General features: G+C 37.3%; 1 protein-coding gene across 1 annotated transcript; it reads left to right on the top strand.

Annotated features, from left to right (window-relative positions):
• The first annotated feature begins 31007 nt into the window (after positions 1–31007).
• Positions 31008–61656, top strand: LOC110685423 (30-kDa cleavage and polyadenylation specificity factor 30-like). Its single transcript, XM_021861955.1, has 7 exons — positions 31008–31533; positions 46647–47024; positions 49054–49216; positions 49311–49421; positions 52166–52234; positions 55762–55848; positions 59972–61656. Exons 1-7 carry the CDS (start codon positions 31160–31162, stop codon positions 60839–60841), a joined length of 2052 nt encoding a protein of 683 aa, XP_021717647.1. The 5' UTR covers positions 31008–31159; the 3' UTR covers positions 60842–61656.
• Positions 61657–72089: the final 10433 nt, after the last annotated feature.

Below are 72089 nucleotides of genomic sequence, written 5' to 3'. Positions count from 1 at the left end.
AATCATGAGACATAAGTTGGATGAACAATTTGGAAGATTTATTGATATGCTTAAGCAACTTCATCTTTCTCTACCATTTACTGAAGTTGTTACCCAAATGCCCAACTATGCAAAATTCCTCAAAGACATGTTGAGTGGTAGGAGGACTTGTGATGTTGTGGAGACGGTCAACTTGACCGAGAATTGTAGTGCAATTATAATGAACAAGATGCCACCCAAGTTGAAAGATCACAGAAACTTCTCTATCCCTTGTGCCATTAACAAGATGCAAATTGATAATGCCTTATGTGACTTAAGAGCTAGTGTTAGCCTAATGCCATATTTGGTTTATCAAAGACTTGAGTTAGGGGAACTTATGCCTTCCAAAATTACCTTGCAATGGTCGATAGGTCAATTAAGAATCCTAAGGGTAAGGTGGAGGGTGTTCCTTTAAGAGTAGGGAAGTTTGTGATTCCGGTAGATTTTATGATTCTTGAAATGCATGAAGATTCTACAATTCCTATTATTCTTGGTAGACCTTTTCTTGCTACCTCGAGCGCCCTGATTGATGTGAAGAGTGCAAAATTTTCACTCAAGGTAGGAGAAGAGTTCATTGAATTTGACTTGAATGAAAGCATGAAGTATCCATGTTCTTCTTTAGAAAATTGCATGTTGATTGATTCTCTTGATCTTGTTGTATCTTCCATGCATGAGCACTTGCTCACTTCTAATGATCCTCTTGAGAATGTCTTGTTGAATAAGGATAAGATAGGTGCTCCTATCAAGGAAATGGCAATGTATGAGGATTTTCTTAATGGAAGCATCGAGGAATTAGACGAGCATATGTGCATGAATATTTCAAACCAAGAGGCTTTGCAAGTTTCCACTTCAAAGGAAGGTAAAGGTGTACCTATGGGTGAGCTCAAACCTCTTCCATCACACCTTAGCATCAAAGGATCAAGATGGAGCGGTCCCAATTTGGCCAAGAGTGTTTTTCCAAATGGTTTTGTAGAAGTCTCAATGAAAGATTATTCTTCTCCGTTCAAGGTCAATTGCCGTTGTCTAAAGAATTATTTCGACGGTGCTTTTGTTGGCTTTGTTCACTCATTTTTTCTCCGACAACCACCTTAATTGGTGGAGGACGTCGAGCTATGACGTTAATCAAGTGCTACCCGGGAGGCAACCCGGTTTTCTAACCTTTTTCTTTTGATTTTACAATTTTTCTATATTTCTTCCTTCGAGAACTTTTCTTATTTCTCTTTATTTGTTTTTGTTCTCTTGATCCTAGGTACCATGAGATTTGATCGTAGAAAATTTCCAAAAAATTTGGTTTTACTTCAAGATTTCATGAGGTTTGGTTAAGCTTAGAGGAAGGAGTTTGTTAGGGTTATATGTTATTGTGTTTGCATTTCCATCGATTTTTATTCATGTTCAAACATATTTTGGATTGTTTCTTATGAAATTTTTGAGTACTTGATCATGACACTCGATAGGGACGGTGAGAATGCAAACACAAAAGCATAATTAATGGTGTTTTCTTCAACCTTTTGCTAATTTTTTGCCGGATTTTAAAACAAATTTGATCACCCTATGGTGCGCACGCATAACTCACCCGCGCGCACGAACCATAGGGGTCGGAGATTATGGCGTAGTTTTTAGCATTTGGTAATGAATTTTAGAGCCCTCCCGAGTTGCATGTGGTATGCACGCACCACAGAGACTACCCGCGGGCGCGGGTGTCTACATCCCAAAACCTTCGAATCCGAGCAGGAACTCTCCGCGGGCTGGCCGCGGGTTGTCTACCTCGGGCGTAAAGAATTCGATAGCGGGCACGGATTTCTGGTGCGTGCACTCCATGGGCATGCGCGTACGCAACAACCGCCAGCCCTTATAACCCCAAAACGCACCCCCTCCCTTATTTCTCTCATCTTTCCCACTCTTATTCACTCCTAAAACCCTATACCCTATCTTGCAAAATCAAACCTATTTCACCTCTTTTGTTATCATTTCAACATTAATTACAATTAACACATCAAGTTTTCAAATTTAAAACCCAAAAATTTCAGATTTTCTAACCCAAATTCAATCAAAAATAGGGGCTTTTTCGAATTTTTGAAGTTTTGTGTTGAAGTTTGGAGCTTGTCTTTCTTAGTTCTATTTGTTCTTAAATCTTCATTTTGGTCATTTACAAGTATTTCAAGCCTTCATTTAGGTATAATTTCTTATTTTTTAGTCATCTTCTTCCTCACTGTTCAAGCTTGAAACCCTTGTTTTGCTTTCATGGTAGAGTTCCATGATTAGTTCTTTTAACTTGAAATTTGTGTTGAATTGAGGCTTCTTCAAGATAAATGTGTATAATTTGATTGAATTCTTGAATAACCATTGTTGGCTATTTTCTCTCTCATGGGTATTCTTTATAATGGTTTTATATCTTTGATAATTCAATGCTTGAGATTATTTTGCTCAATTTGATTCATGATTTTGTCTCTTATGTTCAATTTTTCCTTTAATCGATGCTTACTTGTTTCAAATTCATGATTTTATAATAATAACATTATTCATTTGTAGCCATCTCTTGCTTCTATTGTGAGATAATTTCATTTGTGCTTGATTCTTCAGCAATTACTTATGCTTATTCTTGAAATATAACAAATGTTAAGTCTTTCTCATGAGTTGTTTTCCTTCTTGTAGATGGCCCCACTCCGTCAAAAGAAGCAATCTAGATCAAGTTCAAGAAAGCCTAGGCATGTTGTTCCACCTCCACCCGAGGTTGAAGAAACATATGGCATTGAATTTTCCAAAGAATCACATTGGGATTGTTTCAAGCGTCTATCCAAGAGGAAGCTTAGACCAAGGAGATTCTGCGATAAAGCAACTACCAAGTTTCTAGGGATAGATGAGGATGTTCGCCTACTTGCAGAGGGCCTTGATATTTAAGAGTTTTTGGATTTGAGTTCCCCTACTTATGCTAGGGTGACCTATGAATTTCTTTCTTCTTTTGAAGTTGTCCAAGAACCGGGTGCAAATTCCTCAAGGATTTTGACTTTCCAACTCTTAAACAATGATCACTCATTGACGGATGCTCAACTATGTTCATATATCAATTTTCCTTGGGTCGAGGATGCGGATCATTGTATCTATCCGACACATAGTAAAATGGCAAGTGGTCATGGATATGATGAGCAACGTTGGTGGAGGAGTATCTTGGAGGAAGCAAAGTATGATCCTCAAACTTCCAAGTTCGCTTCCATGATTCATCCAGCTATGCGGTATTTCAACTGTATCCTCACGTACGCTCTTTGCTCCAAGGAATCTTTGGGAGATATCTCCCGAGAAGAGCTTTGTTGGTTGTGGATAGCCAACCAAAACGACTTTGAGATTGAATCGGTGGATTTCACGGAGCATTGATCACTCGATTCTTGGATATCCGTGATGGAGTTTGCCTATCGGGGTACATCCAATTGGGAGGGGTGATTTCTATCCTAGCTCTTTGCATTAATGATGATTACAAGACTTTGTTAGATGAGCTTCCTTTGATTATCGATCCTCGAGAAAAATCTCCCTCTCATTTCCTCAACATCTCCACCCTTGTGAAACAAAAGTTTCTCAATCGAACTAGAAAGGATGATGTTTTCATTTGGAAAGTTTCTCGGTTAAAGGAATGGTTCCTCATCCCATGCAAGTAGGCAACTACCCGACCTAAGGAGAGAGATTCCTTGTCTTTGAGGCCCCCGGTGCAAGATATTAATCCTTCTATTCGACGAAGGACGAATCTTACAAGAGGCCGCTCAACCAATGCCTTCTCATCAAATGCTCATGCTCTTTCCCCGATTGAACCGGGAGGTACACATATTCTTTCCCCCTCTCCCACTCCTTCTACTTTTGATATGTCAACAATTCATGCCAAGCTTGATTCTATTGTTAATGTGTGATACTCCATGCCTTCTATGCATCACCCTTATCTTGATTATGACTATCATATGTATTAATTGTACGATTTGCATGTTCGGAGGGGGGGGATCGAGCCCTATGTGAATTACCCGTATCTCCGGTCTAACAAGGACCTGTCCCTCAATGGGAGCCTTTTAATCCTACTGTAGGTCTATAGGGAATATTTCAAGCACTATCCCTAGCTAGAACCCCATTGTGATCATACACTAAAGTACGGTGGCGTCCAAAAGGAAAGAAGCTAGAGCAAAAAGAGTCGCCAACAAGTTTTATGAACTTGTAAACCGTTCACAGGGTGAAGGTTACACCCCATAATGATCCAGGAGATCGTCAACTCCAATAGGTCTGGAACCATGACTGGTAGTTCGGGGATGAAGGTGTAGGGAATTATAGGTACTACGCAGCGAAAATAAACATGAATCATATTCATGCAGTACCTAATCCTAAGATCTAATGCATAACACATAAAGAACATATAATCGTACCTTTGAAGCGTGATTCCACGTGCGATCGAGCAAGAACAATGGGAGATAAAGAACCTCAAGCGTGATTCCTCTACTTAGTCCACGAGCATGGATTAAACCTCCACTAATGCTAGTTAGTTGTGACTGAACACTTCAATCAACCTTCAACGGAGATTTGAGCCACGAACACACCACAACACCACCCACGCACCACCACATGCGCCACCCAAGGAGGAGGGGTCGTACGGACAAGGAGGAGAGAGAGGGCCGAGTAGAGAGAGAGAGAGTTAGGGTTTGGGGAAACTTGGTTGCTTGTGTGACAATTCACTGTATGTCAATTGTTGTGTCATGCAACCCTAGGCATGGTTTATATTTATAGATCATATCTAGAAATAAAACCATGTCACGTCCAAAACCCATTTGACTCTTCTAATTATCCAAGCCCAAATATCAATGTGGTATGTCATGAACTCATGAGGCCCAATAATGGGCCTCTAACTTGTTTAACCCAATACTCTTATGTGTGACCTTGTAGGATCCATTCTATAAGGCTTTGGGCCATTAAGCTAGCCCAAATATCAATTGTCATATCTAGCACCAAACATTGACGACCCTATAGAATGAACTTATTATCTCCATAATAGTGATCCTTGATATATCTAGTAATTGCACTTATCGAAGACATAACTCCTTCAATCTCCCACTTGTCTGAGACAAGTGCGCAATATTCAAATTCAAATCTTTTCTTGAAATACTGAGTGAGATTCACAGAACAAATGATTACTATGTAATGCATTTGAGCACGGCCATGCATTTTCTGAATTCTCCCTCTTCAAGGGGCCAAGACACATTCCTAATTAAATAGGTAGACTCAATCCAATCTTGTGGCAACCAAAGCTCCCACTCAACTTTTGAAGTAACCGGGAAACATCCTTTATAATCTCCAGTTACGGGCAGACGTTTGAATGTACCACAATCAAATCAGCCATTGAATGGAATCAGTGTTCTACTCATGTCAAAGGAATCCACTAATATATCCGGAAGCTCTATACTTGAACTTCAAAGTAGGTCTATAGTTCGATCATGCATCATTCATGCATATCCATGTGATTGACCGAGCTTCACTACGCTCTTATAGCCCATGAAACAGCGCTATCCAATCAATCTTAACATGCTAGTCCATTAATTGAAATCATTTATGTCCAGTTTAATGATTCCGAACTAGGAACTTAAATAATATATGAATTTAGTTCACCTGTGGGGTTTCATTCACCAGGTCATCAACCTGATGAGCCCATCAATTCATAATTATTTTGGACATTTTATTTAATCTTGAAACCACGATTAAATAAGACTGAAACTTTGTTTCAATTAATAAACATAATTCTGCAAATGAATGTATTATACATGTAACTTGTGTTTTCCCCAAAAACAAATACAACTTCTAATTACATCATTTGCCTCAATCCAATTTCATTAGCATGTTTCTCATGCTTTGGAAATGGAAGGGGTTTAGTAAGTAGAGTTCATGAGACATTCTCATAAACATGAATTTTTCAATTTCTAAATTTTAATAATCATTTTCATCTCCATACACTAATAATTTTCCTTCCTCCTTTCACAAGGAACTTAGAAATTTCTAATTTGTATTCCAACATTACATAGGACTTCGATTGAAATCTATCATCACTTGTTCTTAAAAACATGTGAATCAAATAGACTAGTATAGTCCATGACATGCATGATGCATCCTTTGCATATTGCATGAGGATCTTCACTCTAAACCTTAATTTCATCAACCTTTCTCAAAGTATTGAATCATTAAGCAACGTGTCATGTTACATGGGATTGAAACTCCTTTCAATATAATGTTGAACCTTATAAGAATCTTATCAATATAAGCTTCTTAACCAAACTCAAATATCAATCAAAACCTATCTCTATAGATTTTGAATCCCAAATGTACTCATCATTCTTCTTCAAGATTTTCATACAAAATGCACTACCCACCACTTGACTCTTCAAGAAATGAATAATTTGCTCTTATACTAGACCAATAAGACTTCATAGCTCCCACAAAACATCTTGTACACACAAAAACTTTTCTTCATTTTACGAGAACATCAAACGATTTGATTTACTCACAAAATTAAGAACACTAACTCCATGATGCTATGCATCCCAAGGATTATTGGATCTTCAAACTTTTGATTGTATCATATACAAATCTTCTTTCATGAACAATTTCAAGAAAGTGTTTTGAAATCCATCTACCAAATCTTATAAGGTAGAAATCACTGAAACATCTTTAATATATCTTTGCAACGTGACTAATGTAAAGGTTTCATCGTAATCATAGTCATACTATGAATTAGTTGAATCCTTTAATAAGTCTTTGATTTAGTTAGAAAACATTTTTCTTGCTTGTCTGCTTTGCTTATAATGGGTCTCACCCAATTAGGCAAATTATTCAAGTGTCATACACTTGCTTACAGACTTAGAATCTATTTCAGATTTCCTGGTTTTTTAAACCACTTGGAGTCATAACTTGTCAAATAATCTTTGTTACTTGCATAATCATCATGTTCCAAAACAAATGTTTTAGAACTCTTAATCAATATGAAATCATATTTCTTTGGCTAAGTTTTACATATGCTAGTCATCATTGTGGGTTTTTATGCAACAATTGAAACTCATACAACAACTTTGTTTAGCTTTCAATGAGAAACTACAATTGAGGATGTGCACTTGGAATGTACTACCTTCGACACATGGTTATTATTCACTTAATGAGACCACACGTTGTCATTTGTAACATGAGGTGAATCATGCTCATATTATTGCTTTGATTCGATTGCTTCTCAAATTTCTTCAAGATTTTTCTAAATCACTTTTCTTGAACTCTTTCAAGGCTCTCGAACTTTTCGAGATTCTTATACTCCCACTTGCCTTTTTGAGGAGACACATTTAGCATAGGGTGAACCAACCATGGTTTAAGCCATGTTTGTTTGTTGCTTTTTCTCGAACTCTTTCGAGATTTATACTACTCCCACTTGACCTTTTGGAAAAATTTCCATAAGGGCACCTACTTGAGAAACAAACATTTTGTGCTAAGTATGATTTGTGTAGTAGTACCATGTGCTCTGTATAGGAATTGATCGTGCATTAAACGATTTAATACAACTTTTATTCCTTGCTTTGTAGAAAGACTTAATAAGAACTTTTCTTATCCATATCACATATGAAGCCTTTGCTACGTTTTGATTTGACCTATGTAGGTTTGTTTAGTTTTGTAACTTATCTTAAAAGTATATCCCCTGAATAATGGTTGGAAGATACGTAATTTTATCCATTATCAAAATATATCTCATATAGATTGATAGCTCCCTTCATAAACACTTCACAGGGTTTTCTTTTGGAGTTTGTCGTAAAACGATTTCACAACTCTTGGATGTTCATCAAGGTCTTGGCTTAAATTTTCATTATTACGATCATATCGCAATATTTTGAATGTGTTTCCAAGTAAATGTCTTGATTCAAATTTTCACAATTACAATCATATTGTAATGTAATCATTATCTTGTCAAGTTGATACTGAACTTCATACTGAACATTTTGAACTTTTCAAAATTTTCACTCTTATGCTTCAACTAAGCACATGTGATCATATCACAAATGAAGTTTCATTGTCCATCTCTAGCCTTTGAACCTTTGGTTTTCTTACATCGATATGTATTCGACCTTGAGTTCTCATCATCATTTCTCTAAATGGTGACTTTGTCAATACTTTCAAATTAGAATGATATTTACATATATCTATGGATTCATAATCCAATGATGTTGAAAGTCCATCCCTTTGGATCTTTCGCATGCAATGTTCATTTTCATTCGAATTAATTGACATATTAGAGATAATTTATATATATAGAAATGGTTTATTTATTTCTATCATATAGAACTTTAAACCTGTTTAGCAATTTCAAAACACATTATGACTCAATGAAGCATAGAATAACATTTATTCCACGTTTTTGAATCTTCGATGCTTAGTCACAACTAACATTGAATGGTGTTCTGATAATGGCAAGAATGAATAACATTTATTTAATTCTAGCTAATAATTAGGTAAGGTGAAATATAGGTTCTACTTGTAAAGTTGCAACTTTTGCTTCCAGACTTGTAGATTCTACTTGTGAAGTAGCAACGTTCGCTTCTAAACTTGTAGATTTATTTCTCCTTTAGCCATACTTCTTCATGAGAACTAAACAAGACATCATATGTCCAAGAAGTAGCAATGTGCTAAATCAATTTCTATAATATACTTCTTAAATTGAAACATTTCCATTCTTTTACCTTCCAACTATATGAGGTAGTTTCTAATCAGTTGGAATTGGTCCATTTAATTTGAAACATTTGTTATTCATAACAACTTTTAGCATGTAAGTAGTTCTAGGTTTGAGAAGTAACTTGTTTGCATTTCTTGTCCTATAACTTCTTAATGCAATCCTCATATATTCCTAAACCTTTCCCATTTGAGCCACTTAGAACACTTCTCTTAGGTTCAAAATGATGCTTTGCTTAACTACTTTAAGCTTTTTTCATGATTTTGCTAAGTCTATTCAATCTTTATTTATAATAGAGTTTAATCAACTATTTAACTCTTATATAAAGTGGATGAAGAATAGCGTCATTTGATCAACTTTTGATCATAGAGATTTCCAATCACTTTCTTATATTCAATCATATTGAAGATAAGAGATTTTATTGGACTTTTACGTGTCTTTCAGAGGGTGTGTACCTCCCATCTCATTATATCCCTTGAAACACTTTTCAAAATGAAGATGTGTTGGTAATTTACTCAAACATTTTTTATAAAATCAACTTTAGACATGTGACATGGATTTTTAAAACTTGCCTTTTAGAACCATCTTAGCAAAATTGGAATATAGGTTTATAGATTATCTTTTAACCTTTTGAGAACGTTTCTCAACTTTATTTTCAATCGAGGAGATTATATATAATAATAAAATTAGAACGACATGTTACTTGTAAGTAAACGCAAAATTCAATTATGTTTAATAAAAAATTTAAAGTGCCATAAGCGAATTAAATTGGCAACTTTAAAGCATTTATTCAATTTTAATTTGATCCCTATTGAATAAAATGATTCCAAGATCCTTTATTTGTGCAATAATTGACCGGACTGAGGCCCTACCATCAAGTATTGCATTTTCAAGGTGAGTAAACTCTTTACTGATTACAACTCTTTGTAACTCTTGGTTGAATAATTAACCATCACATGTTTAATTATTACCCTTAGCTTCAAGGTTCTAAACTCTTTAGGTAACCTTGTTGAGTATAACCAATTAAAATTGTAAAACGTGATTTACCCCCCACTCCCCTAAGATATAATATGACACCTAGCTGAGGCATGACCTATCATAAATATCGAAGGTTTCGTCGGGTTTTTAATTGGAAAAGCAACCTCAATATTACTGGGACCTAGATTTATTATGTTGTGATTAAATAGTGAACTCTAGCGCATCATCATAAAACATCAATAAAATATAACATGCATAATAAACTGAATGCATAAACAAGACATAGCATGGCCCCTAATCCTAAGAAACTAATAAAGCAAAAACTCCCACTTGAACCTTCATGGGTCTCATCCACCTTGCTCCTTTGGGCCTTCACTTCATGGGCTTCTTGGATTAACTGCAACCTGTAATTTTACTCTATTCTATCTACTACTTAAATAAAATGAAATAAAATTACAAAAATACTTTATCGGTACGTAGACCGTACTAAGATTACAAAAATACATCACGATGCGCAGATCGTATTTAGTAATCTATTGGGCCATACTAGTCATTATATAGCAATAAATAACATCATATATTATAAAATTGCCACATAATAAATCACTCATTATGATTTCCTAAACTACAACATCGAATGTTCACAATTAAGGAAACATGACACCAAAATATCTCATATTTTAAATTAATGCAATTAGATAATATCATATATTATTCATGACCATCAATAAAATATCATATATTCTAAATTAGTCATGAGATAGAATCAAATCTTATTTTAATCTTAAAAGATAAATCATATTTATCCTCAAAGATTATTCTAACAATGTTAGGAAATTCTATCCTAATTACTAGCCAATCACAAAATTTTAAATCAATTATTACCCAAAAATAATTATGGGATAATCACATTAATTAAATCAATTATTATCCTTTTGGAATATGCTCAAAATATCCTAACAAATCTTATCCAAAATTAACCACTTTAATTATGGATATTTACCAATTTAACAACTTTAAATATGGATAATATCAAATATAACAACTTTTGAGTATTTGATTTTATCCTAAAATAAAAGATTTTATCCAAATAAAATCGATTTTATCTTTCAAAATAAAAGATCATGTTTTCAAAATATTTTATCCCATCCAAAATAAATCATATTTATCTTGAAATACTTTTCAAATATTTTTTTTTTGAAAACCGTGCACCAGCCACCGTGGTGTGGTCGTACACCGTGAGGTGTACGCTGCTCTGCAGCGGTGCACAGCGGCAACAGTAGTGTCGTGAAACTGTTGCACGGTGCTGCTATTGCTGCACCCCTGACCCGACTTGTTACCCTGCCCCGCCCTTCCCTCCGGACCACCTACAGCGGCAGCCGCCGTGGCTGCGCCACCTAGTCGCGGTTGTCGCTGCTAAAAAAGCTTTTTTTTTTATTTTTAATTTAAATAAAACAAAACATATTTTGTTAAATTAAATTAATGTAAATGTGGTCCAATTAATTTCAAAATTAAATCACATTCAATCTTGAAATTAGGGTTCTTCATAAAATTAATCCCAATTTAATTTTAACTTTTAAAATTAAATCGATGATCATACACAAAACATTTTTATGCATAAATCAATCAGATTAAAATTATGAAACATAAAACAAATCGAATTGAATTAAAATCAAGCACAAAAATCACATTTTTGGGCTAGGAATTTTCGAAAAAATAGGGTGGGGTTTCGAAATTTTCAAGTGATTAGGGGCAAAGTTCGGATCTCTTCATGGCTATTTTGAGCATTATTAAATCACATTTAATCAATTCCAAGAGTTAAATCACATTTAATATAACATTTGACCCATAATTAAATTATTCTCCCTCCTAATTGAATTAAAATTGTGGACTATCAAAGAATTATAGTCAATATGCGTAAATGCAATAGGCTAACCGATACCACTGTAGGGAATTATAGGTACTACGCAGCGGAAATAAACATGAATCATATTCATACAGTACCTAATCCCAAGATCTAATGCATAACACATAAATAACATATAATTGTACCTTTGAAGCGTGATTCCACGTGCGATCGAGCAAGAACAATGGGAGATAAAGAACGCCAAGTGTGATTCCTCTACTTAATCCACGAGCATGGATTAAACCTCCACTAATGCTAGTTAGTTGTGACTGAACACTTCAATCAACCTTCAACGGAAATTTGAGCCACGAACACACCACAACACCACCCACGCACCACCACACGCGCCACCCAAGGAGGAGGGGTCGTACGGACAAGGAGGAGAGAGAGGGCCGAGTAGAGAGAGAGAGAGTTAGGGTTTGGGGAAACTTGGTTGCTTGTGTGACAATTCACTGTATGTCAATTGTTGTGTCATGCAACCCTAGGCATGGTTTATATTTATAGATCATATCTAGAAATAAAACCATGTCACGTCCAAAACCCATTTGACTCTTCTAATTATCCAAGCCCAAATATCAATGTGGTATGTCATGAACTCATGAGGCCCAATAATGGGCCTCTAACTTGTTTAACCCAATACTCTTATGTGTGACCTTGTAGGATCCATTCTATAAGGCTTTGGGCCATTAAGCTAGCCCAAATATCAATTGTCATATCTAGCACCAAACATTGACGACCCTATAGAATGAACTTATTATCTCCATAATAGTGATCCTTTATATATCTAGTAATTGCACTTATCGAAGACATAACTCCTTCAGAAGGTACAAATCCAACCTAAAAGAGATTGAACCTGCCCTAATAATAGGCCTCTACTTTATTCTGATCGTATTCATGTGCGCTTTCTGGCTAACATGCAATAAATAGGTTTAACCCTAAACTTGTTTAATCTATGTTGGTTGAATATTAATGCACAAACAAAACTATTATTGGCGATCACTTGAATAATAATCAAATTAACCCTAAACAAGATTATTAATTATCTTATTAAGCGTGATTACAAGTACAAATTCCCTTTAAACATGCATAAAAGGTGTGATCAAGCAATAACAATAAATATCAAGCAATATAATAATAATAATAAGGCAAAATACACTTTAATAATCCCAACTATGGGCGATTTACCTACAATAATCCCAACTATCGATTATTCTACAATAATCCCAACTATTAGGTCAGTTTTCCTCCAGCAGTCCCAAACCGGTCAACGAAAGTCAACAACCTATTATTGAAGGTTGTTTGACACGTGTCTGCGTGTGAGTGGTTCTTAAAAAATTAAATAAAAAAACAAAAAAAAAAACCAAAAAAAAATTCCGGCAGCCACCATTCCAGCCCTTAACCACCACCTCCACCTCCTACCGCAACCCTAAAACACCACCTTCTCCAGCCACCCACACTGGAAACGACTCCAAAGACCAGCCGCACCCCCGAAACCGGCCAAAACACCTAACCTTGCCCGTGAAACAACCAACAACGGCCCCAAATTGCACCAAAATACCCTTGTGCCACCGCAAAACACTGGAGCCAACCCCAGCCCCTCGGAAAATGGCCAGCCGTCTCCCCTAACCCTCGAAAATGGCCGATCGGCCCTTCCCAACCATAAAATCCACCTTCGCCAGCCCATAACCACCCCTATACCACCGAATTCGACCTTTAAAAACTTCCACTCCCAAACCACTAAACCCTCGAAAACAACCTTCCCACCATAAAAAAACGACCCTCCTTCTTTCCCCGACCCTCGAATTCGCCCCCATGGGAAGTTTCAAGGGTGTAGGAAGGGAGGAGGAGTGGTTGATTTTTTTTTTTTTTTTGAATTGATTTTCCGACGAAGGGGTTGTAGGGGAGGAGAGTGGTTTTAGGGGGTTGGGGTTGATCGGGGGTGTGTATTTCGAGGGTAGGGAGGACCGATCGGCCGTTTTCGGGAAGTTAGGGAGGTGGTCGGCCGGTTCCAATTGGCTGTGGGTGGCTGGGAACGGCGGTGGTTTGCTGATTCGATTTTTTTTTCTTTTTTTTTTAATTTTTTTAAATAAGCCAATCATGTGATGACATGTGGCATTTAAAAAAAAAAAGTTTACCCTCACAGCAGGTAACCGGTTTTAGGGACTGCTGGAGGAAAACTAACCTAATAGTTAGGATTATTGTAGAATAATCGATTGTTGGGATTATTGTAGGTAAATCGCCCATAGTTGGGATTAATAAAGTGTATTTTTCCTAATAATAATAATAATAATAATAATAATAATAATAATAATAATAATAATAATAATAATAATAATAATAATAATAATAATAATAATAATAATAATAATAATAATAATAATAATAACAAGAATCATAATCATGTTAAAAATAAAGCATAATATTAGCAAGAACCTAGGAATGATACTAACAAGATTAATAACAAACCCTAGCATGTCACTAAACAATAAAGATCAAAGCTTTTACCCTAATATGATACTAACATGAATATTAGGAAAGACAATAAAAGGCATCATAGAAATCATAATTGATCTAAGGAACTTATTTTTTACCCTAAACATGATACTAGGAAGATCAAAACATCCTAACATGACACTAGGAATCATAATAACAACCTAGACATGATTTCTATATCATAATATCAATAAAATCAATTAAAGCACTTACTTGGATGCCTCGTACCTCTTTCCAATAACAAAATACACGCGTTAGTAACTTCAAGGAAAATAATAATCAAACAATTAAATTAAATAATTGAAAGAGAGATTTGGGACCAAACCCTCAGAAATTAAAATCTTTCACGTCTAGGGCAAAGGCAACTTCGAACTATGCTAGGTATGTCTAGTGCTAATGTTTGAGGAATTGTGTTTGTAAAAAGTTAGGCTAGAAAGAGGGAGAGAATCAAGAAATTCTTGATGAGAGTTGGTGATTGAAAGAGGGTCGAAGAATAAGAAATAAATCCGAATTCTAAGCGAAATAAAACTCGATGGACAGCAGTTTTTGCGGATTTTATTTTTATCATATCTTTTGATCCAAAAGTCCAAATCAGGCATATAATATGTCGTTGGAAAGCTCTTGAAGTATACTTTCTAATCCATTTAGAATCAGATTAAAATACTTTGTATATAAAAAGATATGTACGAAATAGTAGGACGGTGTCAGTTTTGTATAGAGTTTCATATCTCATTTATATCTTTTTCGTTATAGCTCGGATTTAATATTATAATATATCATTAGAAAGATAATTTCAAGATATATCCAACCATATAAAATTTGGATAAAGATTATGAGGAATGAAAATAATATTTGACTATCTTTGAACATCTTTAAATTCGAATAGAATTAGGATTTAAGAAAAAGGAAAGTTTTTATTTAACTCAAATTCTTTAATCTTATCTTTTCAAAAAGGATAATTAAAATCTTTTAAAAGCTTATATAATCTTCTAATTAATCCTAATTATTTTAGGAATAGGATTAACCTTTGGACCCTCCACATGATCATTGGGTTGTAGGTAAGATCCGGTTTGAGCACAGTTTAGTATTTTAGCCATAACTTCCTCATTATTCATCGGAATTGGGCTTATAATATATTGTTGGAAAGGTCTTTTCAAGCCCCATACAAATCACCATTATTGGACCCATATCATGGACCAAACTAAACTAGAATGCACATTTTTCATAAATAAGGTAAGAAAATAAATATTTTCAAAAACAGAAAGAAGAGATATTTTAATAATAACATCCTCATTACTAGACTTTTCACACTTTCGCCTTGTTTGATAACCAAATGACATGAAAGGTATTCATCACTAGGTTTAGTTTTGGGGAGACACATTTGGGTGTCTACAAGGTCCTAGACCTTGTTGCCCTTATTGGGAGGGCCCTCATGTTCACCCTAGTTCTATCATAGGCACTACCCCGGGCACTTACGACTATAGGCGGCTCAATGGTTGTGATTATGCATATCATCCGGCTAATCCTTCGCCTTTTTCGGACCCCGAGACTTTTGGTAGGTGGGGTAGGTCGGGTGAGCCAATCTTAGATGATTGGTCTCATTATTTTGAGGTTGATAGAATTGGGAGGGAAAGTAGTTTAAGAGGTAAGGCTCGCATGGAGGTGAGCGAGATGGCTAGCTCTAGTCATATGATGGAGACCGGAGAGGGGAGTTCTCATTCTACCCCTTACCATAGTGCGAAGTGATACTACCATGCATGGCTACCCCCCTTCTTATGTGCTTTATATGATGTGTCTCTATTGCCTATATTTCTTTAGGTTTAGAGTTAGGGGGGTAGCCCATTTTAAGCTTGGGGGTGTTCTATGTCATTTATTGTTGTGCTTCGCTGTTTCCCCCCTTGCTTTTGTAGTTCATTCCTGGTCTCGTATGCATCTGGTATTGATCTCTGTGTCCTTTGGTTTTATGATGATGATGTTGTGCTTCTGGTACTGATTTCTCTGCCCGACTATTGGTTTTGTTGTTTGTTTCGCGGATCACTATCTGTCGCGTTTCTCTGTATCTATGTTGTGATGATTCCTAATGATGATAATCTGATATCTTGTTTCCTATTACTGTTTGAGTCTGATGATCTGTTGCTATTACTACTTAGCTTGCTTTTTCTTTATTTTCATTATTTAATTTTCTTTATTTTCTTCTTTTATTTTGTTTGGAAGTTACTAACAATTTTCTTTGTATATAGTTCTTTACTTCTCACCTTGCTCTATTGCTTATGCTTTTGATTTCGATGATTCATAAGGTGCTCTTTTGCCTTGTTTTATGTAGCATAGCTTTGGCATCCGGTAGATCTTTCTATTTCTCTTCTCTTTCTTTTCTTGATTGCTTAGATTAGGATTATCACTAGGATGAGTTGAATGGTTCGAGGATGTTTGCCTTGTGACTCCTAGCGTGTTTGGGGTCATTGGCGTTGTTGTCGAATGACCGCTTGTTGACGATTGGGTTTACTTGTGATTGCTTTCATTCTAGTGCTTTTCTCCCTTTATTTTGATTTTTTGTTCTTTTCTTTCTTTTAAATAAAAATAACAAAAAAAACATTTTTGAGGCTATTCTTTTTCTTTTTGCTTGTTTAGCTCTGATCTTTGGACATTCTACAATTCGGAATTTTGCCTTTGAATGTATGCTTTCCTATGTTTTATCAGTGTGCATACTTTGAGAGTATTTGCGGTTGACTCTAGGATAGGGTATGCTAAGGTAGCGGTTTAGACCTTTTGGGGCCTTGAAGCTAGATTCTTTTGGTTTGTCATAAGACGGAGTTACTTCCTTTGGTGGATTTGACACCATTAGTAAGTTTTTGCTACAACCGTGTGAGGAATTCTTTTTCAAGCCTTCATCATATTTTGATTGTGCGGCGTGGATCCTTGACCTTTGCATACCTAATCTTGAATCTTGACTCATAATTCTCAAACACGAGACCGAACCAACTAGGAAGGACAAAGGCAACTTTTCGAGGTGGTAATTTTTCATTTCTAGGATTTTTCCTTCTTTTTAGTTCATTGGGTTTACATTTGCCTTCTTGCTAACCATTTGAGCCTTTTCCCTTCTTTTCTAGCCACATCTTTAGAACTTTGAGCCTTTTGTTTGTTTTTGTTCCATTTTTTGGTTTTGTGAAGCAAATTGTCACGATTTTTGGAGTTTGTGGTCTAAAAGGTTGGATATTGGTTTTATTTGAAAGCAAGCTCGTCTTTTGTATATATTGTAAATAATGGCAAGTGAATAAAGGAAAAGTTGTCCAAAGTAAAAAAGGGGCAAGGACATAATAAATGCAAATTGTAAAAGCCGTCCTAAGTTAAAAAGGCATGAATTGCTTTGAAAGAAATGAAAATAACAATAAAAAAATAGAAATGAAAATGAGAAAGTTCAATAATATTTTGATGTGATTCTTTTCCCTTTTCAAGCATTGAGGACAATGTTTCCTTTTATCTTGGGGGAGAAGCGTTCACGCTTTTTGTATATATGCTTGTGGATATAGCTTTGAATAAGCTTGGGGGTGTTAGTTTGTTTTTGTTTGGTGACTACTTGATTGTGATTCTAAGAAAGGACCCGTTCTTTGCTTCACTTTTAGGGATACCACCAAATTTTAAAATTTTAGCCTACCCCTAACCTTTTGCCCTAACGTTACAACCTTTGGGAAAGTCCTTTCGACTTAGTGGTTGAGTCATATACCGAGGGAGGGCATTATGAGTTAAAGCCTAAGGAAAAGGGATGCAAGGTCAAGATGTCAAGAAACCCTCAAAATTTTACTCTTTTCCGGTTCCTTTGAGGAACCATAGAGACGCTTACTAAGGGAAGATTTGAAGCCATAGGGAGAACGCGGTTAGATTGGTTGGGATGAAAGTGGATTGCGCCTCATTAGTTCTATATGCTTAGCATACCTTATGTTTCAATCAACCGTGAATATCTTGAAGCATGCATACCCATTTCATATAGAAAAGTGTTCATTCATTTGCATTTGACCGTTTGTGAAGGTCCTTATCAAGAGCTATTTGTTTGAATTTTTGTTTTACCTTCTTTTTATTTTAAATGATTTTGCCTCGTTTTATTTCAAAGAGTTGTGGGTTAAGCTCTTAGGAAACCCTTACGAGACCTCACTTGTCCTCATAGGCGACTTTGGGGTTTAAAGGGCTTGTTGTAGCTAAAAACAACCGTGATTCCTACGTTAGTGAGTCTTAGTGTATATTCTTTTTCTCTCATTTTCTTTTCTAAATAAGCCCTCCTTATTCCTTTTAGCTTTTGTTTTGCTCAGGACGAGCAAAAGTCTAGCTTGGGGAAATTTGATGAGTGTCATGTATGGCACTCATAAGGTAGTCTTTTAGGATGTTTTCACCCTATTTTTCATGGTTTCCTTTTATCATTTTAGTCTTTTCTCCTTTAGTTTCGTTATTTCTTCTTTCTTCGTGTTTTACTTTCCTTTATGTGATTTTCTTCATGTTTCCCTTTTATATTGCTCTTTATCTCTTCTATTTTCTCTTTTTGGTTACTTTTGTAGGTGCTTAAGGAGTTGGCTTTGCAAAGGATTCAAGAAGAGAAAAAAGGGCTAAGCAAAGAAGAATCAAGCTCCTTGGAGAGGGCTTGGAGAGGGCACGGACAGGGCGCTCTACATTTGCCAATTGCCGCGGACGCGGATAAGGTGCAGCAAATTAATGATTTTTGGTAGGAACCTAGCCGCGGTCTAGCCGCGGGCGCGGAGATTTTGGAGAGACCGCATCCCCTTGTTTACACTTAGGAATAGGGCATCTGTCGCGCCCTTAGCCGGGGGCGCGGGTGTCTTCGCCGCGGGCGCGGGTCTTGCCCAGATTGCCCGCGGAGTTAGTTATGGGTTTTGTACCCATTTCTCCGCACCCGCGGGGTGCTTTTGGAGATGGCGCAGCCGATCAATTTTTCTTCTTTATCTATAAATACTCTTGTAATTCCTTTTGAAGGCTAACTTTTAGATAATCTTTCATTTGCTTAGTTTTTAGAGAGAGAAACTAGAGAGAAGTTAGAGAGAAAGTAGATATTGGAATTCTTGGATTTGATTTGTATTACAGCATTTCTTCAATCAAGTTTGGATTTCTTCTTCATATCAATGAAAGTTTCTGAGATTTCTTTCTTTGAATTTACTTCTATTGCAATTTTGTTTAATGTTTGAATGTTTGATTTGGATTTTGATTTAGGTTTGAGAATTTGTTGATTGCTTGATTTTCCTTTTGATTTAGCTTGAAATGAATATGTATGTGATTGAATTTGTTTTGTATTTCAGTTTCACCATGATTAGTGAGTAGATTAGTTGTTAGGGAGAAGGGGAAGCATGCTTAGTTGATGATTTTTTCTAGTTAATGATCATTGATTGATTGAATTGTTGCAATTAAATTGGTTGACATAGTTGTGCATGTGATTAATTAGACTAGGAGTGATCAACCTATAAGATTAATCTAGATTGCATTGCAAATTTCAATGACATGAACCCTTGATTTGAGAATTGCTTTAATTAAATTAATTTGATTGTGATTCTCCTTGTTAGCCATTAGTAGTGAACCCTAGCTTGGCTTACAGGAGATAGCCTTTGGATTCCTTTGATTGGAACTATTGTTTGTCCCTTGTAATGTTTGAATCAATTGAGTGATCTATCAATTAGCATAATCGTTGAGCTTGCAAGTGGAACCTATATCCCTAGTGTTTAGCATATTTTTGTTACCAACCACAACCATTGATATTCTTCGATTTAGTTTGATAATGGACTATAGTATAGTTCCTACTCATTCCTTTAGGTTCGACCCTTGACTTACCGCATACTTGTATAAGGTTTGTTAAGTGTTTATAAATTTAATTTGACCAAGGGAGAATTAGATGACGACCTAGTGTTCCTCTAGTCAGTAATTCTTTTGATTAGGTGATATGACTTAAGCCTATCAGCATTCCGATGCAGGGGTATTTGTGACCTTGTTGATTGCTTGATTTTATTGTTTCATTGTTTCATAAATCCTACTCGACTTGGGACACTCGGTGTTTAGGGTAAAAATACCCTAGACACGTGGACCAATGAGAGGAGGCCACATGTCGAGTTCAGGATGGCCCACGTGGCTTAATATCCTCTTGACACGTGGCCCCCTTAGATACATCTCTGAAATGGCGACCTTCAAGGGCCCAAATCCCAAGAAGCGCCGTAAAACGGCGCAGCCCACTGAAATTTAGGTCAAATGACCTAAATAGGGGCACGTTCTCCAATGACCCTATAAATAGGGAAATATTTCCCCATTTTGGGGACACATTCAATCATTTATTACACCTACATTTCTCTCACATCAGAGAAACACCTGAGCTTGGAATCCAAGCAGATCCCCACCTAAATTTCCGTACTTTTTATTCCCTTTCAAGTTATTAACTTGATCGTCGGAGGCGGAGCTCCTACCACCCGGAGTCTCCTTTGTTTTGCAGGTACAAATCAGCCGGATCAGACTTCGTGACGTAACTCTCCTAAGGGACAAAAACACCCAAAACATTTGGCGCCGTCTGTGGGGAGAGTACCTCGAAGATGGTTCAAGAGTCTGTACCACCTCCTAACCGTCTGGGCGATGACTCGGAAGTTTTCACAGACCGGGAGGATGAAAATCCTCAGGTCGAAACCTATACAGCCGATGATGGCTCTCTGATAACCAAGCGCATCCGGCCCAGAGACACTCTGAGCGGGGTGCCTCCCAGGCGGGTACAAATCGACCCCCTGGGCAGCCGAAAGGGAAAACCCATACGGCAACTAGATCAGCACCTGTCACCCGAGACGAACTCATGAGATTCATGACAAGTTTCAAGGGTGAAATTAAAGAACTGATCACTAAGAGCCGGGTTGGCCCAAGTAGGGCTCAGTCGGTTAAGAAGACTCCTCTAGAAAAGGGGAAGTCAGTCAGAGATCGGCAGCCCACTCCTCATCCAAAGGAGAAGGCAGCTGGGACCATTAATTGGTCCAAAATTCTTCTTCCTAAGAGGAATACCAACAATACTCGCTGGACCCAGCAGCCAATGGGAAGTAAAAAATCAACTCTTGATGCTCGGGAGATCATTAACCGGAAGAGAAATCAACACTTGTCTGAGTCGGCTTCTACGTCGAATTTTCCAGACAGCTTCAACAATACTTCTGCAGGGAATGCACTTTCCTTGCATGAGAGTCAGACAGGCGGTAATACCGTCCACTCTGGCCCTCAGATGATTGGGACTGCACCATATGTACCTTCTTAGGTCTACGGTCAGTACCCACCTTACTATATGCAGCCGGCTCTCTTCGGAGGTCAGGCGGCATATCACAATGTCCAGCTACTGGACTGGAAGCTCCGTCTGCTTCGCCTAGGTGAACGACCTTCTGCGTTCACCCGGGAGATAACCGAGGCGGCATAGCCGACCAAGGTTAAGAATGTATTGGTTGGTACCTATGATGGTACCACCAACCCGGAAGATCACCTCATGGCTTACACCAACCTCATGTACTTACAAGGGTTGGATTATGCCACTTGGTGTCGATGCTTCCCGGCTACGTTGAAGGGCATTGCCCAACAATGGTTTGGCAATTTGCCAGCCGGGTCCATTGATAGTTTCAGGAAGCTTGCCTTCCTGTTTGCTTCTAACTTCTCAATGAACATCCCTGCTAAGAAAACAAGCCTGGACTTGAGCACCATTAAGCAGGGGGAGAGAAAAGGGTTGCGCACCTATGTCAGGCGGTTCAATATGATTAGAATTCAAATTCAAGGACTGTCTGATGAGGTAGCTTTCACAGACTTTTTCAAGGGTATGAGAGACGGGTCGACTTTTAAGTTCGACCTAGTCAGAAAAGGGGCTTTCACTTTACAGGCGGCCCTGAGGGAGGCGGAAAGCTATATTCAAGCAACCGACCTCTGCACGCCTGGTAATCAGTCGCACTCCAAGAAGTCTGACAAACAGAAAGACAGCTGGCCTGCCTAGCCGGCCAAAAAGAAAGAAGAGAGCAAGAAAAGAAAAGAAGTTTGGGCGGTTAGTGACTCTGACCAGCCGTCCCAGAAGAAGAAGAAATAATTTAAACTGTACGTCCCTAAGTACGAGTTTAACAAGGACTGCAACTCCATCCTCATGGAAATTAAGGATCGGTTGTCCCTAGAGAAGCCGAATCCAATGAAAAGTTCCATTTAATCAAGGAACAAAAACAAATTCTTCCAATACCATGAGGAAGTTGGCCATGACACCAACGACTGCTTCAGCCTTCAACGGGTGTTGGACCGTCTAGCTGACAAGGGGATGTTGAAGTCCTACATTTCTAAGTCCAAAGGGACTAATAAGAAGAATCTGGGGCAGTCGTCTAAGACCCCCCAGCCTGCTAGTAGTTCGGACACTGACAAGGAGCCGGTCTACACAATAGCAGGCGGGTTCTCATGCGGTGGCCCTACCATCCGGGGCACTAAGAGCCATCTTCAAAAGATGGACAAAGATGATGATGAACAGGCGTCTACAAGCTCCTCCTTCCCAGACGTCCTGATCACTGAGAAGGAAAGGGACAGCGTCCACCGTCCGCATGATGACCCGGTCGTCATTAAATGTAAGGTTGCCAACCAGCTGGTTGGGCGAATCCTTATTGACACCGATAGCTCATCAGACATCATCAGCCTCTGGTGCCTGCAAAAGCTGAAATACAATGACAGCATCATGCATCCGGTTACCCACCCCTTAGTTGGTTTTGGGGGTGGAATGGTTTACCTAGTCGGAAGGGTTGATTTACCAATCCGGCAGGGTGAGAAAGGAAAAGGGCGACACCTGGTCGTCAAGTTCTTGGTCGTTGAGGAGCTGACCGCCTACAACATTATTTTGGGCCGGCCAACCCTCAACGAAGCCAAGGTTGTAATCATCCCTTCCCTCATGCTCATCAAGTATGAGAGGGATGACGGCTCTGTTGGTTCCCTGAATGGGGATCAGAAGACGGCCCGGGAGTGCTATCTCTCAGCCGTCAAAGATATTGTGGCCCCAGATGGTCAGGAACCAATAGACCTTGATAATGTCAAGGATGCCGACCCAGTACCAGCCCCACCAGCAGTCGGGAAGAAAAGAAAGGCACCTCTGCTGGTGGAGGTGAAGAAAGAGAAATAATAGCAATCACTGACCGGTGAACGGTCAGATGAGCTCCGTCCCCAACCGGATGGAGAACATGTTGATGTACCCCTGGACGACAGCCGTCCAAAGCGTACTGTAAAGGTTGGGACGGTTGCTTATGCTAAGTTGGGTGCAGACTTGCACTTTCTGTTGAAAGAATTCATAGACATTTTTGCGTTTGAAGTGGAAGAGATGTCAGGTGTCAGCCCGGATCTTGCTGTCCACAAACTCGCCGTGGACCCTAAAAAGAAGCCCATCCGGCAAAAGAAAAGAAATCACGACGAGGAAAGAAGTCAAGCGGCAGCTGCCGAAGTTAAAAAGCTGTTGAACACTGAGTTCATTCGGCCATGTAATTACCCCGACTGGATGGCGAATGTTGTGCTTGTAAAGAAGTCGAATGGTACCTGACGTATGTGTGTTGATTACACAGACCTCATTAAGGCATGTCCCAAAGACAGTTATCCGCTTCCTAAGATCGACAGTCTGGTCGACTCGACAGCCGGGCATGCCTTGATGAGTTTTATGGATGCCTACTTCGGCTTCCATCAGATACCCCTATGGAAGAAAGATCAAGAAAAGACGGCCTTCGTCACTGATCAGGGGTTATTCTTTTACACTGTGATGCCGTTTGGGTTGAAAAATGCGTCGGCTAAGTTCCAACGGATGATTAATACGGTCTTTATTAATCAAATTGGGAGGAATGTAGAAGCGTACATTGATGACATGATAGTCAAATCCAAGCAGCAGACGGATCACCTTACTGATCTCCGAGAAACCTTCACCACACTCAGGCGGCATAAGGTTATGTTAAATCCTAAGAAATGCGTCTTTGGTGTTGAGTCTGGGAAGTTTCTCGGATTCCTGATTGATCAAAGGGGGATAGAGGCTAACCCCGAGAAGATACAGGCGGTAATTGACATGAAGTCACCCCGCACTATCAAGGAATAGCACAGAGACTAACCGGTTGCCTGGCGGCCTTGGGGAGATTCCTCAGCCGGTCAGGAGACAAATGCCTTTACTTCTTCCTAGCAATCAGGAAGAAGACCAGATTTAAATGGGGGGATGATGTTGAGGCGGCCTTTCAACGGCTGAAAGAACACTTGCACTCTTTGCCAAGGCTTGTTAGTCCACTGCCTAAAGAGGTGTTATACATGTACCTAGCCGTTTCAGATCATGCCCTCAGTGCTGTTCTCCTTGCTGAGAGAGACGGCATTCAGCTCCCGGTCTATTTCATTAGCCATGTTCAAAAAAATGCTGAGCTCCGGTACCCCATGGTATAAAAATTTGGCCTTGCCCTGTATATGGCTTTCAAGAAATTGAAACCGTATTTTCTGGCTCATCCGGTGGTAATTTACACCGACCAGCCCCTTAAACGTCCAATGTCTACTTTGGAGTCATCGACAGAATGTTGAATGGGATATTGAAATGCAAAGTCTTGAAATCACTTTTGAACCTAGAAAGGTAGTGAAAGGTCAGGCGTTTGCCGACTTCATTATTGAAATGACACGACCGGTGTAACCGGATAACATTGACCAGGTTTGGAAAGTGTATGTAGTCGGAAGCTCAACGAAGAACGGCTGCGGTGCAGGAATTATATATGAATCCCCTGAGGGGGACAGATTTGAATATGCACTCGGTTTAAGTTTCAGGCCTCAAATAATGAGGCGGAGTCTGAAGCCTTGCTAGCCGGAATCCGCATGTGTAAGGCAGCAGGGGCAACTAAAATTGACGCCTATTCTGATTCACAGTTGGTCATTAGCCAGTATGAGGGAAAATATGAGGCAACTCATCCGGCTATGATCAAATACCTTCAGGTAGTCAAAGAAGAGGCTGAGGCACTTGAGGAATTCCGTTTGAATCAAGTGCCTAAATTGGACAACAATCAGGCGGATGCGTTGTCCAAATTAGCTTCATCCGCCTGCTGTGATACGCCTCGGTCGGTCTTTTGGGAAGTTCTTTAAAATAGAAGCATACATGAAGAGCCCATTGGAATCTTAGACCGAAGCTCTACCTGGATGGATGGCATCCGGGCATACTTAACAGACGGCAGACTTCCTAATTCACCACAGGAGGCAGCCGTCATGAAAAAACGATCGTGGAGGGGGGTCCTTCTTGGCGGCCTTCGTAGCCAGAGCTTTCTCCAGATCGTCTCATTGCCTTTTGAGAAGCTTGGAGAAGGATCGTGGAATTTTCTTTGCGGAGTCCTAAGAAACGAACAAGGGTAAGTATACCCAACCGGCAAATTGTAAAAAAAAAATGTAAACGCATAAAAAGTCAGGCGGTCTTACCCCGCCTTTCTTAGAGTCCTTGGCTTCGACGGCTGCCTTCTTGGCGAGTGCAGCCTCTTTGCGCAGCAGCGCCGCTGACTTAGCCGGTGTCTTCGCCGGGTTGACCATTTTCAAGGCGTCGGCTGCATGAACAAAATTCATGGTTAGAAGAAATTATGGCAAGTTTGCAATAAAAATAAAAATAACAAGCATTCCGGATGTAAAGTATTCTACCCTTGGGAAACATGGTACTCAGCCCGTAGGCGGACAAGAAGCACTCGTCCTTGAAGAAGTCCGGATGGGGGATCCAGTTCTTGGGAGCTATAATGTGAAACCTATCCCCCATGGGTTCAGTTGTTGTTTTGAAAAATCCCAGCTCTATTATTTGCTCCCGGGCCTTAGTAGATAGCACCAGGAGAGGGCACTTCCTGCCTAGAAGAGTCGGCTCAATGTTGTACCGGCGCAGTGTCCGATTATGTCTCAAAGTTAGGGAAGAAATCAAGTAAAACTTGTCCTTCCACCCGGACCATTTGGACACTTTGTCCAAAGTCATCAAATATTGGGGCAAGGTAGTTAGAGTATACCATGCCCCATGGCTGCCTGGGGCCTTGCTCAAATAGTGCATGTGAGCGAAGGCGGAAAAGCTTGGGTTTATATTTTGGAACTCGCAGGCGGCGATTTAGCTTAGAATGTTCACCCACGAATTGGGGGTGAGCTGCCAAACTCCTACATCGTACCCCTTTAGGATTTTCCTTATCCCGGGGTGGAGGGGGAACCGGAGGCCGGCTTTGATGACCACCTCGTAGCACACGAAGTAATGGTCTGCATTATCAATATCATCGTTCCAGGCCATTACAGCGTCAGCCGGAGGAACGATGATGTCCCAGCCCCTTCCAAAGGGGTGCTTTTTTTTGAAGGCCCTAAACCGCTCTTGAGAAGGGCAATGTTACCCAGTAGCATCCGGGTCCGTTTGGGGTTGGGGTTGTCAGCGACCTTAGGCGGCTGTTGATAGTCAGCCGAAAAATTATCTTGGTCAGAGCCGGAAGATTTGACCCTTGACCCTTGGCCGGCCTCAGCATCGCCGGCTTCATTAGAGGAGGCGGCTCCCTCGCCGTTTACCCCTCGTACCCCCGAGCTCCCGGAAGTAGAGAGAGCCTCTTCATCGGAACCACTCTCCTCCAAATCCCTCTGTTCCCCGTCGGGAACAACCTCATCGGCTGGCACTTCCATAGTGCGTCGGCTCCTAGACCGTTTGGCCGTCTGTTTCATTCTGGTTATTGTGTCCTGCACAGACACAGAGAGGGAGGAATTCGGAGATGAGTATATCGGTTCCGACAGTCCAGAAAAGGCACCCTCTGTTCTAGACTCAGCCGTTCCGAGGGACCGGCTGAGTGTCCTAGGCAGTGCCGAGTAAGTGGATTGATAACTCATTTATATTTTCTAAAAACTAGGTATACAGGCGGAGAAAAAATTGTTTACAAGTTGAAAAGGAGAAAAGCTAAAATGGTACAGGCGGTTACCTTCCTTTTACTCTGAAAAATCTGAAAAACCGCTATAACCGGTAAGCCTGGTGTTCAACTTCTAGCACACGGAAACTTGAAACTGTTTTGATGCAAACGGAGGCAGAGAATTTCTCTCTTTAAGCTCTCACTTTCTCTCTCTAAAAAGTCAAAATGAGCGTAAGGTGAGAGAAAGGGGGGTAAACTTCTATTTATAGAATGTGAAAGCGGGGGAAACTTTGATTTGAAATTTAAAGTTTACTACCCGTTACTGTTCACCTTTGAAAGGTGGACACGTGTCACAGGCCCCACGTGATATGCACGTGCGCCCTGTGAGGGGCAAATGTTTAGGGTAAAAATACCCTAGACACGTGGACCAATGAGAGGAGGCCACATGTCGAGTTCAGGATGGCCCACGTGGCTTAATATCCTCTTGACACGTGGCCCCCTTAGATACATCTCTGAAATGGCGACCTTCAAGGGCCCAAATCCCAAGAAGCGCCGTAAAACGGCGCAGCCCACTGAAATTTAGGTCAAATGACCTAAATAGGGGCACGTTCTCCAATGACCCTATAAATAGGGAAATATTTCCCCATTTTGGGGACACATTCAATCATTTATTACACCTACATTTCTCTCACATCAGAGAAACACCTGAGCTTGGAATCCAAGCAGATCCCCACCTAAATTTTCGTACTCTTTATTCCCTTTCAAGTTACTAACTTGATCGTCGGAGGCGGAGCTCCTACCACCCGGAGTCTCCGTTGTTTTGCAGGTACAACTCACCCACATCAGAATTCGTGACGTAACTCTCCCGAGGGACAAAAACACCCAAAACACTCGGTATCGATGCTCTTAGCTCGATATTCGACGTCTATGATCATAATACTCTAATGACTCATTAATTCCTTTCGAATTAATTTGTCATCATGGATCGGTTACTTGATTGGGTGTGACCCGTAGGGTTCAGTCAAGAGTAAGATGTAATATTAATATATATTAATATTACTGATCAAAAGTGGCCTCTAGCTAGGCATTCCGATCATTTGACCTCACTGAATAATTAGCTTTCTAATAATTCCGAACCGTCTATCGGAATAATACACTTGTTTGAAGGACACCATTCTATTTAGAATCATCATAATTAGATCCAACATCATCCACATCAATCGTCATTGTATATTTGTATACCAAACATAAGTGGACTAATTGAGTGAATGCATGAACAATGAATAAAGCGCAACAATATATAATGAGCCTTGTTTAAAGGGATTCCCGTTATGCAAGAATAATTGCATAACGAGGGGTAAGAGTGTAATCGCACGTAATATATATATATATATATATATATATAATAATAATAATAATAATAATAATAATGATAATAATAATGATAATAATAATAATAATAATAATAATAATAATAATAATTTCGGGTGGATAACGGATCGGGTGACGGATGACGCGGAGTTAAACTCGAATCCGACCCGATTTGTCACCCACATACGTCACTTACTCTTCATCCATTTAATAGGGATATTCGTCCATTAAATTAAATCGGGTGGATCGGGTTGGCGGATATGCGTTTACATTTGCCATCCCTAGCAGGACAAGTCTAGCAGCAATATTAAGGTTTTTAGACCTCCAAATCTTAATCCTTGCACAAATTTTGTCTATCATGTTCTCACATTCGACTATAGAAAATCTTTTTTAGTTGGTTGACACCCCTAAGTATCTAAAAGATAGATGACCTCATGGAGAAACTCCAATGGTTATAGGGACTTGCTTGCAATTTTAAATATTCCCTAGCTACTAGCTTGACCATTGGAGTAAAAATACGTAATTAGCTTAGTCAAGCAAATTAGCTTTGCCAAGCTAAATTTGCTTGATAAAAACTTGTCAAAAAGAAAATGTTAAAAGTCAATTAGTAATTAAGATAAAAATAATAAATTGATAATTTAAATAGTAAGCTAATAGCTAGCCATTGGGGATCAAACTAGCTACAAACATAATTAGCTTGAAAGCTTATGTGGCATGACAAGTTAATTTGATAATTAGCTTGCCGTTGGAGTTACTCTTACAAACTCAGTAATACCCAACACCTCATTAACCAGGCTTTTATTCATCCCAATGTAGTATACTGAGTTTTTTTTTTTAAGATTAGCCTTCAGAACAGTTGCCTTAGAAAAGACTTCAAACCCTTTCATCATCAGCTTAATAGACTCCACATCCCCTTTACATCAAATAATTAGGTTATCAACAAAATACAAATGAGTCAAACCCAAGCCTTACACCTTTGATGAAAATTGAACTTCTCCATGCAACTCACAAGTCATAATCTCCAATATTCTGAAAGGTATTCAATACAAAGAACAAAAAATAGGAGGAGAGAGGGGATCACCCTGTCTCAAACCTCTTTTTGGCTTAAATAATCCATGCAGACCCCTAATATCATTAAAAGAGTTCTTACACATATTATGATCATTTCAATGAAACTTTGAGGAAATTTCAGAGCTTCCACACATCTCTTTTATGAAATTCCATTCACCTGTATCATATGCCTTCTTCAAATCCAGCTTAATTTAACACCCATCATTTGCATTTGTTCTGCCATATTGCCTAACCAAGTCTTGACAGACCGTGATGCTATGCACTATGTATCTGCTGTGCACAAAGACACTTTGATCCTCAGCAATTATATAAGGGAGAACCTGTCTCAATCTATCACATATAACTTTAGAGATGCCAAGTCAAGTCAAAATCAAGTCGGGTTAAAATTGGGTTGGGTTAATAGCAGTTTGGATAAAAAACAATTTGGATTGAATCGGGTATTTGTTGAATCAATTTCGGTTCAGAGTTCAGGTCGGTTCAAATTGGTTCAGTTTGAGTTCAATTCGGGTCAAATCATTTCGTGTTGAGTTCATGTCGGGTCAAATCGGTGCCGAATTAAGTTCAAATCGGATCCAATTCAGATTCGGATTGAGTTTAGCTCGATTACAGATCGGGTTTGGGTGTAAAGTCTCTCAAAACAAATCAGATCACTTATAGTTCAAAATGGATAATTTTCCGTGGTTTGGTTCAGTTTTGACACCTCTACTTTGAATTCTCGATTCGCTCCCTTGGTAGTATGCTGTCCAATCCCCAAAAATCAATGCTCCCTCCGTGTTTTTTTAAGTGTTACAGTTTGACCGGCACATAGTTTTAGACAATCTAATTGAGTTAAATAAAATAAGAGGTAAGTGGGGTAGTTGGAGTATTAAAAAATTGTAAAAGAAAAATAGTGGAATTAATAGTTTATTGAAAAGTAATGAATGTGAGAGGAAGGATATAATAAAAAAGTAGTAGTGGGTTTGGATGGGACCATGAGTGGAAAAAGATATAATATCATAATGTAGCTTTGTGCCAAAAATAGAAGTGCAACACTTATTAAAATACGACCGGATTTGATAGGTGTAACTAAGGGTGAAAGTAATTTGGATTAAAACCGAACCGAACTGAAAACCAAACCGAATTAGTAATTCGATTTGGATTTTTTTTTAATTTGAATTGGATCCAATTGGAAAAATTAAAGAATATGGATTACGGATTGGATTCGGTTTGGGGTTTTAAAAACTGAAAACCGAATTACAAACCGAATTTCAACCCAATACTTGTAGCCCATTTTCTTTTTCAAATTATCCAACCACTTTCCCTTTTCATATACTACGTATAAACTTTAAAATTAAACCTAATTCTCAATTCTCCTTTTCTCAATATTTTACTCTCTCACAAAGAATGTAGTTAACAAGAAATGATTGTAGGAATTTTTTGGGTGAAGTTTGAGTTTCGGGTTTGAATGTTGCAAAAGAAGGGAACAAATTTCGGTTTGGATTGAATTCTAATTTGAAAAACCGAATTAATTCGGTTCGGATTGGATTGGATCGAATCTGAATTCGATTTGGATTCGGATTGAGATTTCCGAAACCGAATTAATTCGGATTGAATTCGGTTTTGGCTATAATCCAAACCGTAAACCGAACTTTCACCCCTAGGTGTAACATTTAAAAAAACACGGAGGGAGTAACACTCTTTCTCAAAAAAAACCATTTTCCAATTCCATTCCAATGCTTCTAAAACCCTAACCAATCTACCATAACACCATCAATGGAAGACACTGATGGAAGTTTGAGCTTCGATTTTGAAGGCAACCTCGACACTATCCCTAACATCCCCACTGCTTCTAATCCCGTCATCCAACCTGATCCAAATGCCGCCCCTTTCGCCGGAGCCGCCGTCGCAACTGGCGGTTCTGCCCCTTCTGACCAGACTTCAGGGCAAGGCAATCGCCGCAGCTTCCGGCAAACCGTTTGCCGCCATTGGCTTCGCAGCCTGTGTATGAAGGGGGATTCTTGCGGCTTCCTTCACCAATACGACAAGTCTCGGATGCCCGTCTGCCGGTTCTTCAGATTGTATGGCGAGTGTCGTGAGCAGGATTGTGTTTACAAGCACACCAATGAAGATATTAAAGAGTGCAACATGTATGTCTCTAATTTTTTTTAATCAATTTGTTTGTTTGTGATTTTACTTGTTTTTAAGGTGAGTAGTTATGAATTGTATTGCTTTCCCGTAGATTGATAGCCGAGCTTGTCGGACCGTTATTAGTGTTGAATTGTATTGCTTTCCCGTGGATTGACAGCTGATCTTGTCGGACCGCTGTTAGTGTTGAATTGTATTGCTTTCCCGTAGATTGATAGTTGAGCTTGTCGGACCGCTGTTAGTGCTGAATTGTATTGCTTTCTAGTAGATTGATAGCGGAGCTTGTTGGACCGCTGTTAGTGCTGAATTGTATTGCTTTCTAGTAGATTGATAGCGGAGCTTGTCGGACTGTTGTTAGTGTTGAATTTTATTGCTTTCCCGATTGACTGATAGCCGAGCTTGTCGGACCGTTGTTAGTGTTGAATTGGTTGGCCTGCAATTGTAGTAGGAGAATGGAAGTATTCTTTAACAATGCCATGTTTAACATGATTAAAAGTGATATCAAGGCCTGTAGTTATTGGTATATGCGTTTGTGCTGTACTTCTAGGGGGTGTTTGTTTGTAGGGATTGTAGGTGGGATAGGGATTAATAATCCCTTGTATCCTATAATCCCTTGTTTGTTTAATGGGAATTGTTCTATCCCATATGAAAGGGATAGGGATAAAAAATAGTTAGATTTTTGTAACAAGAGGAGGGGGGGGGGCATGTACAAGGTGTAGGGATTAATTTTGAAATGTAAAAACAATTTTACCCTTAATGAAAGGGAAGGAAGAGGGGAGAGGAGAAATGTTAGCAAGGATAGTTATTTAATTTTACTATTTATTCCAATTTAATTCCCAAATCTTACCAAATAATGGATAACATAATTTTTATCCTTATCCCACCTATTAATTCCCTATCCTTATCCTACCTTCTTATCCTCATTATCCCTATCCCTATTGCCAAACGCCCCGCTAATAGAAATAAGGTGAGCGGGTAGGTGTTGCCAAATACTATTTAGTGAATTATTGATTCTTTAGCAGAATTTGCTCTGTGAAGGCTCGATTAATTAGATTTATTTGGGTTAAGTAACGGCTGGGATAGGAGATGTGGTGAGAAAACACCTTACGTATTCTTATATTTGATGTCTTCTTTATTTTAGTAGACTAGAGTGTACCTGTCCATACGGGATTATATGGAAGTGCATTGGCGAGGCTATTGCCTATTGGTGTAGGTACTGGGTAGTTATTGAGATTTTTTTTTTCAAAAGATAAAGTGTTAGAATTAATGGATTAGGCTTTTGAAGCTTTCATCTTAAAACTGACTTCTAAATAAATATATACCAGTAGATTACTAAACCACTCCCATTAGATTTATGATGATTGTGCCGGTTATAGTGTAGCCGGTTTTCCATTTTCACATCAGAAATAGATTGAAGAAGAATTTTTTGAGAGTGACCAAGGTGTTGCAGCTGTCCGGATCAGAATTTCTAGGGATGCCTTGCCCATGTTACTCGTAGACTCAAAATTTGTGGACAGAGGAACTATAAGATTTTATCTAAATTTATTTTTATTAAGAGAATTCTTAATTAATAAAATTCTTGTTTTTTGGGGGGCTAATTTTAAACATCCGTAGTATACATCCTCCTTAGCTCAGATAGTTGTTAATTATTTTCCTTAGTATTGATTGTGTGAAGGAAAGGAGAGTAGGGGTTTTATTGAACATTATATTTTATGATATAAACCTGGCAGCACCGTAGCGGTTACTTAGTCTGACTAAACTTTGTTTAATATATAATTGTATTCTCTAGCCAATAACAGCCTTTGTTTAGAATGATAGTCGGTAAGTTAATATTTAGAAGAGGAAGTTCAATGAGCAATAAAAGAAGTGTATACCAATGGTACATAGTGAGTGGCTAGTATGTAAAGAGCTAAAGATGGTTCAACAAATTTAAAAGGTATTTATAAGATCAAACACATAAGGGAAAACCCGTTGCCATGCTCTTTTTCTTATAAAGAAAATTACGTATACTTTTATTGAAGAATGTTAAGCACAAGGACTAAGATATAGGGAGCTCATTTTTGTTGTTACCACAACCTTAAGGGGCCAAATAACTTTAAGTTATGAGGTATGGGGTTAATATCTGATCTCTAATTTTGATACATGAAACCTATACCTAATTAAGTGTTTGCTTGCTACATAATAACAGAATACCTTTCTCCCTTGTACTTATTTTCTATCCTCTATCATCACCATTTTTTTTATGATCCATCTCTTCTTCTCCAACAAACTCATCTTTGCCATGCTTCTTTTTTTTTTTTTAATTTTTTTTTTAATTTTTTTATGATCCATCTCTTCTTCTCCGACAAACTCATCTTTGCCATTCTTTTTTCTTTCTTTTATTTTTATTTTTATTTTTTATGATCCATCTCTTCTTCTCCGACAAACTCATCTTTGCCATGCTTCTTTGTGTCGACTTTGCCTTTGCTAAGAACACCTTGGCATCCTACTTCAACAAAAATTCAATGGGTTAAGAGGTTGCTTTTACTATCGTTTTTTCATTTTTTTTTTATTTTAAAAATTTTTAATGCAACAAATACTTTGTTTTAGAACTAAAAATAATTTGGTTTCTAGAATTAAAATTCACATCCTCAATTTAAGCATGTATATTTATCTCACAAATCTCACCACATGAAAATTCTACACTACACATAAAAAGCCATGGAACATAAGAGTAAAAGACTGCCTTTAGTTTCAATCTACAATTTTTAACTTTTGTAGCACAAAGGCCCTACCAAGTAGCATATTTGGTGTCTATATTTTCCTTCACTTCCTACCTTTGAGAAAAGGGGGAGTTTTCATTGGTGATCTTGTGTCATTGTATATTTTGTTTGATTGCCAAAAGAAATTGCAATTTTCATGAATAACCCAATATTTCTGATTTATATTCAAGGGTGGCATTAATGAGTGTATTTGGTTATTTTATCACTCGAGTGGATAATATTTGTTGATATTTATTGCTTCAAAAAAATGAAAAAGAAAAAGAAAAAGAAAAAGAAAAAGAAAAAAAAACTATCACCAACTAACCAGCTATGCAATCAACTCACCAAGGGAGCCACCATCACCACCATCAGCAGGGCATTGATTTTACCACCAAGCCACAACTCAATAACTGCCACCATCCACCGCATGAGTCAATCTCATCTAGTTGCCTCCAGATGTGTGTGAGAGAGGGGGTATATATACCTATCGTGCTCATCAGATGTTTGTGAGAGGGGGGATATATACCTATTTTGCTGAATAGCGAAGAATGCAGATGTGTGTGAGAGAGGGGGATTTATAAACCTATCTTGCTTAACAATGAAGAATGAAGATGTGTGTGAGAGAGGGTGGATTTATATATCTTTCTTCCTTTCAAGGTTGAATTAGATAATAGAAGATCCTCATCTAGAGTTTTACTTGTAACATGGAGTTTGATAGTTTGGGCTGTTTTATGGGTAGGTTAATTGATTCATATCATAGTCATTTCTTTATTCATTTCCTTTTCCTTTAAATTTAACCTAAACACTTTTTTGTTAAGCATGATAATGTATTTTTTTTAAACCAAAAACCATTATTAATGATTGTTTATACAAAAATGCCAAAGCATAAGGCCATTTATTAGATTTGCAAACTTTTTTAGCTACCAAATGTAGAGTGCAATTTCATAGGGCCATTAATGAGAGTTCCCCTCATAAATATTGGACATTTCAAGCTGTAATAGAATCCCTTCAAGACTTCAGTTTGTAAAGCAAACTCTAAGGCATCACATGGTAGCCTTTGAGCCTATCATGAATGTCTTCAGAAGAGGATACTTCTATATGTTTGGTTTCAAAATCTTTCTAAGACGGCGGTTGGGGTGATGGAGAGGGGCATGGTTTGGTAAAGAAGAATAAGAAAAGGTTTTATGGTTGAAAAATTGTATCTTGTTGGATAGTAAACTCCACTTCAAAATCCTTTGGCTTATAAAATGCTTCCCGAAATCATTTTTAAAAAAATGGCAGCACTTTTAGTGTTGTACTATTCATATATACCAACTTTGACAAGTATCTTAACTAATTATTTGTAAGTTAAAGTACGCCCTTCGTTCCTAAATAATTGACACACATGTCACTACATTAGTTTGGATATATAGCAATATATATGATTAAATATTAGTAAAATAAATATTAAAAAGTTAGATCATTAATACCTATATAACTATATATTTCATGATAAAATTGCTTTTTATACGTTATGTATGGACTGACTTAGGTTGCCGGAAATTATGACGAATTAAAGCAACAAAGTTGAATGCTTGATTAATAATAGAAGGAGGATTACAAGTTAATAGCTTGAAGATTGCTCTGACCAAGTAGCTTGAGGCTATTACTCTCACCAAGTAGCATGAGGCTATTACTCTCACCTACTCTACTTATACTTAAGATGGTCAAGGATTTCGTTGAAGCTTAACATGTGATACTTAGCTAAATTAGAAAAATACAGTTAAACAAAAAAAAAAAAATATATTGCTTTGATGCTTTCTTTCCTTCTCTTCTTCTTAATTAATTTTGTCCTCTTCTCAATTAGAGCTTCCATAATTCATAAGAGTGTTTGCTGCTGTTGCTTTTTCACCTCCTTGGTTGACTTGCCTTCTTCTTGCATGGACCCGTATGGGTGGTTGACTTGCTTGGACACCTTGACTACTTGGGTCCGTGACAATACCCTGCCCAAAAGACTCATCTTATCCTCAAGGAAGTCAGGGAAGCGCTAACAGGGACTCGCCATCTTCCCAGGTGGCTTGGCTTTGAACTCCGCAACCCTTTCCACTTGACAGGACTTCCCTCCCCTTCCCATTGACGGCGTCCGCTTGTCGGACATCCATAATTGCATTAGGTTCAATTACCAACTCGCACTCATCGTTAATCTACTATGGGAGGTTCACCAAGGCGTCCCCCACCGCGCGTTTCAATTAGGAGATGTGAAACACGGGTTGAAGCTTGCTGGTTGGTAGCAAGTCTAATTTGTAAGCAACTTTCCCGACCCTTTGCACCACTGTATAAGGCCTGTAATACCTTGCTGCTAACTTCATAAAAGGCCGCTTCGCTAAGGACTTCTTAAGGTATGGCTGAAGCTTCTAGTAAACTGCTTCCCTAACCATGAACTTGTCATCTTTTTTCTTTTTATCTGCGAATCCCTTCATCAATTGTTGCGCTTGTGCCAAATTAAGACGTAATTCCTCAGGCACAAAATCTCGCTCCCTTAACCCCTCCACTAAGCTGCTGGCCGGTGTTTGCCCTAAACTCAGCCGCCACTACTTGGGTGGATCTCGACCATATACCACCTTGAAAGGGGTCATCTTGGGCGACGAATGTGGCGACTTATTATATGAGTACTCTGCCCATGCCAACCACTTAGCCCAGTGTTTCGGTTGCCCCGCCATAAAGCACCGTAGGTACACTTCAAGCCCCTTGTTTACTATCTCGGTTTGTCCGCCGAGTTGCGGATGATAAGCGGTACTCCGTTTCAGATGTGTGCCTGGAGTCGAAATAGCTCCTTTCAGAATATGCTCATGAATACTCTGTCACGATGAGAGACGATGGAAGAGGGGAACCCATGGTAGCGCACCACCTCCACATGAAACAATCGGCCACCCGCAGCGCATTATAAGAGTGCTTTAACCCGATAAAATGGCTATACTTGAACCACCGGTTCAACACCACCAACACCGAATCTATTCCCTTGGACGAGGGCAAGCCTTCCACAAAGTCCATTGATAGATCTTCCCAAATCGTCCCCGGAATCGAAAGCGGCTGTAGGAGCCCAAGCGGATGTTAGCAACCTTGTTCCGTTAGCATACCTCACACTTGCGCCCAAATTCCCCTACATCTTTCCTCATCCCTTGCCAATACTAATAAGCGGTGACCTGTAACCCATTATGGCCACGAGTAGGGGTGGCGTGATATTCGTTTAATAACTCAGGCTGGGTATCACGATTCTCCCTTTGTAGAGGAGCCTACTTCCCTCTTGTTTAAACCCACTTGGACCGTTTCCCTTGCTTAGGGCCTTTTTGATTTGGGCTAAGCAAACATCAGCCTCTAATTCCTTCTCCAATTCTAACGAAGTTGAAGTAACCATTGTAATGTTGGGCCTTGGAAACAACTTGGCCTATTTCTCCTCCTATGCGGATAGTGCATTCGCAACCCGATTAGAGGCCCCGGGTTTGTATTGCACCTCAAATTCAAACCTGACTGCTTCCTTAACCACTTTTGATAATCTCCCCGACTTTCCTTTGTTATGTGATGTAACGAAGACTTTGTTAGTCGGTTCTCACCACAAAGTGTCAGCCCATTAGATTATGCTTCCATCGAACTATGGCTAGGCAAATGGCCATAAGTTCCTTCTCGTAAATGGACTTGGCTTGGGCCTGAATTCCCAACATCTTGCTATAATAAGCGATGAGCCGACAAACTTACATGAGGATCGCCCCTAGCCCATATCCTGAAGCATCGTTTCTACTACGAACGTCTTAGCAAAATTTGGCATAGTCAATACGGGGGCGGTGACCATGGCCTCCTTAAGCCGTTGGAAGGCTTGAGTCGCTTCCTCGGTCCACCCATAACAGTCCTTTAAGTGGACCGGCGATCGAGGCATATCGGGCTACAAATTTTCGATAATTGCCCGTTAGCCCAAGGAAGCCTCTAAGCCCCCTCAAGTTCTTACGGCAGGCCCAATTCATGATTGCTTGCACCTTTTCTTGGTCCATGGACACCCCATGACAAGATATAACATGGCCTAAGTATGCTACTTGTTCTTGACGAAACTCACATTTCTTAAAGTTGGCATAGAGCATGTTTGTTGTCAATCTTTCAAATTCTTCTTCTAAGTGTTTGGCATGTTCACACTCATCTTTGCTATACACCAAAATATCGTTTAAAATACTAAGACGAATTTCCATAAGAAAGGACGGAAAATATCATTCATCAAGGATTGGAATGGAATGTGACCGGTGCATTAGTAAGGCCAAAGGGCAATACGAGAAACTCGTAATGACCATCGTGAGTACGAAAAGTGATTTTAGGCACATCCTCGGGTTTCACCCGAATTTGACGGTAACCCGATTTTAAATTGAGTTTTGAGAAAATTCTAGCCCCATGGAGCTCATCAAGGAGTTCGTCGATAACCGAAATGGGATATTTATTCAGTACCATTTCCTTGTTTAAAGCCCGATAATCCACACAAAATCACCAAGACCCGTCTTTCTTTTGATAAGCAAGACCGGGCTAGAAAAAAGACTTGTGGATAGCCTTATTATTCCGGCCTCGATTATTTCTCGAATAAGCTTCTCGATCTCATCTTTTTGGATTTGAGGGTAGCGTTAAGGTTTGGGGTTGCTCCCCTCCTTGAGTGTGATTGCATGTTCATGCTCACGTTGAGGAGGAAGTCCCATTGGTATATTGAACACCTTCTAATATTTTTCAAGAAGGCCTTTCATGTTTTCTGGTATGGGCCTAGTGGCTTAGGCCTGTACCTCCTCAATTTTGTTGATCTCCACTAAGAGCCTAACCTTTTCTTTACCCATGCTTCTCACCACAGCCTTCAACGAGACGTGATTTCTCAAGTGCGGGGTCGCCTCCCAAGGTCATCGGAACTATGGCGATGGCGAATTTCATGACATGAGTTTTCCAATTTGTGATCATGGATCCCAATTTCTCCGATCATTGAACCCCCGAGTATCACCTCGGCATTTCCCAAAGACAAGGGTAAGAACTCCTCGGTGATGGTAACTCCTCCATCTAGCTTGACCTTGTGTATAAAAAAGTGAAGGCGCACTAAGGCGATAGGGGTTCCAGAGCCTAGGCGATAGGCACAAGCGCAAGGCGCGCGCCTTATCTAAGTAAGGCGCACTTTTCTACATTTAGAGGTCCCTTCACTTATGCATATATATATGTGATTGAAATATAATATTAAAACACATAAATATATAAGAAAAACATTGATTTCTCATTGCACATAGTTTTCCAAAAACATCGCATACAAAATAGTGTATATTATGCACTAGGCCACTAGCAATTAGGAAACAAATATAGTAGTTTTAAAAGGATATGTAAATCTGTCCTCCTTTGCTCCTACTATCCTATTTAATCATCAAAGCATCAAACATCTCCCATATCATCTCCATTAAGTGACAAGTAGCCTTCATCATCATCTTCATCTTCTTCTTCATTTGCTTGTCCTAATGGCTGCCTTTGTATGGTTCCTTTGCTTGAACTACCAATATTTTCTCCAAGTCTACCTCCTCTTGATCTCAAGTTGAATCTTTCTTCAAAAATTCCGGCCGCACTAGCAACTTGGCCTCATGTAAGATCATCATCATCATCAAACACATGATCATTTTCAGCATCTTCTTCTATCCTTCCGGTTAACCACTCATTGCTATCATCAATATCTTTCAAAGCTATGGGATCAATCTTATCACGAAACTTGTATTTTTGAACCAATGCCCGATTATACTTAACACACACCAAGTCATTTAAACGAGATTGTGTGAGTCGATTCCTCTTTTTTGAATGAATCTGTCAAAACAGAATATATTTAGCTATAACCTCCGAGAAATTGACAAATCAATTTTAATAAATAATTAGAAGGAAACACCACTTACATGTTCAAAGGTACTTTAATTTCTTTCACAACCTGATGCACTACATGTAAGACTTAAAATCTTTATGGAAAATTGCTGTAAAGTAGGTGTAGAAGAACCATAACAAGACCACCACCTACAAAATTAAAATTTACATTATAGAGATTAGTATGTAATTAGGTGAATAGTTACAATTAATTGAATTGATATAAGTTGTTTACATGGAGCTTTAGTTTTCCTATGCTTTATAGCCATTTGATTTCCAAAGAGACCATTTGCTTGCTTGTAAGAAGTGAGCTCGGTCATAATCTTGTCTTGCTTGTCAAGTTGAGGGACCAACCATTGGATGCACTCATATAATCCATTTACTACCTCTTCACATTGCTCAGTTTCGGGATTATCATAAAAAATTCAGGGTTCAGCAAGTGTCCAACAGCGTTTAAAGGACGGTGTAGTTGACATTCCCATCCTTATCAATCATCTCAAAGACTTCTTTGTATTTGGACTCATTTTGATTGAATGATGTTGAAATTGCTTCTTTGGCACGATCCATTGCCTTATATATGTAGCCCATAGGAGGTTTATTTTCACCATCCACCAACCTTAGTGCACGAACTAATGGACCTGTTAGCTTCAATGCATACACTGTACCATTCCAAAAGGAAGGCATCATAACCGTTTCAGCTGCTTCTTTTTTGTCTCCTGGTTCCTTAGCCCATTTGCTACTTCTCCATTGTTGAGAAGTAAACATTTTTCTTAGATTGTGTTGCTGCTTGTGTATTGATGATAATGTAATAAATGCAGTAGCAAACCTTGCCTTTGCTGGCCTTAACAAGTTCTTTTGGTTAGTGAATTGTCTCATCAAATAGAAGACCAGGGCGTTGATAAATGAAGCTATTCATTTGAATTGCCCTCTTTAGGACTCTTTCAATGATAGGAAGTCGTCCAATATCTTCAAGGATAAGATCAATACAGTGAGCTACACACGGAGTCCAATACAAGTGTGGATAATTTGCCATTAAGAGGGTACCTAATCAAAACAAAGTTATATAAGAAACTAGTGAAATAATAAAATTAATTTGAAACAATTTTTTTTTTTGTAAATTTCTTACCAGCAGCAACATAATTGCTTCCATTGTCTGTGATAACTTGCACAACATTGTTTTCTCCAATCTTGTCAACAATAGCACTTAGCAGGTTATATAGTTTGTTCCCCGTCTTTATATAGCTTGAGGCATCAACAGATTCAAGGAACATACTTCCTTTCGTACAATTGACTAGAAAGTTGATGATTGTCCTACCACATTTATCAGTCCACCCATCCGAATTTGGCCCATTCTTCTTTGTGACTTTTCATGATCTCATCGACATTCTAAACTTCCTTTTTAGAAAAGGAACCCTGACATCATATGCACTTGGAGGCTTCATTCCAATTCCGACTCTAGTGATAGAACAATAGCAATTTTGAAGCTAGGATAATTAAGAGCATTGAATACAATTCCAACATCAAACATCCATTTTGAAAAATCTGCACATGCCTTCTCCCTTTGTTCTTTCTTGTAAGATTCATTAAGGGTTTTTTGTGTACCCGGTGTTTGTGTACGAGATCTAAAAAAAGCATCCATTGGACCAACTTGTTTTGCTCTTTTATCATTGCTTGATGCTTTGACATTCATTGGCCTTTTTCCTTTTGAGTTAGATCCCAACATTTGCAATTCATTATCTTCATCATCAAGGTCTTATCTTCATCATCAAGGTCAGCCACTTGATCAAACTCATGCATCAAATTAACTTGCTCTCTATTACTCTTTCTCTTTAACATGTATTCTATTATTTCTTCTCTCACATGATCAGGACACTTTGGACAAGATTTTATGTTTCTGTAACCACTAGCCAAATGTTGTTTAAGTCTGAATATTCCTCCTTTGGCCACTTTCATACAATACTTGCAAGTGACATTGTTCTTATTATTTGGATTAGCTAAATATCCATGTGTCCGCCTATATCAGTTCGTGTGGTGCCATCCTCCTCCATATCTGTCATTAGAAAAGAACAAGACTTAAATACAAATTATATTTGTAATAAATTATAGGAAAATTTGTCAAAAATAAGCCAACCTTTAAGCGGTTAGCTCAAAATAAGTCAACCTTTTAATTAACTAAGAATAAGTCAACCTTTTGGAGGTATTTTCTTTGATTGAGTATTAACCTGTTTAAAACTGGTAAAACAAGTTAAAATGACATGTGTTTTGATTTTATTGGTTTGGATTTTAAGATTTTAATTTTGATTTTTTACTTACTTTCAATTCAATTTTAGTTTAATTTTTTAATTTTTTTACCCCAATCTCTGCCTCTTTCCTCCTCCCACCTTCCACCGTCCCCTTCTCTCTCCTCTCCCAACACCACTCTATTCTCTCTCCTTAACGCCAATATTGACCATAATCCATGGTATGTAAAAATGTTAGCCTTTAGTTTTTATTTTTTATTTAATTTTAATTTTTTTATTACCCAATTCGTGCCCCACCTTCCCTCTTCAACAAACCCAAATAAAAAAGTTGGAAGTGTGGAGTGGAAAGACAGGTAGGTCCATGACAAAGTTGTAGTGAGGGAGGCGGAGGCGGCGGCGGCAGCGGCAGCGGAAGCGTATGAGGTTTTAGAATAGTCCAATGATGAAGATGATGTCCAGGAGAAGTATTGTATTGATTATCTCGGAGTTTGAGGGTGACGTGTGCGATGAACAGTTGGAAGAGTTGTTCTTTGGAGGGAAAGTAGTTGTTTTGGAAGGGTCAATCATTACCACTACCCGTCGCTCTTTTACTTCACCACCAAGCTTCATGTTCTTTGAGTTTGAAAGTCCCACCACCGAACACGACACTTCAATGGTGGGTTCATTAGTTTCCCTTGTTTCTTCTCCTTCATCCCCTTATCCTCCATCGTTTTCCTCTTCATCGGCGACCATGAGGGTGAGCTCCTTCTGTTTATAACGGTGGTGCACCCCTCATCTTTTGTCACACCTAAAGCACAACCCTTTTGCCCTTCGATCTTGTAACTCTGATTTCGTCAATCATCGAGTGGACCCTACCGCCTTATGGCCAAAGCTATATTGGGTTGCACCACGCTCACTGAGGCTTGAGACGGGGCTTGATTAATCAAAGAAGGAGGATTACAAGTTATTAGCTTGAGGCTATTACCAATGTATAAAAAAGCTCAAGGTGCACTAAGGCGAGAGGGGTTCCGCTGCTCCTAAGGCGTGCCTCAGTGTGCCTCTTTGAAGTGACGCGCAATATATGGGCTGTTAAATTTTTTTGGCTGAAGTTTGCCTCATGTGCGCCTCGTGCGCCTTACCCGAAACGCCTTGCCAAACCTAATTAAGCGCTCACCCCCTGCGCCTCAGCGCCTTTTTCGCTATTACTCTCTCTAAGTAGCTTGAGGCTACTAATCTCACAATGTGTTTACACTCAATTTCTGGATATCTTCTCTGCTACCGAGATTACTCTACTTATACTACGATGGTCATGGATGACCATGAAGCATAACATGTGATACTTAGCTGAATTAGAAAAACATAATTAAACAACAAAGAAACTAAGTTGCTTTCATCCTTCTCTTCTTCTTAATTAATGTTGTCCTCTTCTCAATTGGAGCTTCTATAATTCATAAGACTGTTTGCTGCTGCCTTTTCTCCTAGGTGGTTGTATTGCTTGGACACCTTGACTACTTGGGTTAGTGACACGTTACTACAAAACAATGTTCGAATTTAGTATATAATAGTAAATAAAAGTCAAACGAGTAAATTATTTAGGAATAGAGGGAGTATTCATGTACACTTTTAATTGAATTAGTCTAATTGTTTATTTTCTTCATGTGAACTTTCTTTTATACTACTCCATCTATCCTTGATTTCTTGCATAACTTTCCTTGTTAGGCCATCTTAGATTACTTGTAACCTACAACTTAGATTTGTTTAGGAGTGTTGTGATATGGGCATGGGTATAGGTACAATTATGACATGATATGACAATTTATGTAAATCGGGTTTAAATTTGGACAACATGACATTTACATAATACAATATATTTTATAAATAAAAAGAGGGTGTTAGAAAAGCAAAAGAATAACAAAAAAGTTCTAGAGCAAACCTTAAGACTTCATTTGCTTTGATGTAAAATGTTTTCATAGAAAATGATTTTTCCATTTATCCTTATTTTCCTTTGTTTGTTTTTTGAACGGGTGGAAAACATTTTTCCCAATGGTAGAAAATTACACCTTATTGGTGGAAAATATTTTCCTTTACTAGAAAAGGGAAGCCACTTATTCCTTCCTCTTCCTCATCCCTTTTTTACTTTCCTCTCATTAATTGTCACATTTCCACTTCTATTTTTTTTTTCTCTATAATTTTTCTTTTATGGCAAATGAGGTTTTTCCTTGAAAATGTGTTTTTCTATGAAAACTAAATTTTCATCGAAAATGTTTACTTCAAACCAAACAGCGCCTAAATGTAGAAGAGTGTCAAAAAGAAAAAGAAGGTGACAACTTCACGTTTTAGATGGTGCTATTTAATTTTAATTTGATGTGTCGCGCTTCGAGTAAGGCTTTGATTGATTGTCGGGTTAGGTAACTCACAAAGTAGTACCATGTAATTTTTTACAAATGGGTAAATTCTCTCTCTCTCTCTCTCTAATGCTTACCACTAGACCTTTACCACTAGACCATGTAGGCGATCGAAGGTGATGGACTTGCATCTCCCTTGCGACAAAAACCCCTATATATGTGGGCTTTGTATATGTTCGGAGATTCCCCAAGTGTATAACTTGTGGTATCCTTTTTTTTTTTTTTTTTTTTTTTTTTTTTTTTTTTTCCTTCTTTTGACAGGAACTTGTGGTATCTTATCGTAGGTGACGTATTCAAGTGCACAATGTCAGGTTTGAGATGGATTTGTACTAGTATTTGGTGTCATGTTGTATCAACACGTGTTTATCCCTGCAGTATTCTCTTACTTCACTTTGGCTCCACTACCTACTAAATATAATAAAATACCACATCTTGCTGAATATTTATTTCATTTCATTGTAGTTGTGTTTTTTTATTTAGCATACCGGTTTGCCAATGCACTACTTTGACTTTGAACATCTTTAATTATATTTGTAAAAAAATCGTTAAAGACATTTTAATAATATATTACAGTAGTGTAGAAGGTATTTCTCACTAATTTTATTGAATGGTGCTTTTGGACAAATATTCCTTATTGCTCTTCTTTTTATTATTGAGGTAAGTGACAAAATTAAATCTGTGGATATCACGGTCTATCATATCCTTATCTCTAACTTGTCATTTTGGGACATGTTTATTTTCAACAGAATTAGAGGAGTTCTAAGCTGCCTTTTTGCGTTGATTGTGATTTGGTAGTTTATATAAAATGGGCTCAACAAAACATCATCTGTGGTAGCTAGGATAAGGCTATGCTGCACACATTTAAACTGTTCTTTATCCTTCTCACTTTTGGAGTCTCGTCTGAGGCGTTAGGCTAATAATTGTAATGCTTCTAAAAAGCGTCCTTTTTGTTTTGAAACCTCTTAGCGATTAGATTATAGATGGATTATGCTTCAGAAAATCAGAGGTAAATGGTGGTGCAGAGCAGTGAGAGAGAAAAAAAGAAAAGAAAATAAAAGCTTCTCACCCACCACTCTCTCCTATTATAACTATACCCCTCCATATTTTCTCAATCCTACCATTTAATGTTAATCTATTTATTTAAGGTGTAAATATTATTTAAGATATTTAAACATTACAATCAAAAGTTTATTGTGTTTACTTGCGTTATATTATTTGGTTATTAAGATTAGTTTACTTGATAAACTCTCGATTATTTTTTTAATCAGTTTTTTTTTTTTTTTCTGTCTCATTGGCTATTTTTTTTCCATTAATCAACTTATAGTTAAAGTGCTTATAATATTAATAATAACTGTAAGTTAATTATTAATAATAATGACAATAATAGTAAGTGGAATTGGAAAAAAAGTACTTACGTCGAAAATAGAGATTTTTTAAAGGATGTCAAAATATGGTAAAATGGGTGTCTATTTATAATTAAAAATAAAATTTATGATCGATGGTTTTTTTTTTTAAGTTATAAAAATTAATAAAATGTAACATGCGTTTTTTTTTTTGGTGGGGGGGGGGGGGGGCGGGGCAGAGCTGCCACATTTCAGCAGCCCGCCATTAACGAATTACTGTAGCATTTGGAATTTCCTTATGGCGTTAGGAAATTTCTCATGGGCATTTCTTGTTTCATCCATGAGTGTTGCTGCTTTTTTTCTTCCCCCCACCATTATATCTCCTCATGGGCACTTTTTTGGCCATCACTGAGAGTGCTCTTATAGGCATTTACTGGATGTTAAATTATTGCATTGCAAGAGTATTTTAGTAAATGATAGTCTGCATTTGTGGTTCTAATTTTAAGTTGGATCACTGACTGTAGGTACAAATTGGGTTTCTGTCCAAATGGGCCAGACTGTCGTTACCGACATGCAAAGCAGCCTGGACCTCCGCCTGCTGTTGACGAAGTACTTCAGAAGATCCAGCAACTCACCTCATACAGTTATGGTGTCTCAAATAGATTTTCTCAACAACGGAATACAAATTATTCTCAGCAAGCAGACAGGTCGCAGTTTCCACAAGGTGCTAACACTGCAAATCAAGGTTCAGTCCCAAAATCTACAGCAACAGAGTCTTCCAACATACAGCAACAATTACAGCAGCCTCATCTGGCTGGTCAGGACAACATACAAAATCTTCACAGTAATTCATCTAGTCAAACAGGCAGGACAGCTACTCCACTTCCTAAGGGGATAACTAGGTGTGTCCAGAGTGCTTAAGTTTTCTATAAGGTTTATGATTCAAATTATTGTATATGATGTTTTATTTCAGGGCTAATATTCTTGTACAAGCTGTATCTTTGCCTTTGCACATATAAAAAGTATATCTGGAACCTAGACATATACATATACATATACATACATACATACATACATACATATATATATATATATATATATATATATATATATATATATATATATATATATATATATATATATATATATAATATTTCTACAGTGGCTATACAGAAATGGTGAAATATGTTTCATTTTTTTTATTGTTGATACCTACTTTATCCTTTTTATAGAGATCTTGGCTTTCTGCATTTTTGTTTGGTCAAGGGGTGTTGGTACAATGACCATAATTTCTTATTGTGATATATAAAAAATCCCTAGTTTCCTTTAAGTGTGATACCTTCTGCGGACCAACATACTTATATTGCTGTATGAGTAACTGATTGGTGTTAGATAAGGGGTACACTTTCCTCTTTGTTATTGCATTGGACCACTAATTTTTTTAGGTTTTTTAGATGAAAGTGAAACTAATTGGTATATTACTGTTCTCATAATTGTATATTTCTCTATAAACTTCAATAAATGATAAGAGTTATTTTAATGGGCTTGGAAGGGGCAAATCTCATGTGTAAATATGGAGAACCAGTAATTTGAAGATCCTTAAAAGAAATTAAGAGAGAGTAATTTGTACTAGAATTTTCTCCTTTTTTTTCCTTCTCTTATTTACCTTACCACCGGATCATTAAGGCCCCCCCCCCCCCCCTCGGGGGGGGGGGGGGTTTGGAGGAGTATGTGTATTGAGAACTTTGAAATTTACTGTTGGCAGGCTCCTAGAAAGCTACACTTACCTTGTTTCATTTAATATTTGGTCCAAAGAGAATAAGGTTTAGCTCACAAACTTATATTAATTTTAATTAGTTTTGTTTTGCAAACACTTATTCTTTTTAAACAAACTTCTACCTTGGCATCAATGCAGTAAATTAACCGTTGAATACCATGAATTACTTGGGGAATAGTGTTTCTGTCTGAATTCATTGTGCTTTTCTTTGTAAATACATCATGGACCAGTTCTTTTGAATTTATGAGGGCACTTAGGGTATAGTGTTCCTTGTCTATTCATCTTTTACCTCTATTGTTATTGAAGATTCAGTGTTATTTTAACAATATGTACTTGCTGGACCGTTCTATATTCTATATAGGATCTGAGAAGGTGAAGGTCCTGTTGGTTTTTTTTTTTTTTTTTTTCTTGTTAAAATTGTTAAAGCGGAAGTTGTTGACAGAAAGTGTTATATTGAACTTATGCACCCACACTGTTTGGAGATTAGAAGTTCTATTCAGATGAAGTTTGCATACAGCTGCATTATATGGAGGTTCAGGACAAGGAGGGTAGAGGATATGGAACTGGTAGCAACTTGTTCTATTTTCTAGTGTTGTTCAGTGTTTCATGGGATGGTTAAGGAAATTTGTTTTTTGCTGTAATCCTTAATTCATGTGCTGTATTGATGTTCTCTTGCTCTATCAACAGGAACGTTGTAGTTGTAGAGTATTGTTGTTTAGTTTACTCACTTGCTACATTTCTATGTGAGTTGATTTTGTTGTCAAATAATTACTCTTTGAAAGAACTTGATGATATTCAGGCACACTAAAGCTGCTATAATTATTTCATTTAGATCATTCAATATAATGCTCTGATATACCTGCACCAATGCAAACCATCTAGCTTCACATGTCTTCCAAAAACCGTATCTTGCAGCACAGATTAGCATATTTAATGTGGGTAAAGAGGAAAATGGGAAAAATGGGGAGCGAAGGGAAGGGTATATAAAAATTACCAGATCATGTATGTAATGATGCCATGCTTATCATATCAGTTTCATCCCTTTGAAACCAAGTTGACTCTTTGCAAACAATTTCATACATTTTTCTGGTTGGGGATTTTTATAAAAAACTTTCTTGGATATTCTTCCTTCATTTCAATTTGTTGAAATACAGGTATTTTATTGTGAAGAGCTGCAATCGTGAAAACTTGGAGTTATCTGTTCAACAAGGTGTATGGGCTACCCAAAGAAGCAACGAAGCCAAACTGAATGAAGCTTTTGATACTGTTGAGCATGTAATCTTAGTTTTTTCTGTTAACCGTACTCGACATTTTCAGGTGGGGTTTCGTAATTCTTTCTGGCAATTTAGATGATGATGGGTTTGCCAAGTTTATAGACACCACTGATAGAGTGCTTATTTTCTACTGCTAGGGCTGTGCAAAGATGACATCGAAAATTGGTGAGACTGCTAGTGGTGGTAACTGGAAGCATGCACATGGGACAGCGCATTATGGGAGAAATTTCTCAGTCAAATGGTTAAAGGTATGTTCATTATGAAATAAGTTGTAATTGCAATTTACAATTATTTTAATTTTATCTTTTTTTGTGAAGAGCCAAATGTGGAATAATTTAATATATACTTCTTCCGTTGGTTTAAGGTTGGAACATATTAAATTTCGCACATGTTAATACATGACTTCAACCATTAATTTATGTAATTATCAGTATGACAGTAAAAAATGTGGAAAGTTGATATTTGACAGTTATACATTGAGACATATCCCACTTGATTATGATTTGCCTTGTGTAAAATTTACCAATAATAGTCAAAGAAGAGTATGTGAACAGTGCTAAAGTCAACACTTTTTTTTTTTTTTTTTTTTTTTTTTTTTTTTGGTTTTTGTTTTTGTTTTTTAAGGTTTTTAGTTAATGGACATTGTAATTTGTTGCATATAATAACTGACTTCTATAAGAATAACTAGATGAAGCCCGTGCGATACACGGTTTGTCAGTATTTTTTTTTACAAAAATATTTTTCATATTTATGTGATTAAAATTGTTATTATATTAGTTTTAGAATATTAGATAAAATTCCTAATATCAAAAGATAATATTTTGTATTTAATTAATTTAAACTTTAAAATTTCATTTGCTAATTTTGCTTACGTGGCATTTGAATTATTTAATTGTAAAAGAAATTAATAATCTCTTACTTAATTGGCTACTACTTAAATTCATAATCCTACGTGGCGCGCTAAGAAAATTAAATCCTACGTGGCTCTCTAAAAACTCGGGGAAAAACTCCCCTTTATATATATATATTAGATTTATGAGAACATATAAAACCAATGTACTCCATAGACTTGGTATGCTCACTTCCTTTTTCATTTTTCTCAAATTTGATTGCCCATGTCTAAAAATGGCAAGGGCCCATGGTTTTGGCTTTAGATGATCAAGCAACATATTTCTTAAAATTATGTGCCATGTTAAGTGAGCACATTGATTAGGATGCGGGAGTAGAATGAAAGAAAAGGCTATTTTTTTTTTTTAAAAAAAACCTATCACACTACGTAGATGTTAGAAAGAAGAAGAAGAATGGAAAATTTAGGGTGAACAGGTAGAATAACTACCAAATTACATACTCAATCTATAAATACATAGTCGAAATAGGGCTTAATTGTCCGAGCTCTTTTATAGAGTGCTCTCACTAGGATTTAGTCTAGCCGGAGGTCCCGAACTGGTTCGAAAAAATAGTTGGATCGAATTAGTCTCGTATTGTAGACTCAAACCTCCACGCTCTTTATCACGAGATTCTGAGCTAATCTGACCCCGCGTTACCCAACTCCAAGGGAAAATAAGAGGGATAAATTGGGAGAGTTTAAACAAATGCTTAGTACAATATCTAGAAGTACTGCGCTCGTAAGCGGAATCAAAGAAAAAATGTGATGTTTTTTTCCATAAGACTGCTTTAATCTGTCAATGGGCTCTCATGTAGTTTATGTTTAGCAGTTAACCATAAACTTTGCGTTTAAATCCCCCAAGAACGGAGTTTGGGTTCTGTCTTACATCTAACCTAGGCAAGTTTCTTGGTGTCCAAAGGCCACCCCTTGCCCGCCCGTCACCAATTGGCACACTAGCCTAGAGCAATGGGCTGAGAAGAGGTGTAGCCAGTATTTTCTTGATGGTATGAGTAAGCGATAGGGTTTGGTGAATCAGCTTGACGACTCAGACTCACCCACTTCAAAGGTGGAACGTCCGTGTGATGAGTGTTATTGGACCTAGCAGTAAAATTACAGGTCCTTTTGAATTGGGTTTCCACTTAATCACCCACTTCAAAGGTGGAACGTCCGTGTGATGAGTGTTTTTGGACCTAGCAGTAAAATTACAGGTCCTTTTGAATTGGGTTTCCACTTAACACCATCCTTTATTTCTCACATATTGTTGTTTAGTTTCTTTAACTTTTTTATTTTTCTTGTTTCATTTCTCATGGACAGTTCCCTATGTTGATTCATTTTACCTGACTTCAAATCATTATGGGAAATGGCAATGTTGTTGTTGTTGTTGTTGCAATCTCTGTTACATGGACTCCGCAAAAATCATCACGTACCCGTGTCGACATGACACGACACGGACACGGACACGGACACGGTTGTGAAATTCGGGTACGACACGGCAGTTTCAGTTGACATCTAGAGCTTCATGTTCTTTAAGCTTCAAAAATGGCAGCAAGCTTGAGCAAGAAGACCGTTCAAATTTACTCCATTTAAGAGAAGATAAGAGAGGAGAGAGGAGAGAGAAATCAGAAATTCATGGTTGAAATTAAATGTTTGACTGACACTAGACCCCAAATAACTTTCTTTTTTTTCTTTACCGTGTGGACCCACACTCCACTATCTCAATTCAATTTTTTATTTTTAATGTACTCCCTCATTCACTCATTGTAATACTTGTATTCCTTGTGTCCAATTATACTACGAATTATTTTTATTTTTTGTTCACTAATGATAAAAACATATAAAATTATAAAACTATAATTTTTTTGCAAAAAATGAAAGTGTCGTGTCCCCGCACTGGTGTCCAAATATAGGACAGAGTCCCCGTGTCCTAAAATTTTGGAAATTGACGAATTGGACACTCGGACACGTGTCCGTGTCCGACACGTACCCGAGTCCATGTAACATAGGTTGTAACTCTTTATGTGATGTTGTCTTACTTTCCCAAATGAATTATACTGTTTTAAAGGTCCATATACTCATTTAATAACACTATTTGCTTCATTGTGGCAGTTGTGTGAGCTGTCTTTCAACAAAACACGGCATTTGAGGAATCCTTACAATGAGAATTTGCCAGTGAAGGTATTTTATGGCTTTGTTTAGACAACAACAGTGCTGTATTTTGACTAGCAAATTCAAATGCTCTATAAAATGTTTTTTCAGATTATGCACCACATATTCTTTTGTCTTTTAACTAGCATTTTCTTTTTATCTTATGTAAAGACAGTTGGTTTTTTAAAGTTAATGATGTGGTTCAACCTAGGTTAGAATAGTGTTTAAATCTATAGTTTTATAAATTAGTATATTTAATTCATATGTTCAATGCCTTCTTTAGCTGATTTAACTTAATGAGGGGTCGTTTGGTTCGCACGGGGTAATCGGAATGGAATGAACAAAAGGAAAGACAAGGAATTGAATGAAAATGCCTAAAATTTGGGGTGTTGTTTGTTTTAAAAACAAAGGGAATGAGACCCACCTCTCCCACCACCACACCACCACCACACAACCACCCAACGTTCCACCACTAAAACACCACCGAACCACTCGCTGCACCTCCCTCACCCTTTGCCACCCTTCTCCGACCATCCCCGCCCCTCGCAAAACCTTCCTCAGCCTTGAAAAAACCCTAGATCGAAATTGAAATTAATCGCTTAATCGAAACAAGGGTGGTGATGAAGGTTTTCGAGGGATGGGGGAAGTACGACAACCTCCGACGAGGGTTGAGGGAGGTGCGAACATGGGCAGCGAATCCCGACAAGGGGTTTAGGAAGTTTTTCAAGGTCGGCGAGTGGCGGAGGAGGGACACGACGGCCAGAGGAATGCTTTTGCAGGGACGTAGAAGGGGCGGTGAGGGTCGGGGAAGGGGCGACGAGGGTCAAGGAAGGGGCGGCGAGGGTCGGGGGAGGGGCTCCGGTGGTGTGAGTAGGTAGGAAGGTGGTGATGTTGGGGTGGTAGGGAATGGGAATGGAAATACTTAGGGGGTGGGTAATGGTCTTAGAAGGATTTGGGGGAATGGATGGGGTAAAGGGAATGGGAAAAAATGATTAACAAACACCAACAAAGGGAATCAGGGTGGTTGATTCCCTTTCCCTTTGATGATTACCCCCAACCAAACGACCCCTGAGAATGTTAGTCTGATCTTAAAAAATGTGTTGCAAAATGGTATAATCCAATAGTGTTTTAGCCTCCACGTTTAGCAATCTAATAATCTATGTAATGCTTTAACATTCTTTATGATTTGAGATGTAGGAAGAGAATGGAATTTTATTTAAAAGCTTGAGTTTTAACACAATATTTTATTGAAAGTTGTCCCTTACTTCTTCCATTTCTGTAGGCACATTTTCTCTTGCAAATATTGAACTATGATTATCTTTAATGATCTTTAAGGAAAAAAATTATTAGTTTATATTTTGAATATATATGTGAAGACAATTTTAACAAAACACAACATGTCTATATTTTTTGTTACATTTAAATTATAAAAGACAATAAAAGGGGACTGTGTGAATAGTGCTAAAATCTAAACATATCAACTAAAGAGATGGAGTAAGTAAAGGGTTGAACCAACAAATATTTCTAATATCTACAATTAAAGGTTGGTCCACTTTTTTTCTTTCAGATAAAAGTATTCCACTATCTCATATCTCCTCCACCTTTCTCATGGAAAAATCGGTTTATTTAATCTCAACTTTTGGTTTATTCACTTTTATTGGTTCCAACCGATTATAATAGAGACATGTGTCACCACCTCCGGAACCCCAACCCCCTGAAACGGCCACCTCTCCCCACCTCGACCCCCCGAAACCGCCGCCCCTCAGCCTACCACTACAAAACTGTCTCCCTCTCGAAGAAATTTTGAGGCTTAATCTCCACTCAGGTTGCATTTCCGGTATTTTATTGCCACTCCCTCCTTTTCCTAGCCACAAAACCCCTTCCCTTCCACTTCCCCTTCCCCATTGTCGCCTCCTCCCTTGTCGTTTCCCTGCGCTACCCGCTGCAGCCAACATTTACCCAATTATAACTCTCTCTCTCTCACTCACTCTCTCCCTCTTTTACCACTTAAATAAACTGTTTCTCTATATTCTAGGGTTATCCACATGAACCATCAAACAAAATTCGGCCAGAAATACCGTTACATCTCGTCGAAGTTTGTATCCACGGCGATTATCCATAAAAGAAACAACAAACAGGAGAGAGAGTCGGAAAGAAAGAGAGAAAGGGGGAGGGGTAGTTTTTTTTTTTTTTTTTTTTTTTTTTTTTTTATTTTTGGGACTGGGGTGGGAATTTGGGTGGTCTTGTTGGTTGGAAAGGGGGACGGTTTTGGGTGGTGTGGGTGGTTTCGGTGGTGGGAAATGGGGCGGTTTTAGTGGGGGTGGGGACTGCTGGAGATGTGGTTGGGGGAAGTGGCGTGGCTGGGGTGTTTTTGTTTAATTTTTTTTTTCTTTTAAATTTCATTTCATTTTTGACCAATTACGTGGTGGGATGTGTCGATAAAAAAAAAAACCCTATTTAACAGGTTATTAGTCACTCGAGACCAATAAAAGCGAATACGCCCCAAAATTCGGATTATTTTAAAATAATCTTGGCATTATTTAAAGCGCATATGAGAAAGTTAAGATTTCCAAAAATATTTTTAGTAGCCCACTCCAAAAATTCCTACAACTATGTGCCCAACAAAGTGCTTAAAGCTGTATGGGATGGAGGGAGCAATGATCTGTTACATTGTCACTAATCTAACGTATTAAATTTTGTTTTATTCAGATTGTTTCAAGTAATAACTCAACAGTTTTTATAATCTCTCAACAAACTAATTTACTCCTTTGGAATCACAAAATATAACATTATGGGGAATTAACCAAATTCTGAAAGCAAACAAAAATTAGAAGTTACAAGAAGGCAAATGCAATCTTATTGATTTAATTAAGGTATAATTGGTATAAACCACCTTTTTTGTCCAACTTTTTTTAAAAAACCACCTTTTTATTTTTTTTTATTTTTTATTTACTAAACCACCTTTTGAGTACCTAAATTTTTTATCGCACCACCCCTATTTCAAATCTAACAAATTGCATCTCAACCATCCACTTCCAAATCATCAACCATAGCAAAACCTTCCCTTCTATCTTAACCATCACTTCTATTACCTCAATTTATGGTTGAGAATAAACAAATACTACAATTTAATTTTTGTAGCAAAATTAGGTTTGGTTTTTTAGATCTTTACTCAATTTAGTCATGCATTTATATAGAGGGAAGGTTTAAATGTTTTTGGGGGTGAAAAAATACATGATTTAGGAGCGAAAGGCACAAGTTATGGGCCCCTTTGACGTCTCAGTTAAATTTTTTGTCAAAATTTGAAATAAGGGTTGTGCTATCAAGAATTTAGGTACTTAAAAGGTGGTTTAGTAAATAAAAAAAACATAAAAGGTGGTTTTTTAAAAAAAGTGGGACAAAAAAGATGGTTTTTACCAATTTTGCCTTTAATTAATAACTAAACTTTGAACAAAAGGGTCAAACTTTAGTCTTTTCTTTGAAATCTTTGTATATATGGTTTTGGATTGTGGAAATTTCTAAAATTCTTTATTTTCGGTTTTAAATTGTTGTTTCAGATTAGTAGAGATTGCCAGGAGCTTGAGCCTTCTGTTGGGGAGCAGCTGGCTTCCTTGCTTTATCTTGAACCTGACGGTGAACTTATGGTATGTTTGTTTATATGGTTTTACCATGAAATTGTTATTTTAATTTTTTAAAATTTCAACGTAGAATTACTTAAGCACCTGAAAATATTGCATCTCTTCTCTATTGTGAATCTCATGTCATATGATCTGTGGATCCTGTAATCTCAGCTGGGAAGACCATATTAGATGTACAGAAAACTGAAAATAGAAGCCTAGATGGACACATGAACCCAATTAATACAACGTTATAGTCTGGAATGAATTAATGTGAGCTGATGGAGTTTCTGATATTGTCTTATTTGAGACCTTAATTTTCCATATCATCTGTGGGTTGACTCGGAACCTTCCATACTGTATATTTCTTTTCTGATGCTAGAAGCAGAATTTTCTCAATTTATTTCTTATTTTCATATGGGTATTATTAAATGCTGAAATGGCTGTGGGAGAACATTAATGATATATAGAGAATTAATTTATAGGAGATATATGGACACGGGAACCCAGTTTTGTCAGTGGGTTTAGTCAGGATTCAGTGTTTTCAGACCCAGGTTTCTGATCCAGAATGATATACATGATACTAATCAAAGATCTTTTTCAGCGAATTATCTAAGACAGAGCATTATATTATTGCCCTGTTGATTAGGTAAAAGTTTGGAGAAAATGTGACATGCTGTTATTGAAAATAGAGTGACAAATACTAATAATTCCTGCTGCTGTAACACTTTTTGTATCCATTGAAAGAGAACCAAAGGTTTTCTATCTTGTACTTCGGCTCCTATGATGAAGCAGAAACTGCAGAACATAAAATTTATCATTGGTACTATCTATGGTGTTCCAATCCCTCTTTTTCAGACCATTTCTATCCCTAGTTGTGCCTTGTGTGTTATATTTAAATTTTGCTGAAAAGATAAAAATAATTCAGCTTTCAACCTGTCACTTATGGTCAGTTCAAACTAAGGAAAAGATAAATCCTATATTCCTATGATAAAGAGCCTTTTCAAGGTCTCCCTTAATCATGCAACTACCATCACAACAAGTAACTCTTGGATAAATCCTATAATTAACTTGAGTGTTTAATGTGCCACATTTTAAGTGATTTAGCTGATTAATCTTTTGTGCATGATGCTAAATTTTGCTAATTAATCTTTTGTGCATGATGCTAAATTTAAATTAAAATTTAGAAACAAGGAGAAATTTAGCTAGTAGTAGTACTAGGGAATGGAAGTGGGAATGAGTTTTGGCAACCTAGAGGGTGGTCAGAACAACTTCAGGAGTTCCCCTAATGCAATAATAACTGTCACTCTTATCAGAGTGGGCACATGTTGACGTAGGGTATTATAGATGGTATCATACGTGTTAAAACAGGTGCATATGATGAGCTCTGGTAATATGATGCAGCTACAGTGCCTTAGGGCCTGTTCCGATTGGCTGAGCTGAACTAAACTGAACTGAGCTTATTAATTAGTGATTTTTAACTACGAATTAGTGATCTTTGATTATTTATTGATTATTTATTACTATACATATGTGTATATACAAATGTACATATTATTATTATTATTATTATTATTATTATTATTATTATTATTGATGATTATTGTTACTATTATTTATTGATTATTATTATTATTGTTATTATTATTATTATTATTTATTGATGATTATTATTATTATTTATTGATTATTATTATTAGTATTATTATTTCAATTATTATTGTTATTATTATTATTATTTATTGATTATTATTATTATTATTATTATTATTATTATTATTTATTACTTATTTATTATTATTGTTGTTGTTGTTGTTGTTGTTACTATTATTTATTGATTATTATTATTATTATTATTATTATTATTGTTATTATTATTATTATTATTTATTGATGATTATTATTATTATTATTTATTGATGATTATTATTATTATTTATTGATTATTATTATTAGTATTATTATTTCAATTATTATTGTTATTATTATTATTATTTATTGATTATTATTATTATTATTATTTATTACTTATATATTATTATTATTATTATTATTATTATTATTGTTGTTGTTGTTGTTGTTGTATTATTGTTGTTGTTGTTGTTGTTGTTGTTGTTGTTGTTGTTGTTGGCAATATCATTAGACGTAAATTAAGAGCCGAACTAAACTGAGCTAAGAGCTCAGCTGAGCTAAGCTAAGAGCTCAGCTAAGCTAAGCTAAGAACTCAACTGAACTGAACTGAACTGAATTTCAACGGATTAGAACAGGCCCTTAGTGCGTCCCATTGAACATGCTTTACCTAGACCTTTTTAATCTTAAAGACAACTGTGCCTCAACTGCACTTTTTCAAGCAGTACATCTGTTTTATCCCACTCCTGTATTCTTCCTTATTCCATCCCTTCTTGCCAAATTACTGCAGTATCATTTTCATTGATGAAGATATTGTTTGCAATCAAAAATTACTCCGAAATAACGGTTTTGCAACTCTATATGGTTTAAAATTCTCTTTGGGCACATTAGAAGTGCATTGAATATTAATGGAACTCTTTGGCTTTTTTTATTTTTTTATTAATGGTAGTTCATTTATTGAAATGTATAAGGAAGACAGTTCAAATATCTAATTAGCGAATATCTTTTTTTACAGTATTAAATCTTCTACTAGAAAAATAATGTCCATTGTAGATTAATTTTGGCAAATTTTCCTACCCTCTTTCGTATTGTGTAATTTTCCTTGAGGGAGTTCATCAACTTTTAGTTTTGATCTTGGTCTTGATTAGATTCACTTAATTGTAGACAAAGGAATAAAATATGCTGCAAGACTGCATTAGTTTGTAGTAGAATATGGAATAACTACACTCTAAACTCACAAGAACAATGAAATCTGATATCTGATTTGGATATTGATATTACATTTTTCAAGTTTAAAAATCAAATTGTTATTAAAAAAATTAAAAAAAAAGGAAAAAATTAGAAAATAACACCACAAAATTGTCATAATTGATCATAACACCACAAATTTTAAAACTTTTATTATAACACCACCAAAAACCCCAAAATTTTGATTTCGCCACCACTTAACTTTTCCATCCAAAAACCGTTAGTGGTTCCCACATTGTACACGTGTCAATTATTTATTGGATTTTTAAAAAAAAAATTTAAAATAATTTTTTAAAAAGGAAAAACCTCTAAAATTACCCAGCCACCATTGATGGTGCCGGTTTCCACCGTCGCTACCCCAACCCAGCCCCCACCGCCATCATCCAATCCCAACTGACCACCCTCGACCCCCAAAACCAGCTAGCCAACCAACCACCATGTCGATTCGAAACCATACCCACGAAACCAGCTCCGATTTGGTTTCAGGTGAGGGTGAGAGGAGTAGGGCGGTTTGTGGGTTTGGGTACGGATGTGCTGGTGTGGCCTGGTTCGGCGACGACTTTGGTTAGGGAGGAGCTCGGCGAAGTTGGGTAGGGTAGAGGAGTTTGGCGACGACGACTGGCTGGTTTGGGTGGCTCGGCGATGAATCCAGGTAGGGAGACAATAATAGGGGCTGGGTTGGGGCCCGGGTGATTCGGCGACGGTTTCAGGTCGGGGAGATGGCGATGGGGGCTGGGTTGGGTTGACGGCCGTGGTAGGGTAGGGTTGACGACAGTGGTGGAGGTGGTGGTTGGGTTAGGGTTATAGGGTTTTTTTTATTTAATTTTTTTTTAAAGGCAATAGTTGATTGACACGTGTGCTGTGTGGGGCCCACTTAACGGTTTTCTTGGATGGAAAAGTTAAGCGGTGGTAAAACCAATTTTTTTTATTATTTTTATTTTTATTTTTATTTTTTTATTTATTTATTTTTATGTGATGTTATAAACAAAGTTTATTTTTATGTGGTGTTATAATCAAAATTGTGATAATTTTGGGGTGTTATTTTCTAATTTTTCCAAAAAAATATCATGTGTAATACAGAGGAGAGTCTTCGGAGACATAATAAAATTGGAACGGTCCTTTACTTATTTTAATCTGTATTTACTTGCAGTTTGTTTCAGTACCATGTTTGCTTCGGCTTATCTAATTATTTAATAAGGTTTTTTAAAATTGTTTATTTGTTTTCTCTTTGCATAAACTCACAGTTTTCTCATATTCTTGTAAAATTTGTTAGGTGACTCTAGTTGCAGCTGAATCCAAACGCGAAGAAGAGAAAGCAAAAGGAGTTGACATAGAAAATGGAGCTGAGAATCCAGACATAGTTCCATTTGAGGACAATGAAGAGGAGGAAGAGGAGGAAGAAAGTGAAGAAGAAGACGAGAGTTTTGGTCTGGCACCTGGGAGTCTTGCTATTCAAGGCAGAGGAAGGGGAAGAGGGATGATGTGGCCACCAAATTTTCCTATGGGTCGAGGAGGAATGCGTCCTATGCCTGGGATGCGGGGCTTTCCTCCTGGCATGATGGGGGTGGATGGTTTCAATTATGGACCTGGACCTGACAACTTTCCAATGCCTGATCCTTTTGGCATGGGTCCTCGTCCTTTCGTGCCCTACAGCCCAAGGTTCTCCGGTGAATTTACAAATCCTTCACCTGGTATGATGTTTCCTGGTCGGCCTTCACAACCTGGAGGGGTCCATCCTGGTGGTGGGTTTGGGATGATGATGGGCCCTGGGCGTGCTCCATTCATGCCTGGAGGAATGGGTATTGGTGGGAGAGGTGGTCGACCAATGGGTATGCCTCCTATCTTTCCTTCCCAGCCTGGACCACCTCAAGGTGGCAATCGGGGTCCTAAGAGGGATATTAGAGGATCAGGTAGTGATTGGGGTGAGACATTTGGATCAGTTCCAGATCAAGGGAAGTTGCAGGATATGAGTGGACGTGGTGATGACTCATCAAATCAAGGTGCTGAAAAATTTGTCTCTCGAAACAGTCTAACAAATGATGACAGTGAAAGTGAGGATGAGGCTCCTAGGAGGTCAAGACATGGTGAGGGAAAGAAAAAACGTCGAAGCCTGGATGGTGATGTGCCTGCTTTAGACCCATGAAGATGTCATTACATGTTGATGATGATGCACAGTCAACAATAATGGATCAATTCTATTGTCGTCGATATAGAACCTCGTGAAACACCTTCAGCTTATCACGACCTCACTGTAGTTATTTCAGTTCTACTTAAATCGCCCCGAAGTGATGGGGGTAGGGGGTAAAAGATCAGCATAATTTCTTACAGTACAAAATATTAACTTTTTGTCTCATAGTTTTTGAAGGCCAGAGAATCTCAGGAATTTATGTTTTCAAGCAGAACTTCAGGCTTGCTTATGGGCATTTAGGGCAGCCAGACGAAAGGGGTTGGTTCGATTACAGGTTTATACGGATTGTGCTCGGGTTGTTTCTCTTCTTACAGGGATGTCTGAGGATGATATTTCGTGTGTTTGGTTACTTGAAGCTATCAGGGTTGAAATTAATTCTCTTACAGCCTGTAAGATTCAGAAGGTTCCTCGCTGTTGGGTTTTACCTGCTCATTGGCTTGCTGCTCAAGCTCGTCGTCGACTTTCCATTTCTCGGTCTTTTTGATTCTTTTTTTGTGTTGTTAGTTTCTAGTTCCCTTTGTCAAAAAAAAAAAAAAAAATGTACACGAAGATGTGCAATGGAGGGTGATAGATCGATAGATAGAACGTTAGCTTGATGGTCTAGTGTTACTGGTGTTGACCGACCTAATTCATTGTCTTGGTCGTAAATGTCACTGTACCTTTTAATTTTACATGCTGTATCATTTTTATTAATGGTCTTTCAATGTATTTTGATCTATTAATTTTTTGCCTACTTTATGTCGATTGAAAATACCTAAAATGTCTTTACATTTTACGCTTGTTAACATTTATTGAGCTGAACTGAACTGATTGGAGTTGAATTGAACGGAACTGATTGGAGCTGAATTAAACTGAATTGATTGGAGCTGAAATAAATATTTTATGAGAGAAGAAAATTAGGAGCTGAACTAAACTAAACTGATTGGAGCTGAATTGAACTAAACTGAAATTAAGCTAAAGCGAACAAGTTCTTTAAGTACTACTTTATAATTAGTCATGCATTGTGAATGCATTAATATATATATTTATATATATAAATAAATGTTTTAAGGTTTTACACTTACGTGTATAAATATACTAATTTTTCATATGTACGGAGTAGTTACAAAAAAGTTAGTCTTGAGAATATAAATATATCCTTATTTTTCTATAACAGTTAAACTGAAAGAAGTTACTCATAATTGGTTCTAATATAGCATATATGATCCTCCGCTGTGTCTGTGCTCCCCCAGTGGGTTGGGGGTCGCGTCCTTCGAAAATCCGAATTCGGCCCCAAAAGACACGATAGAAGAAAGGGGAACGTACCCTCTCGAGGCTGGAGTACTTCCTGGTACCTCCGAACACTTACGTTTCGAAGGGACCCCCCAGACCCCACTCAAGCGCCAAATTTAGCGCGCCCCCTTTCAATAAGTTTCTCGCCCCCCCTTTAGAGCGTAGGTAAGTGGTAAGCGTAGGAGGCATCCCCGAAGGACAGCGGCAGCAGTGTGGTTCCAGGAGCTTCCGTTAGATAGTTTTGAATGCAAACTTTACTATGTCAAAATTACAATTTTATGTGGATGCGTAGAAGTTATAAATTACCGGCAAATACAAGTTCATGCCCCAAATTTGCAAAAAATTGTTAACCTGATGGCATGAATTGTAAATAACATGCAAATGCGTGCCCCTTAGTTCAAGCCTGCTGATAGCTCACGAAAACTTCGTTAGATTGGATTTTGGACGCCAACTTTACGGCAAGTACAATAGCCGTTTGTTGCATGTTAACGCTTGTTAACTATGGTTAGTTACTGTACACTACACTGTAGCAAATTTGAAACGAACATGCATTATTGCCCTGAAGTGCCCAACAATAAGAGAATGGAAATGTATTCCCCTTTGTAGCGGTTATCAAGCTCTAAGTGAGTTTCTTCCTTGATTTTATTATATTTTCATGTATTGTGAGTTGATTTATGTTGTAAGTTGATTATTAGTTACTCAATTTTGATTGTAGGCTGAAATGGTAAAGCGGCGGTAGTGATTAACAAGCTTCAAGTAAGTTTAACTTCCTATCTCCTTCATTGATTATAATATGGTTTGATGTATAATAAGTTGATTTATGCTGTAAGTTTATTAAAACAAAATTACTCAATTCAAATTGTAGGTAGATATGTGTTGAACTATATACTACCTCCGTTACAGGTTATGTGCAACGATTTGACATAAAGCAGAGAGGGAAAATGTCTGATCGTTGCACATAACCTACAACGGAGGTAGTATATGGATATGATTATGGATGAAGCGATAATAGAGGAAGATGTTGTTACTTTTGTTGGTGGAATTAGTTTGGGTGATGATAATAACCCCAAATTAATATGTTTCGAATCGATGACTTGTGTTCCTGTCAGTACTGAGCCTGACAATAATACGGTTGATTCTTAGTCGTTGTTGCAAACCCCTGATCCTGTTGTGAGTGAAATTCCAAGTAGTATCCCTGTTGTATACTCATCTCTGATCCAAACAATTGAGACTATTGTCTCTAACAACCGGGTTAATCACTAGTAGAAAAACAGTAAAAGGCACCGTTTCAAACCCGGCTTAAGGCACCGGTTTGAACCGGTTACAATGTGGGGGGTGCCAATTACACCCCACTTTGCCACCGGTTCAAAACTGGTGCCATAAACCGATTTTGGCACCGGTTAACTTGTGCCTTTATTTATTTTGGCCACCGGTTAACCAGTGCCATAAATAGTCCCGCGCAAATTTTTTTTTGGTGGCAGCAGTTTTTGGCATCGGTTAACCAGTGCCATTTCAGTAATATTTATATTTTTTTATTTATATTTCTTCCTTTTTTCTTGCAATAATATTAAAAAAAAACCCTGTTATTCTAGCAATAATAACCTGTAATTCCAGCAATAATATTAAATAAAATAATTAATAATAATATTATTATAATTACTAATAATAATAATATTATTAAATATTATAATAAGATACAAATAATATTAAAAACAAGAATTAATATATGTATAGATATTAATATTCCCAAATGCAATACAATAAAAAAAAAGTATTATATATATATATATATATATACACACACACACACAAAGGATAGTAAGTAATTAATGAATAATAATATATAGTTAAAAAGTTAATATAAATTTACAATTAAAAAGACATTTACATGTTGAAGGTGATAAAAGACGCTAACATGTCACGAACTTCATTAAGTTTCTTGATTGTCAACGGATCATCCTTTTGTACCTTGCAAAACTTGAAATTCAAAACAAATTATGTTAGAATTAATTAATTAGGCTAAACAACATGTATTTTATCAAATATGGCCTATTTGACTTCTATGTAGCCCATATCCTACATTTCTTCTCAAATGAACTATTTATTTCTCATAAAATGTCAATGTTACCTAGTTTTATGTGTCTAGGCCTTAAAATTGAATCAAAATATTACCTCCGGTCCAATTTACTCGCAACAAAGGAATATTTTATGTCTCACAAATAATACCCCTTTGTTGCGAGTAAATTGGACCGGAGGTAGTAGCATTTTATTAAGGATTAAGACGCTTTTTACTCAAAATGTCCCAAATATGGCCTATATGACTTTACTTTGCCCATTTCCTACATTTCTTATCAAATGAACTTTATTTATTTCATAACATGTCAATATTATATAGTTGTAGGTGTATAAGGAAAGAAATCACATCAAAAGAGCATATTAACACAAAATGGCCCAAATATGGCTTATATGACTTCTATTCAGCCCATTTTCTACCTTTCTTATCAAATGAGCTATTTCTTTCTCATAACATGTCAATGTTGGGTAATATTAGGTGTCTAAGGCTAGAAATCACATCAAAATAGCATTTCATTAAGTTTTACTCAAAATGGCCCAAATATGGCCTATATGACTTCTATTTAGCCCATTTCCTACATTTCTTATCAAATGAACTATTTCTTTCTCATAACATGTCAAAATTACCTAGTTTTATGTGTCTAAGCCCTAAAATTGAATCAAAAGAGCATTTTATTAAGGATTAAGACGCTTTTTACTCAAAATGTCCCAAATATGGCCTATATGACTTTACTTTGCCCATTTCCTACATTTCTTATCAAATGAACTTTATTTATTTCATAATATGTCAATATTATCTAGTTATAGGTGTAAAAGGAAAGAAATCACATCAAAAGTGCATATTAACAAAAAATGGCCCAAGTATGGCATATATGACTTCTATTTAGCCCATTTTCTACCTTTTTTATCAAATGAACTATTTATTTCTCATAACATGTCAATGCTGGGTAATATTAGGTGTCTAAGGCTAGAAATCACATCAAAGTAGCATTTCTTTAAGTTTTAGGACTTACCTCATCAAGCTGTTGACTGTTCGTACAATGAGTCACTATGTCAAGCATGAATCTCATCACATACAAAGCACAATCAAGTCCATTTTCTTGTTGTGCGCACTAGCATATGACGAACAAATCACATCAGTGAAACATGCAAAAGAAATAAGCAAATACTTACTAACATAGATTTTGAAGATAATCACAATAACATGTAAATTACCAACGGTGACTTTCATGTTGGATCCTAAGGAGCACGACAATGTAGCTTCTTCATAACACTGTAGTAAATAAAGTACATTCAAATTTTATTAGTCGTCTGACTACTAAATTAGTTATTATTAGCAATAATCATCACTAGGTAGCTATATATATTTACTTTTGCAATATAGACTTAACGAGCCAATTCTCCGATGATCGAGCTAAATCAAGGTGATAAATTGTGTTATTGGAATTACAAATAACCACGAGGCTCCAATGCTCCCTACATAAGTTCACAATAGACAAGCAAATTAATATTTAGGAGTCACATATAATGAGGCCAAATCGATTGAATTTGACATGGTTAGACTTACTCTCTATAACATGGGGCGAATATGAACATGTCTCCCGCACGCACTGATTCCCTGATACTCTGTTCAACATAGTACAACACGTCACGAGGGTTGCCTATGATTCTAGTAGTGGATAAATGCTTGGGGCATAACCACCCAACTTTACAAGGAGAATCAGTTTCAGTTAAGTGCTCCTATAGTGCTCTGCGTGCATGATCATTGAATAATTAATCAAATGAAGGATAATCACCACAAATTTAAATAACTTTAAAAAAGTGTAGATTATGTGGGCATTGAAGTACCTCATGAATGTTTGAATGAGGGAAATGTTAATCTTTGCACAACGTAGAAATTCCTTCACATCTTCTTTGCCGATCCATGAAACTGCATCCTCATCATAGTGGAACATTGCCTTAGGAAGTGCAACTTCCATGGGATCGACCAAATGACAAGCATGGTTGTGAAGAAAGGTCAAATCAGCAGAGAGCAATTGAAGAACAATGTCTTCAACAAGTGGAGTAGGTTGCATGGGTGAACTTCTTGAAGAGTGCAACTTTGACGCTTGTTCACTCTTGGACCGTTGTTTACTCAGCTTCTTATTAGGTTGATCAATGCTTTTAGGCTTCTCCACCCTCTTTCTCTTTGAAGTTTTGCTTCCATGCGAAATCTGAAATTCAACGACTGAGTGAGTTAATAAAAAAAAATGGCTCAAAATATTCCCCCAAAAAAAAGCACATTCCGCCGAGGCCGGAACAGCCGAGGGAGCCGCCGCCGAGGCCGAGGCCGCCCTGGCAGCCCCTGGCGAGGCCACGACAGCCTAGGCAGCCGCCAGCTGTGGCTGCAGCAGCCCCGGCAGCCGGCTGCCTTGGCTGCAGCAGCCTTGGCAGCGGTCGCCTGGGGTGCAACGGGTTTTTTTTTTTTTTTTTAAATATATCACCGGTTCAGTGGCACCGGTTCAAATCGGTGGACTTTACATTTTTGCCACCGGTTTGCACTGAACCGGTGCCATTGTGCCTGGTCTAAAAATCCCCCCAATTTTTAGCCGGTTTTTGCCACCGATTTGGACTGAACCGGTGGCTTTTGGGGGTTGCCTTTATGTTTTTTTCTACTAGTAAATGTTGTTACCGTTGTAGAACCACCGAGGATTGGTCTGGTTTTTAGAATCTGGCAGGATATTGTGATATATTATAAACAGTACGCTGATCAAAAAGGGTTTGGGGTTACTCGTATTCAAGGAAATTTTTCAAAGAAAACTAAGCGTAGGGGGTCAAGATGGCAATGTGAATGCTGGGGTGCTCCTAATATGAGGGCGCTAAGGGAGGCTAAGAAGAGGGATAAGGCGATGGAAGTGTCCGGGTGTGGTGGTAAGGTGAATGGGGTTATAGGACAAAATGAGCTAAAGTAGGGGAAAGGACCTCCAAAAAGTGTCAGTATGGCGCTACGATATATGCTAGTATCAACGAGGAAGGTGAATGGGTTATAAAAGAAGTGAACAATGAACATAACTGTAATCCCCCGTATTTTAAAAATATTTTATAAATGAAATTTTTTTTTTATTTATAATATTTATTTGTTATTTTCCGGAATTTAATTTCAAAAATTTCAAATTATTAATCTGGGTTGAAAATTATTTGAACAAATTATTTTATGCACCTTTATTCTACAATTTATGTCAAATCAAACAAGCCTAACCCATTTGTTTACTTAATTGACCCATTATTTTTATGAGGACCAATCTTCCTTTTTACCCTACAATAATTCTCTCCTATAAATACCCCATGAATCTCCAAAAATTTCCCACACAAAAAGGTTAGTCTTATTTTCATGATTTTAGTATAAAGATTATATTTTTAGTATCAAATTATATTTTGATGGTACAAAGATTATAAATTTCAGATTATATTTATGTTATAAATTTTCGTATTTTATGAATTATAAACCTAGGGTTTCAATTTATTGAAAATCATGATTTTAGGGTTTTTATGAACAATTGATTTAGGGCTTTTATAGTAATGATGTTTTGAAATTTTTTTGATTATAACTACTGATTAGTTTAACTTAATTCCAGATTATTTTAAACACTTAAATTCGTGTTTTAATTTTAAGATTTCCGTTCATTAATATTAATCCCGTTTTAATCCCGATCAGATTCTGAACTCATCCGATTTTGATGAAAAAGTAGTGTTTTCCATGTGGAAACAACGTTTTAAGAAAGACTCACCACCTTTGGTAGTAAACACCACCCTCTCGTGGCCAAATTCTGCCTCTAAATATGATTTTCGGGCAGTTTATGATTTTAACGAAGTTTTTTTATACTTAAAATATTATCCTTGAGTTTGGTTAATAAAATCAATTATGTTTAAAGTTAATTAAGCATAAATATATGTTTTTATTGAAGTTTTAAGTGTTGGAAATATTTTCTTAGTACTACTTTTGATGTTTTATAAAGAGGGTTTAATCACCCATTAAAAAGGGAGATTATTAGGGGTTTTTAAATAATTTTAAGATTTTTATTAAACTATAAACTTGCTGTAATTTCATGTATAAGAGTGTATTTTAAGGGTTTTATGAAGAAAATTTAAATAACTATATATAAGCTTTAAATTTTAATTAATGGGAAGGTTTTAAAGTGTTGTTTGACTTGGATTTAGAAGGTTTTAAAGTAAGTTAGTATTGCTGTAAATTTGATTGATTGGGTATTGATTGAGATGTTATTATTTGGTTTAGGAGATGAGTTTATTGAAGGTGATTTCTAGTTAGTAAAGTGGCATACCAATTCCTTTGCTCAAGGTACGTACAAGTTACGAAACCTTTCTTTTAGGTGCATGTTTAAGGACGGATCGAGAACTTAGTATCATGTATAGGGATGACTGAGTTAAATTGTTTGGTTATACATAGTGAATTTCGTATGATGTGTACTATTTTATATTGCAAGTATTATTTGTGCTCTAATTATGCAAGGTGCGCTTAGAGGCAAAGGTGTATGATTGGTGTAATGATTAGTTTATTACTCATTCATGATTATGCAAGCAGGATGAGTAAAGGAAGAATTTAAGTCTTATAAGACGAGGTTAAGGTTTTGGGTTGCCTTATGCACTCAAGGTGCTTATACACCGAGGTAGTAAAGGAATAAATAATAAATGTTGCTTGTCACTAATAAATCAAGAATTGAAATTGGAAAGTTGTTTTACTTGATTGAATTGATATTGGATTGATTGTATTGTTTGCATATGAGTCATCACCAAGTCTAAACCTGTAAATCACGTAAAGTGCAAGATGGATTAGCAATAAAACTCTAGATTGATGCACTTCTAGAGTAATGACAATCAGGGGTTGGGGAACACGGGGTATTAGCCGCGTACTTTTATCGAGACCGTCTGATCTACGAGTCTCCTATTTCAAATATTTTTTTTAAAACTAGGAGTTAGGTGAGATCTCATACTAACTACGGTCACGGAGTCGCGCCCGTGATTTTTGGATGTTTATTGATGTTTCCGAAAGGAGGCATGGGGTTTTTCTTTTATTAATGTTCCAAATGGGACATGGGTTGGACAACCTTGTCTATTGCGTAATCCAATGAATAAAAATAATGATTTACCTATTATTAATTAATGGAGTCTTAGTAATATAAATAGTTGAGTCATGTGTCGAGTCTATAAACTAATGATGCGTGATGATTTACTATTAGTAGCATGTTAGGGATTTTTTTTATGTTTTGCAGCTTGTATGTACTCAGCTTTGCTGATTGCGTGCTTTGTGTGTCTTTCTTTGGTCATGGCCTTCACCTTTCAATGACCATGTGACGATCCAATTTTTACACTTGTAATATTGGGGAGCAGATTAACCACCGGTTCTTACATACGCAGCATTCGCATCATGGTTGTGGGATTTTGAGTAGAGAGTTGGTTATTATTCGCAGTTTATTTCTTTTCATAAGTTTGAATTTATTTAAACTCTGGTTTTATTTATTTACTACTTTTTGTGGGGTTTTAAATAAGGGCCTTAATGGTTCCAAGTTGTATCATTAGATTTTATTTTGGTTATTGGTTTTAAAACTTATTTATAACTGATTTAGTTTTTCCGCTGCTAATTTCTGATATAGCCTTAACGTTTGAACACGTGGCGGTAGCACGCCAGTAATTCTCTTGGATTTTGTTCAGGGTATTTACAGGTTTTAAGAGAGAATTATTGAGGTGTTACAATAACAATCATAATCCTACCCCGGGCAAATCTAATTAAGCTGGTGAAGGAGTATAGAATGAAGAATTACACGCCTGCTGTTAGAAAGCTTTTACGAACAGGGTGCTCCCGTATCAAAAATTCACGGAGGTTTATCCCAGAGGGTGTTACCGAGTGTGAAGGACCTTCAACATGAGGTATATAAGGCGAGGAGGCTTAAAATGGAGGGTGGTGACGTTGCAGCAATGATGTGTTACTTTTAAAATATGCAAGCTGATAATTCAAACTTTTATCACGCTCACCGTTTGGATGCAGAAGGTCGCCTGAAGGACGTCATCTTGGTCGATGCACGGAGTCGAGCAGCATATGAAGATTTTGGGGATGTTGTGTGCTTTGATGCCACTTATCTAACAAATGAATATGAACTTCCGTTTGCAAACTTTGTTGGGGTGAACCATCACGGTCAGTCGATTCTACTCGGCTATGCTCTTGTTTCTCGTGAAGATTGCGATACATATTCTTGGGTATTTCGTTAGTGGGTACAATGTATGAAGAACAAAGCTCCATTGGTGACAAGGGAATAAACGCGTCGTCAATTGTCTATCCCTAGATCAAATACAATTTATACAACCTAAACAAACCTAATATGAGTATAGGGCAAGCATAGGGGTCGAACCATAGAGAACGGATAACCACCAAATGTTATCAACATTTAAGCTAGTCCGGAATAGGAGATAAATAAACTAAAGTCTAAAGATGCTAAAACAAGAAATAAAACATTAAGGGAAATGGTTTAGGTAAAACATTCACTTGCACGTAAATAAAGGCATAGAAGTTGAATTAATTATGAACTAAACATGCATGAATATCGAAGTAAAAGATCCAATCTAGCCGCCTTCCGGGGTCAATTGGCTTCTCCTAACATAGCCTCTATGTTTCCACATTAGAACCATATACTAGGAGGTGCTATTAAATAACAACCGATAGTAATGAACCTTAACTAAGTCAACTTCCGTTTCTTTTTAGCAAAGATTCACCTTTAATCAACCAACAATGTGCACTTGCAAGAAGATCAAAGAATATCAAGCATATAAAGACTTTAATCACAAATAAATCAATTCTAAACCCTAGAACATGCTCAAGATCCATCTACACCACAACCATCCCCTTAATGGGGAAATTACTCACTAATCATGCTAATAACAAGATTAATTAACAAATAATCAAGAATAAACATGATTAATAAGCAATACCAACAACTAAAATAATAATCAAAATAAAGCAAATAAAAATAGAGGAGAGAGAGTTAGAGATTCTCATTGATTGAAGATGAAAGTCTATAGAAAAGATGATCAATTTCTTCTTCAATATCCAAGTTCATCAATGGTGAAACCCTTACTTTCTCTCTCTAAACTACCCTAATTCTAACCTAAACCTAGAGAGAGAAGCTCTCCTAAAACTAATTAGAGAGAGTAGAATAGATGGTAATTGAATATTCCCCTAATTACCCCAAAAATGGGTATATATACTAAGCTAGGAAAAATAGAAAAATAAAATAAAATAAAATAAAAATAAATTAAAAAGGAAAGTAAAAAAAATAAGAAACTAAATATAAAATAAAAGAAAGAAATGAGAAAAAGGGAAAAGAAAAGAAAGAAATAAAAATAAATGGAAAAGAAAAATAATAAAAACAAAATCAATTCCCACCCAAAACATATCAGCCTCTTTCTTCTTCTTCGAATTAGCTGCTTTGAACTTCATCACCACTGTACACCATCATCACCGCACATCGTTATCACAAATCGAAAATCAACGGCCATCACCAAGCTTCAACTGTTTGATCTCATTAAATATCATGTGCGAGGCTCGTGAAGTGGTTCGGTCGAACCATGGCTTGGTGCGGCCGAACTACGGGGTTGGTTCGGTCGAACCATGGGTGTGTTCGACCACACCTCTTCAATTTACAGAACTTGAAAGTCTCTGACACGTACTTCGACCGAACTCTCAACTGTTTGCCCAAACCCGATCAATTTGTGATTTACTCTAAATTGGGGATGTTGCTTGGGCGATTTGGGGTTGCAATTGGTGGCTGATTTGTTGCTATAAATTGGTGGTGCGGTTGCTGTTGTGAAA

This window comes from Chenopodium quinoa, unplaced genomic scaffold (assembly GCF_001683475.1).
Source record: "Chenopodium quinoa cultivar QQ74 unplaced genomic scaffold, ASM168347v1, whole genome shotgun sequence".
NCBI lineage: Eukaryota > Viridiplantae > Streptophyta > Magnoliopsida > Caryophyllales > Amaranthaceae > Chenopodium > Chenopodium quinoa.
The sequence above is the reverse complement of the archived record's forward strand: the minus strand, read 5'-3'. Positions and strand labels throughout refer to the sequence as shown.

Excerpts from the sequence above, each read along its gene's own strand:
- LOC110685423 (XM_021861955.1), top strand. The coding sequence starts at position 31,160 with ATGGAAGACACTGATGGAAGTTTGAGCTTCGATTTTGAAGGCAACCTC. Across the intron at positions 31,534-46,646 it reads GATATTAAAGAGTGCAACAT|GTACAAATTGGGTTTCTGTC; the intron begins GTATGTCTCTAA and ends CACTGACTGTAG. Across the intron at positions 49,217-49,310 it reads ACCGTACTCGACATTTTCAG|GGCTGTGCAAAGATGACATC; the intron begins GTGGGGTTTCGT and ends TTCTACTGCTAG.